This window comes from Arachis ipaensis, chromosome B3 (genome assembly GCF_059453495.1).
Source record: "Arachis ipaensis isolate K30076 ecotype BB chromosome B3, ASM5945349v1, whole genome shotgun sequence".
NCBI lineage: Eukaryota > Viridiplantae > Streptophyta > Magnoliopsida > Fabales > Fabaceae > Arachis > Arachis ipaensis.
Genome location: NC_142438.1, coordinates 8,704,180 through 8,774,086, shown reverse-complemented (window position 1 = coordinate 8,774,086; position 69,907 = coordinate 8,704,180). Strand labels below are relative to the sequence as shown.

Below are 69,907 nucleotides of genomic sequence, written 5' to 3'. Positions count from 1 at the left end.
CATTATTATGTTTTGTAACAACCAAAAAAGATGTTTCACATTCTAATTTGCTCAATCAATGGCACGCAGGGGAAAATAACATATTAAAGCAACCTTTTTTATCCCAGACTCAACTTTAGGCCATCCAAGTTTGATATAACATAACAAAAATAACATATAAATAAATAATAATATTACATCATCAACAAATATTTTTATTTTTGGTTAGTATTTAACCAGTAATAATTTATACTCATATTTATAGAAATTTTACACACAAGAAACATATAATTTAGTTTATACATATATTTGTACTCAGTAACTTGATCGGTTCGACCACTAATTCGGTTCTGACAACTATGATTGGATCGACACTTGTCCGACATCTATGAGGTCGTACACGACGCTATTATACAAGTCCTTTGAATCAGTAGCTAATTTCTGCAATCTCTCCAACTCATCTAAAAATGAGATCTCAATAATTTTCCTACAAAAAAAGAACGGATATCCACCATTAAAGGTGGAACTACTCTATCGACTTTACATTTATTACTATAAATACGTTGATACCTTCAGATATACTTCGAACCCAATCTACTAAAAATCTGCCTAAAACCTATATATGTTAACTTAAGTATCAAAACAAAGATACCATCTATCTCTACCTTCTCGCGAGAAACTCGAACAACAATACCTTGATACTAATAGACAACTCGGACAGTAGTACCTTAATACTAACAAATGTCGAACGCCGTCCCTCGAAACAGGTCTCACATCATAATTTTATTTATTATATTTATTTATTTTTATATCTCTTATATAATTAGAGTAGAATCTTGTATAAATCTTTTTAACTATTTAGTTATAATTTTTTTTATGTATTATATAAAAAATAGTTAATAAAGATGTGATTTAATAGGCACAGAATACTTGGTCATACAAAACACTAATATTAATAATAAATATATATTGTAATATTGTCAAAACACTAAAAAAAAACAAAATTAGATTAATATATTTTTTTATATATTAAAATTATAATTTTAAAAACTTGATTAATATACCTAAGTTGGATATTTAAATATATGCACACTAATTTTTTTATAATATTACTTTTATCTCACTACTAGAAACTAGTTATTACAGACGGATATTTTTGACGGATTTTATCCCACGGAAATACAGACGGAATTTCAGAGAAATTTTTTGTCGGAAAACAAAAAAATGAATTAGCATAAATTACAGACGGAAAAGAGAATCCGTCGATAATTCTGTCGGAAAAATTAATTTTTTTTGTGGAAAATGGTTACTAGACGGAAAATCCGTCTGTAATTAAATGAATAAAAACGCTGCGTTTTATTCAATTATTACAGACGGAAAATCCGTCTGTACTTTAAAATTTTCCGTCGATAATTTTTAGTTAAACCTAGCATTTGCCCGAACTCCATTCACAACACACAAATCAAAGAAACCTAGCTAAACCTAGCGGTTTAACTTCAAATCGAAGAACTCCCTTAGCTAAACCTAGCATTCCCCTCTCCATCAACGGGCTCCTTCTTCTCTCCGTCGCACGAGCTCTTTCTTCTCCATTCCTCACCTACAGCTCCACTGCCGGCCACCCTAACTGGCGGAGCTACCTTCTCCTTCTTCTCCTCTTTTTTAAACAAAGCAAGCTCCGTGTTTTTTTCGTTCGCAGAACAAAGCAAGCTCAAGCTCCACCACCGCTATGCCTCTCTCTCTACTTTTATCCCCCTCAGTTCTGGCTCGCATACCTTCGCGCAAGCCCTAGCTTCGTGGTGACCAAAATCGGTTCCACCGTCAGTCGCGGTTCCACCTCTCTCTTTCCCCCTGTTCGAACCGATAAGGTGCGTGAACTAGGGTTTTGGTTTTGTGGCAGTGGTTGTTCATCTGAGAGCCACTGGTGATGCTCCTATTCTCAAGCAATCTAAATTCAAGGTGATCTTCGTAATGGCAGCATTATATTTTTCCCAGACTTCAACTCAAAATTCATATGATTTTGTTTGTTTATCGTAATCGATGTGCTTTCTCATTGCTTATTGTGATCTATGTGCTTTTTCAGTTTCTTTTTTAGTTTCTAATTCAAACTTTTGAATGAGGACTATGATTTGTTTGAATCTGAATTATAATTGTTTACAATATTTTGTCAGTATTAGTTTGGGTTAGCCACTTAACTCATCTTAATCATTACACTGTAATTTGATGATCGGCCTTCTATTAGTTTGGGTTAGTCACATACTGAGTTCCTTCTTTACTGTGGTACTTTCTAATTTTTGTTTTTTATTTCATTCAAAGTAGTAAATCCATGATTCACAAAGGACAATACAAAATGCATGGCAATATATGTTAAAACACTATTTGACTCAAATTCTTTTCTTGCAGTTCCTGGAGCCCCTTGAACTCTGCTATAGATCACTCTGCGCATGTGGTGACCAACCAATAGTAGATGGTAGCCTTCTTGATTTCTTGCAGCAAGTTTCCACATTTGGACTCTCAATGGTAAGACTCGACATTCGTCAAGAGTCAGACCGGCACACTGATGTCATGGATGCCATTACCAAACACTTGGAGATTGGATCATACCAAGAGTGGTCTGAGGAACGCAGGCAGGAATGGCCCCTGTCAGAGCTCAGTGGAAAGCGCCATCTGTTTGGCCCTGATCTTCCCAAAATAGAAGAGATCGCCGATGTTCTGGAAACCTTCCATGTCATTACAGAACTTCCCTTAGACAACTTTGGTGCCTACATAATCTCAATGGCAACAGCACCGTCTGATATGCTTGCTGTTGAGCTCTTACAATGGGAATGCCACGTGAAGCAACCGCTAAGGGCCGTGCCATTGTTTGAAAAGCTTGATGATCTTGAGTCTGCTCCTACTGCAGTGGCGCGGCTTTTCTCTATTGATTGGTACAGAAACCGAATCAATGGGAAGCAAGAAGTTATGATAGGATACTCAGACTCAGGAAAAGATGCCGGTCGTCTTTCTGCGACTTGGGCGCTGTACAAGGCTCAAGAGGAGCTCATAAAGGTTGCGAAGGATGTTAGTTGATATGTAAACATTGTATATATAACCTATTCTATGATGTCTGCTGGATATTTAGATCAGCATCATATGATTGTGTCTCTAATACTATTGTTATTTATATAATAAGACTTCGATCCCTTATGATGGCATATTTGGTTATATAAAAAATGTTTCATATTTTTATTTTATTTTATTTTATTTTATTTAATGTTTTTAATACTGAAAAACAAGTTTATTTTGCAATGAAAAATTAAAAAAAAAAATCTATTTTATTTTATTGACGGATTTACAGACAAATTTTCTGTCTATATTCAGAGTTTGGGATGGTTTTCTAAGATTCTAATTACAGACAGAAAATATGTCGGAAATCTGTCGCCAATTACCGACGGAAAATTTGTCTCTAATTACCGAAGGAAAATCTGTCTCTAATTACCGACGGAAAATCCATCTGTAATTATCGACGGAAAATCTGTCGAAAAATCCGCATGTAATTACCGACGAAAAATCCGTCGGAAAGTTCGACGTTCCAAGGAAATGGAGGGGAGAATTTATAGAGGAAAAATCCGTCGATAACTGGTAAAAATCCGTCGATAGTTTTTCAACGAAAAAAAATCTGTCAGTAAATAATTTCCGACGAAGTTTTTACAGAAGAACAAAATCTGTTGGTAACCAAAAATTCGTCTGTAATAAAGACTAAATCTATCTATAAATCTATCTGTATTAAACAATTTTCTAATTGTGTCTTTATTACTAAAATTTTTTGGCTCGATCACTTTAGAAAATTGTGGTAAACCTTATATAGGCTACTTCCTATTGTTATTAAAAGTTCATGGTCAACGTGGGACTTTGCAAAGTTCGAACACTTTTTAAGCAACGTTCTATGCACTACTTTAATTTCAAATGTTTATTCACTAGATTATATCTAGGATAAAACACTTATACAAACAAAAAATAATCTAATATTATTTGAATCATCTAAAATAAAAAAATATTATTTAAATATCTTTATGTATATATTTATATTAATCGAATTTATTGAATTCGATTTACACATTTTAATAGTAAATCGAATTAATATGTATTAAATTATATAGAACATTATATTTAAACATAAATCGAATTCATATATTAGGTGATTCAGATAATATTGAGTTATTTTTTATTTATATAAATATTTTATCCTTATATTTATACACCGGACAAGAATATATTAAAGAAGACTATTATATTATCAATACCAATTTGAATTCTTAATATCAAGTATATACAATTTTTTTATGCACTCGAAAATTACATTGTATATATTCTAAACTTTTTTTGGTCGGATATTCTAAAAAGAAGAAAAACTAGTTAGCCAACACAATCTAAATAGACTTACTATGTTGATTATAATTTTAAGTGTTTAGTTTGTACACTGTTAAGTATTAGTTGAAAATACATAATAAATTAAACTATTTCATATCAGTTCTCTACAACTAGGTTATATTGGTTCTTGTGATTCTTATATTTTATAACTTATTCAATTAAATTCTTCATATTTTTAATTTAATTTTAATTTTAGTTTTGTATTCATTCTTTTTCAATTAACCATTTTTCTTAATCATACACAATTTTTAAAATAAATATTAAATTTTATTACATATTTGCAAATTAAAAGAGAAGACAAAAATATTCTTTATTAGTTACAATATACTTTTTATTTCATATAATTATATGATATTTTGAAGTATAAACTAATTAATAAATTATTAAATTTTAAAAATAATAGTTAATTTAATATAAAATTAAAATTAAAAACATATTTTAAAAAATGAAATAAAATTTTATATAATTATTTAATTATAATTGAATTAATTGGTTCAACTAGTAACTTAATGGTTTAACTCATGATTCAGTAACTAAATATTTTTAACCAGTTTCATTATGATAACTATGGTTTATAGACTAGAGTGTTCCTTTTTTTTTTCTTTTGGGTCATTACTATGGCTTATAGACTAGAGTGTTCCTTTTTTTTTCTTTTGGGTCATTACTAAAGAGTATTCCTTAAGATGGATTCTTATGGGCGGAAACGGAGGATTTATTTGGATGTACATCCAAAATGGACCATTACCTTTCAAATTTTAACTGGACCAACATATCGCCTATCTTCTTCAAATTTGGGCCAATTTATCAACTCCAACAGGGACCACTAGGCCCACTGGTCGCGGACCTGCAATTAAACTTTGGCCCAAACGAAGGACCCATAATTGACAAGGGTTGGGTCCTTGCGGACAAAAGGTACAAATAACAACATGATGATAGTTATGATAGTATGATACTCTCTTCTTTACCAAAAAGCATTTATTATAGTACACCAAAAAAAAAAGCATTTATTATAGAGAGTATATCATCATATCTTGGGCGCTTAGCCCCCTTTTAATCAGAAAAAAAAAATTATGTAAAGAACTGTCTATGAAAGTTTATGTTGAAAATGATCATTAGGTAAGTTCTCTTTAAAATAAAAGAGAATGTGTAAATTCATAATCTTGTATGTAAAATCTATTCAGGGAGACAGTTCACTTGTACCAACCAATTTTAAAAATGATAGTAGACAATACTATTGTGTAGTATAATCTAGTCAACAAGTAATAAAGCCACATGAATTGATTTCTAGTTAAGGAACTTTAAAAAGAGGTAGGTTATAAATAACAAGATCTGTTTGAAAAATATGGGTCAAAAGAAGAATCTAAACACCCCTTTCTTGAAGATCATCCACAACCTAGTTCAAGATAGTAATCAACACATTTTTATGTTATTTTTTTCAGTACAAAAAAAATTATTGACACTAGAACAGTTTATTTATGTGTATAAAATATAAATATTTGATAATAAAGTGGTATGATTATTGTGTTGGAGGCTTCCATTTATCTCTGCTATGATTGCGCACATGAATGGCTTGAAATAATGTCTCGTTTGTCAATTGTCAATCACATTAATGCTTCAGAATTCAGAATTTTTTCAGATATTTCTCTTCTCTTTTAATATAGTTCTATTCCTAGTTGACTCGGCATCTTTGCACCAACCTCTGACAATATTTACTTTCCAGCTAACAGAAAAAGGGAGATGCTGAATTACTGATCATATTTTAGAAATAATGAGTTTTTTAATAAATAAATAAATTAAATATTTTATTTATCGACATACGTATTTTAGACAATATTTCATCTATAGTATAAAAAAAGATAAATATAAACATATTTTATTTACAAACTAAATAAAATTTTAATTAATAAAAAAAAAGAAACATGTTAATTTAAGTAGATCCGTACAACATAGAAGAGAAGCATGAATAGTCTACTTTAAAAACTGTAAATGACTGAAATCATTACATGTAGGCTTTGTTTGGATGTAAAAAAGAAAATAAGAGGAAAGAAAATAAGAGGAAAAAAATAGAAAGAAAAATAGAGTGATTTGTATGGTGTTTGGATGAAGAGAAAATAGATGGAAAAAAAATGAAAATAAATTTTTTTTTTGTTTGGATGAAAAGAAAAGTAAAAAGAAAAAAATCATAATAGTATAAAATTACATTAATACCCTTATCTATATTATATATAAGTTATAATTTATTAATAATAAAGGATAAATATGTAATTTTATTTATGTTTGTAACATTTCTCCTCATTTTCATCTCATCCTTGAGATGAAAATATTTTAGTGGGTCTCACATAAATTTTTTTCTTTCCATTCTATTTTCTCCTCTCATCCAAACAACAAAAAACCTACTTTTTCATCCATTTTCTCTCCTTTCATTTTCTTTCCCTCTAAATTCTCTTGATCCAAACAATGTGGTAGTATGCATCTCACAATTTTTTTGGCACAAATATCAGCTATCATTAATTTTCAATGATAATAATTCACTCACTTGTATTAATTGTCAGATAGAATAACGGATAATATTAATCTATTTTTATTTTTTACTTGATATCTCTTTTTTTTTGTGTTATTAATTAAGTAGAGACAAATATATAGTAGAATATCACAAAATTTCTTCTAATTATTTCTATGCACTCTTTCAATCACGCACTTTTAATTTTTATTTTTTTTTATTTTATCCCTTTATTACTTAGCTATATAAATCTAAAGAATTTTTTTAAAAATTTGTTCGTTAAGAATAAATCACCAAAATAAATATATTTTTATTTTTTATCTTTAATACACGCCCCACAAATTTTTTTATAAAGCAATCAGTCACCGTTGATCTTCGATGATAATGGTCCACTCACTCGTATCAACTGTCAAATATAGGTTAATGGACAACACTAGTCTATCTCTGTTTTTTTCTGGCTGCTAGTTAAGTAGGGACAAATGCATAGTCAAATATTACAAACCCTCTTCTAAGTATTTTTACGCGTCCTTTCAACCACGCGCTTCTAACTTTCGCATTTTCTATTTTACCCCTTCATCAACCAATCATGCAAATCTGAAGAATATTTTCAAAAATATTTTTCTTCAATAATTTTTTTCTTTTAGAATAAATCACTAGAAGGGGCAGCACTAGCCTACCTCTGCTTTCTCTTAATACATATGTGTTTTCTCTGCTAGTCAAGAAGGGGCAAATGCATAGTCGAATATCACAAAACTTCTTCCAATTGTTTCTATGCACCCTTTCAATCACATGCTTTTAACTTTCACTTTTTTCTGTTTTTACCCTCTCATAAACCAGTTATGCAAATTTAAAGATTTTTCTCAAGAATTTTTTTCTTTTAGAATAAATCACCAAAATTAAAATATTTTTATTTTTTATCTTTACTGCACGCTCCACAAATTTTTCTGTAAAGCAATCAGCCACCGTTGATCTCCAATGATAATGGCTCACTCACTCGTATCAATCGTCAGATGTAAGTTAGTGAGCAACATTGGCCAACCTCTTTTTTTTTTCCTGCTGCTAGTCAAGTAGGGAAAAATACATAATCGAATATCACGAAGCCTCTTTCAGTTGTTTCTACGCGCCCTTTCAACCATGTGCTTCTAATTTTCACATTTTTTATTTTTACCCCCTCATCAACGAGCTATGCAAATCTAAAGAATTTTTTCAAGAATTTTTTTTAAGAATAAATTGCCAAAATTAAAATATTTTTATTTTTTATCTTTAGTGCAAACTCCACAAGTTTCTATGCAAAATAATCAGCCACCATTGATCTCCAATTATGATGGCCCACTCACTCGTATCAACCGTCAGATATAGGATAATCGGCAACACTAGTCTACCTTTACATTTCTCCTGATACCTCTGCTTTTTTTTCTTTTTTCTGTTGCAAGTCAAGTAAGGACAAAAGCATTGTCGAATATCACAAAGCCTCTGCCACTTGTTTCTACACGTCCTTTCAACCAATCGCTTCTAACTTTCACATTTTCTATTTTTATCCCTCATCATCCAACTATACAAATCTAAAAAATTTAAAAAAGAAAAATAAATTACCAGAATTAAAATATTTTTATTTTTTATCTTTAGTGCACCTCTACAAGTTTCTTTACAAAGCAATCAGCCATCGTTAATCTCCAATGATAATGACCTACTCACTTGTATCAACCGTCAAATACAGTATAATGGAAATACTAGCCTACCTCTACTTTTTTTTTTCTTATACCTACACTTTTTTTCTGCTGCTAGACAAGTAGGGACAAATGCATAGTCGAATAACACAAAACCTCTTCCAATTATTTCTACGCTTCCTTTAAACCACATGCTTCTAACTTTCACATTTTCTGTTTTTACCCCGTCATCAACCAGCTATGCAAATCTAAAGAATTTTTTTTCTTAAGAATAGATCACCAAAATTAAAATATTTTTTATCTTTAGCGCAAGCCCCACAAATTTTTCTGCAAAGCAATCGTATCAACCGTCAGATACAAGATAATCGGCAGCACTAGCCTACCTTTGTCTTTTCCTGATACCTCGGTGTTTTTCTTCTTACTAGTTAAGTAAGAAAAATGCGTAGTCGAATATCACAAAACTTCTTCCAATTTTTTCTACGCGCCCTTTCAACCACGCGCTTCTAACTTTCACATTTTCGATTTTTACCCCCCAATCAACTAACTATGCAAATTTAAAAAAAATTTTCAAGAATTTTTTTCTTTAAGAATAAATCACCAAAATTAAAATATTTTATTTTTTTATCTTTAGTGTGCGCCCCACAAATTTCTCTAGAAAGTAATCAGCCACCGTTGATTTCCAATGATGATAGCCCACTCACTCGTATCAACCGTCAGATGTAGGTTAATGAGCAACATTAGCCTACCTCTACTTTTTTCCTGCTACAAGTCAAGTAGGGACAAACACATAGTCGAATATCATAAAACCACTTCCAATTGTTTCTACGCACCCTTTCAACCACGGTTCTAACTTTCACATTTTCTATTTTTACCCCTTCATCAACCAGCTCTACAAATCTAAAGAATTTTTTTCTTTTAGAATAAATCACTAAAATTAAAATATTTTTATTTTTTATTTTTTATTTTTAGTGCACGTTCCACAAGTTTCTTTGCGAAATCATCAGCCACCACCGTTGATCTCCAATGATGATGGTCCACTCACTCGTATCAACCATCAGATATAGGTTGGGCAACGCTAGTCTTTTGCTTTTTTGTTTTCTGGCTGCTAGTCAAGTAAGGACAAATGCAGAGTCAAATATAACAAATCCTCTTCCAATTATTTTTACGCGCCCTTCCAACCACCCACTTCTAATTTTCACATTTTCTGTTTTTATCCACTCATCAACTAGTAACTGAAACCTAAAGAATTTTTTCAAGAATTCTTTTTTTTTTTAAGAATAAATCACCGAATTATTATTATTTTTTTTTTAGTTCAAGCTCCACAAGTTTTTCTGCAAAGCAATTAGTCACTGTTGATCTTCGACGATGATGGCCCACTCACTCGTATCAACCATCAAATATAGGTTAGCGGGCAACACTAGCATACCTCTGCTTTTTTTTTTTTCTGCTGCTAGTAATGTAGGGGCAAATGCATAGTCGAATATCACAAAACTTCTTCCAATTGTTTCTACGCACCCTTTCAATCGTGCGCTTCTAACTTTCACATTTTCTATTTTTACTTCCTCATCAACCAGCTATGCAAATCTAAAGAATTTTTTCAAGAATCTTTTTCTTTAAGAATAAATCACCAAAATTAATATATATATTTTTTTATCTTTAGTGCAAACCCTACAAGTTTCTCTCAAAGCAATCAGCCACCATTGATCTCCAATGATAATGGTCCACTCACTCGTATTAACCGTCAGATACAGAATAATCGGCAGCACTAGCTTACCTCTGCTTTCTCCTGATACCTCTGCGTTTTCTCTGTTGCTAGTCAAGAAGGGGCAAATGCATAGTCGAATATCACAAAACCTCTTTCAATTGTTTCTATGCACCCTTTCAACCACATGCTTCTAACTTTCACATTTTCTGTTTTTACTCTCTCATCAACAAGTTATGCAAATTTAAACAATTTTTTCAAGAATTTTTTCTTTTAGAATAAATCACCAAAATTAAAATATTTTTATTTTTTATCTTTAATGCACGCCCCACAAGTTTCTCTGCAAAGTAATCTGCGTTTCAACCGTCAGATACAGTATAATGGACAACAATAGCCTACCTCTACTTTTTTTTCTAATATCTCTGCTTTTTTTCTGCTGCTAGTCAAGCATTGACAAATGTATAGTCGAATATCACAAAATTTCTTCCAATTATTTCTACACACCCTTTCAACCACATGCTTCTAACTTTCACATTTTATGTTTTTACCTTCTCATCAACCAGTTATGCAAATTTAAATAATTTTCTTAATTTTTTTTAAGAATAAATCACCAAAATTAAATTCTTTTTTTTCTTTAGTGCATGCCTCACAAATTTTGTTGCGAAGCAATTAGTTACCACCGTTGATCTTCAATGGTGAGGGCCTACTCACTCGTATCAACTGTCAAATATAGGATAATGGGCAAGACTAGCCTATCTCTTTACTTTATCCTGCTACTAGTCAAATAGGGACAAATGCATAGTCGAAGTCTCGAAGATCATAAAGCGTCTTTTAATTATTTCTATGTGCCCTTTTAACCACGTACTTTTATATTTTTTATTTTTACTCCCTTATCAACTAGTTATACAAGTTCAAAGAATTTTTTTAAGAATTTCTTCTTTAAAAATAAATTACCAAAACTAAAATATTTTTATTTTTTATCTTTAATTTTTAATTGCAGACAAGCAAATGATACTCGGAACATTCTTCGTGTGTTTGTTCCACAACTTGACCGCAAGAGAGTAAATTTTTCACATTTTTATATAATTGATGTGTTCAATTATTAGTTCGGAAAAAATGGGCTTAAGTCTGTGATGATGATAGAAGTACTGCAATTTAACTTTGCTTAGTTTGGTACCAGTATTTACTGTTATCTTTTATTAAATCTTTCTTTTTCACTTGCTTTTCATTCTAATTGGATTTCTTTATCAGGCTGTTTCTTTATTTTTCTTTATAAATGCTAAAAAAAAATCATGTGGCCAACATTTGGAAAAGAAGATCAAATTAAGTGACCGAATATTCAGCTTTCATAATGTGTCTGTCGGTTGACACAAAAAAGAACAGAGAGAATGATACATCTGTCGGTTGTGTTAATTACCATAGACTTTGCCAATTTATTATATGATAAAAATGGGACAAAATTAAATCTATTTAAAAATAAAAAGGGTCAGATTTTTGTTTTGAAATTTTAATTCTTTTGGCTTTGTTGCGTGCAGAAGTTCCAACCTTTCTGATCCTCTGTTTTCACCCCCACATTGCATGTGGTATCGGAAAGAGGAAACTGTCTTCGTTCGTATTAATCTCTTCCCAAGTTTTTGGTTAAAATTAAAAATCCTGCACACTCGTACTTGATTTGTTGGTATTTAATAAAATGATAGATTCAATTTTGTGAAATAGAATTTAATAATCATAATAATTATAAGATTTCACTAATGACTGGATGAAACAAATTAAATTTCGAAGTGGATAATGTATGAAGAGTAATTCGCTACTCATTGGATTAGAGAATTTAAAATTGATGACGAACCTTATTCTCATATGAATGGGTAAAATGTTATCGTAGTTAAGGCTCCAAATTGGCATGCATGTGGAGAAAAGTGCATGAACTATCTTCAATGGGCAGAAGATAACTCATGCCGCATCCATGATGACACGTATAATCTCCTTGCATGTAGAATGGAACTCTACGTACATAGCCACCTGAGCCTGAATGAAAAAGAAATTGTTAAAATCTTAGAGCAACTCATTAATCTTGTTGATGAGATCTAAGTAAGTGGTTTAGAAGCAATATTAATCTTCTTGTCATTAATTATTCATTATCCTAAAGAATTGAAAGATGGATAAAGTATGACAATATTGGGATAGAATAGGATGTATGTGATGGGCCAGAGTTATTGGTTGTATTTGGCTCCCACACGGTTCATTATGTTCCACATAATTTTCTGACATGATTTTGGGTTTTTTTTCCTAGCCATAATAAACATCATTATTAAATGTGGGTAAACATCATTCTGTTGTTAATGTGTTTCTTTTTCCACAGAAGAAAAAGTAAATAAAGACTAAAGAGAGGAACATGCAACATCATCTTGATGCTATGCGATCTAATAAAGCATGGAATTGATCTAATAGCTAGTATAGTATAATTAGCACAAATCTTGAGATCTTAAGGACCAATACATGGCATTAATTTCCATCCAAATTCTGGCCCATATAACTGTACACAATATCGTTGTCTTAGTTTTTCTTTTTGTTATCACGACGATCTTATCTAGATATGGAAGAATTACAGTGCTGACATTTAAAGGGCCGGGGTTGATCCAAACCTAATGAGAATGGGATTGTGGACACTGGTAAGCCTCAGCCAACGTCGTATTCATGCCGGCATTCGAAGTGTTAAGTCTTGTTTTGTATTGCAGCATCACTGTACTTATACTGATATTTTTCATTCATTTTTTATTTTATTAATAATATTTGATAGACAATAAAATATTTGTTTAAATTTATCTTATTTAATATTTATTGATTATTTTTAAAATAATTATATAATTTTAAAGGCAAATCACTTAAACAAATTAATTGGTGAATAAAATTACATGAATTTCTTAAAGTGAAAAATGTTATGGGCATATTCTGATACACACTTTTATTTAAATTAAATTTATTAAAATTGATTTAGAGATTGTAATGGTAAATCGAATTAATCAAATTCGAACTAATAGAAATTTCTATAAATTGAATAAATATGATTCGATTTACTACCATTTAAAACTCCATCCATTGTAAATCGAAATCATTAGCTTCGAATTATAATTATGGTTTTCTGCCCTAATAATTCGAATTCATCGCTAGTAAATCGAATGGAGTTAGTTTGATTTACCTTGAATGAAAGCTAGTGGTAAATCGAATCCACTAACATCGATTTAATGCTTCTATGCCATTATAAGGAATTTGAATCCAGTTGTTTCGACTTACATTCCAACCACCAAAAAATCAGATCCAGAGAACATTTGTGCAAAAAAAAAAAAAAAAACTAGGATTGAAACTGTGAAAATGGAAGACGATTCCAATCGTATCTATCGGTTAGACGGCGTCACCCACATTGCTGGTTTGATTGACGAAGAGGTTAGTTTTCGAAATTGAATATCAATAATAGTTTGTGATGTTAAGTGGCTTAGAATTTTGTTATATGCGCTTTTGTGATTAAACTACAAATGGTAATTAGATTAATTGTTTACTGGTTAACAATGCTTAGTTAGAGTGTGATTAACTAGATTAGTAATTTTTCAAAAGTATAGGTAGGTTTCTAATGTTAGGTTAAATAGGCAGTAGAAATAAGGAAATGATGTAAATTAGTTTAATTTTTTAGATTTAATATAATTCCTATGCTTTAGGTTAAAGACCTTTTACTTAGCCAACCACACCCTCTTATATATAGGTCTGAACCCAAAATGTGCCTCCGTCGCAATCTGGAGAATCTTGATTGACACGGACGCATCAACTCTGATCATAGGAAGGATATAAGCAGATATCACATGATAGTCAAGTTTCTTGTGATCACTAGAGATCGAGGTGGCCAAACATGTATGAGGTCCGTTATACCGTCTGACCTCTCATATGCCCTTCCGCCACCGTAGCGTAATCCGAATCAACCATCTGCAACTATTTTCGAACTCCTTGCACTTGCCGTACTACTTATCATGGTCCGATTCCATCACTTTATACTCAACTCTACGACAGATGCTATAAGTCTTCACACATAGGACGATTTTCTCTTTATTATGGAATTGTTGATCGACTTGGAACTCAGCTAGACCTGCGGTATCCTGTAAATCTCTCGCGTCAAAACTATACTGTACATCTGGTAACCTCTCTGGTCTCATCGCATCCAAGTCTAGAGACGAAAATTACAGCGGGTACTGCTGAGTTTCCGAGCTCGATGCTCAACCAGGCCCGACAGGAATACTCCTCTCTATATCATCATCGCTATCATCAGCAATCGTGGTAGGCTCTACATCATCGTCATCCCTTAGGACATCTTCCATCGCATCCGATTCTCCAACCGCCCAAAAAATCGGAATCATAACAGGGGTATTCATGTTAGCACCTTATTTTGCAATCTCGTCGCGGTGTAGATCAGCTGCAAAAGATGGAGATGCCACCATATCTCTCATAGATGCAATTATAGGTACAGATAAAGATGCAACAACAGGGGTTGAACTGGAGGCTGCTGCCAAAGGTACTGATTGATGATTCCGGTTCGATCCTCCTGAACTAGAGACCACATCCACAAGCTTTGCCAATAGTTCAGGGATTCTCACCTCCGAAAACTGGCGATGACAGTAAAATAAAACTTGCACATTCTCATCACTACCTATCACAAACGAGTCGTACTTCACCCCATCCCGAACAACAGAAATCGGAATTCGATAATATAACTTGTCGATTCGTTTTATTCCATGCAGACCCAATTTTTGTAGTATGGTATTATGAAAATCAACCAGGCTCATAGAATGTCTGAGAAAGACACTCAACGAATTTTTATCAGCATACTTAATTCTCGATTGTGTTTTAATCTTAATCGTGCCTTTGTAGTGCACAAGAACTAGAAAGCTATCTTCCGTAACTATGTTGAGTGTCACTCTAATGAGGATTCAACATGTTGTTGGTATTTATATAGGTTGGACGATAGTCTAAATCTAATTAATTCGATTTAATATTGATACGTGCTTCAAATGTTCGTAATATAAAGAGTTCAAGTGTTATTTAGAAGATATTAATTTACATTTTTAGAACGTTTTAATTTAATTTGATATATTTTGATTTTGTTTATTTAATTGCTAGATTGAGCCATATGTTTATGGGCTTTAGGGTTTTCTTTGTTTTAACCTAATAAGAGGTTATAAATACCTCAGCTATTGTAGTCGTAGTAAAGAATGATTTAGAGGTTTGAAAACCCTTTTTTTTGTTTCGTGATGAAACCATGGCGTGGACAATTGAGGTTGAGGAGTCCATCTCTTGTTGCATCGGAGAATTTGGTAGAAGGTTGAGTAGTCCCTTCGATTCAATTTTCAAATTATGGCATTGACAAGTTAGGTTGAAGAGTCCCTTTCTTGTTGCGTCAAGAAATTGGGTAGAAAGTAGACTGATTCTCTTTGTACTCAATTTCAATCTATCATTTTTGTTTCTATTTTAATTTTAATGCATCTTTTTTTATTCCGTTTGAATCCTTATTGTCTTATTTATCCATTTATTCCTTTACCATTTGGTAAGCTCAAGTATTAGATTAATTCTTATTAATCTATATTTGTTCTTCTTTTATCATAAAAAAAGAATCTAATGTCTGTCGCGTCTTTCTTTAAGTTTTTGTATTCTTGTTTCTGCTTGCGTTTCATTATTGTTGATTTTATTGTTTAAAAAATAAAATAAAAACGAGAAAAAAAAAAGAAATGATCTTCATTGTAATTATTGTTCTTTTCATATACTATTTTTTCACCTACAAGATTCGAGGGCGAATCTTTTTTGAAAAGAAGTAGAATGATACGTGCTTCAAATGTTTGTGATATGAAGAGTTCAAGTGTTATATAGAAGATATTAGTTTACATTTTTAGAATGTCTTAATTCGATGCATTTTGATTTTATTTATTTAATTACTAGATTGGGCCTTATGTTTGTGGGCTCAGGATTTTCTATATTTTAACCTAATAAGAGGTTTTAAATACCTCATAATCTAGGGTAGTCGAAGTCACAAAAAAAAATTAGGATAGTCGAAACACAAAATGTGTTAGAGGTTTAAAAACTCCTTTTTTGGTTTCGTGGTGAAACCATGGTATGGACAATTGAGGTTGAGGAGTCCCTCTCTTATTGCATCAAGGAATTGGGTAGAAAGTTGAGAAATCCCTTCGATTCAATTCTTAAAGGAAAAGATAGATAACCAACAAGTTTTTTGAACAATGTGTAAACAATATGAATTAATAGAGTTAAAAGAATAAATGTAATTAGTAGCATTAAATTAGGGTGTAGTGTATTTTTATTTGATTGGTGGTTGTTCATGTTGTTCAAAATTTTCATTGTTCCCCTAGCACTCCCCATTCTTAAATTATGGCGTTGACAAATTGGGTTGAGGAGTCCCTTTCTTGTTGCGTCAAGAAATTGGGTAGAAAATAAAGTGATTTTCTTTGTACTCAATTTCATCCTATCCTTTTTATTTCTATTTCAATTTTAATGTATTTTTTTTTATTCAGTTTGAAATTTTTGTTTATATTTTATTTCTTTATCAAATATGGTTGTTTGTAAATGGTAATTTGAATTTTTTAGGGTCGATTTTTTCTATAATCTTTTCTTGCATAAATCAAACCCACTTTATTCGATTTATTTTAGTGATTTAGACTTTTAGTACACTCATCATACTAGATAAATCGAATCTAATAAGATCGATTTACTACCATCAATCCTAAATTGAATTTATTATGCATGCTTACATCGATATAAATGAATTCAATTTACATTAAAATAAACTACTAACGTAATACTTTTTAATTGGTGTTTGCTACGGTACGATGATAAATTAATACGTACCGATACGTTTAAAATGTGGACAAATAACAATTAAACAAGTGGAATTTATTTTCCACGCAGCATTTAATTTTTTCTTTTTTAAATATATAATATATCACCACTTTTACTAAAACACCCTTTTAATTAAATAAAAATAAAAAATAAATTTTATTTAATTTTAATTAAAAGACTTAAACATCTTTCTTTTATTTGATTAGACAAAAATACCCTTTGAATACCCCTATCTTAACAGCTTCTCCCCTAAACCCTAGCTTCTCCACCACCGCCCCAAGGACTGCCGCCGTCCATCGCTCTCAGGCACTACCATCGTCGTCTGATCGTCCGTGTTTCTTCCTCCTTCAAGAATCGCAGCTTCTTCTTCCTCGACCTCGGCGCGTCAGTTCCTGGTATTCATCTGCTCCATCGCGCTCTTGCCGCCGTCCGTCGGGCGCTCAGTCACCATCGTCTTTGTCTGGTCGTCGCAGATTCTTCCAACCCACCACCGTCTTCTGAGTTGTGTTCGTCGCCTGGCCTCTGTCTCCGTCACGATTCTGCCCCCCTCTTCTCAGACTGCTCAGTAGAAAAATCCATCTCCATTCCAGTTTCCTTCCTTCGAGTTCAGAGAGCAGAAGCTCAACCAAGAAAGAAACCTTAGACTTCGACGGTCAGTATGTACCCGAAGCCATGCATCATATCCCTCCAACTCCTTCCATGGCTGTTGCAAGAGAAGAAGCTGAGAATGTTATGTTTGGTGCTTTGGATAATCTCTCTGCTAATACAAAGATTAAGCCTAAGGATATTGGTGTTCTTGTTGTGAATTGCAGTTTGTTTAACCCAACTCCTTCACTTTCTGCAATGATTGTGAACAAGTACAAGCGTAGGGGTAACATTAGAAGCTTCAATTTGGGTGGTATGGGTTGTAGTGCAGGAGTTATAGCCATTGATCTTGCTAAGGACATGCTTCAAGTTCATAGGAACACTTATGCTGTTGTTGTTAGCACTGAGAACATTACTCAGAATTGGTACTTTGGGAACAAGAAATCTATGCTGATCCCAAATTGTTTGTTCCGTGTTGGTGGTTCTGCTGTTTTGTTGTCCAACAAAGGCTCTGTTAAGAGAAGAGCAAAGTACAAGCTTGTTCATGTTGTGAGGACTCATAAGGGTGCTGATGATAAAGCTTTCAGGTGTGTGTATCAAGAACAAGATGATGATGGCAAAACTGGTGTTTCTCTCTCAAAGGATCTTATGGCTATTGCTGGTGGGGCTTTGAAGACTAACATCACAACTTTGGGGCCTCTTGTTCTTCCAATAATTGAACAGCTTCTGTTCTTTGCTACTTTGGTTGTTAAGAAGCTTCTGAATGCAAAAGTGAAGCCTTATATACCTGATTTCAAGCTTGCATTTGATCATTTCTGCATTCATGCTGGTGGGAGAGCTGTGATTGATGAGCTTGAGAAGAATCTTCAGCTTCTGCCTATGCATGTTGAGGCTTCTAGAATGACACTTCACAGATTTGGGAACACTTCTTCAAGCTCTATTTGGTATGAGCTGGCATACACTGAAGCCAAGGGAAGAATGAGGAAGGGGAATAGGGTGTGGCAGATTGCATTTGGAAGTGGATTTAAGTGTAACAGGGCAGTGTGGCAGGCACTTAGGCATGTCAAGGCTTCACACAAGTCTCCTTGGGAAGATTGCATTCATAGGTATCCAGTGCAGGTTGTTACATAGCTTTAATTTCTGCTACTCTCTCTGGTACACATAGCATAAGCCAATAATCAATCCTATTCAAGGAGATAATAGATAATGTCTCAGCTGTTCAATCATCACTTTAGAAGCCTATTTTTGTTGTTATTTTTAATTATTCTAATGCTTCTGTTTTAGTTACTTAATCCTTAAATTAATATTTATGGTTCTCATGTTAAAGAGTAGTGTTTTATTTTTACATGTTGGTTACAACTTTTGTGGGACTTGGTTTCTAAAAAGGGATACTTTTAGTACTTAAAAGCTGTACATTTTGCAAATAACAAGGAAAAAGATTTTCCACATGAACAGTATTGGAAATAAAACTTATACTTGAAGCGTTGTTCAAAGATTCCTGTAGCAAACACCATAATTTTAATATGTGACAAATAACAAACACCATAATTGTTATTTGAATTTTTTGAATTTTGAAAATTTTTTTTATTAAATGGTTCAGCTGTTTCATGGATCGCCAAGTGGTTGCGGAATTCATTCGTATGCTTGATATCAGTGAAAATTCAAGAATTGAGGCACCGTTACTTCAGTATCTCAGCATAATGATTCAAAACATGGATAATGAACATGCAATTTGTAAGACTGTTAGTATTTCTTGATGTTTCAGGCTAAGGTCATTAGACTTTAGAGTTTTACCTATTGTTCATACATTGTTAGGCATGAAATAGTTATTTGAGTTGAAAACTTTAATTTTTTTAATTGAAGATCTTTAGACCCATCAATAGTGTGATGCACGAGATCTTATGCTATGCGGAAATGTTGTCAAATATGGCACACAGAATCCAGATGGTCTGTTGGTACTTTTATATTATCTACTGGTATGTCTTAGGCTTCATACTGGTACTTAATCCAATATGCTGTGCTGACTTTGCATCTTGCAGACTATTGTTTCAGCAATGGTTATATTAATAGCATCATTTTGCATCCGTATGAACTTGATGGGGGAGACTTGGCTCCATACTATATGTCTTTTCTAAGGTTGTGTTGCAAGTTTTTCTGTTCTAAATTTTCTCTCCTCTTTCTTTTATTAGTGAATCACACAATGTGTATTCCCTTAGATGCTTTTCTCCATGAAAAAGGGTATAATCATTTGTTAGATATTTTTCATTAATTTATATATGCTTGATTGATTCTGATTTCTAATGATACAGCCCTTTATTCAAACAGGGATATGGACACTCAAAAAAGAAGAAATGGATTGATTCTTGAATCTGATAAAATTGTTGATGAACTATACTACTTGAAAGACATTCTTAGTGTTGATGAGCCTTGATTGAATCAATTGGTTACTGAGAATCTCCTGAATGGGCTTGTGTTTCCTGTACTATTCTCATTACCAGCTTCAATGAATAATAATGTGAGATCTGAGAATTTCCTGTTAATTAGTTTACTCTAATTACTGTTTCCCTCTGTTGTGGTATATCATTGCTATATCAACTCTAGTGTTAAAGTCTGTTGATACTTGATATGAATTGACGATAATTGATAAAACAAATCTCTAACTTGTGAATGTTTGAATATATATCATAATTTCCCACTTGGTAATTGCCTGCTTCAGCTGATCTTGCTAGTTGCTATACTTGAATTTATATCCATGATTTATTTCCACATGATGCGCTGATTCAAACAATATGTTCTTTTACCCAGGGCTCAGATTTATCTGCTATCACTTCACTATATATCTTATCGCGTCTTCTTCAAGTCGTTGGGGGAAGAAGCATGATTAACAACGTGGCTGGTGTTATCCTGTATCATTTTTTAAACTTAAATGCGAGAACTCTGACCGAAGGGAATGCTTCTGATATGTCTAATGAAGTTAAACCATTTTCTAAGTGCCTGAATGAAGTGGAAAAGATTATTTCTTATGCTCCTGAGTCAAAAGGAGATGGAAACATCAATGGGAACTATCCGGATTCTCTTTTGGAAGATTTCAGGACCAGAGTCAATATTAGTTGCTCGAATGGTGATATATGTCCCAAAACGGCAATGTTTTCTTTGTTATGCCTTGTCTCAGATTGTTCAATGTTTTCTTTGTTCCTAACAGATATGCGGCCGAGGGAGATCCGGCTGGTCATGAGTGGGTACCTGCCCTCTGTGATGTCTCAATCAGACTTGGTTGGTTTTGGCATCTTTCAGAACTTCCAAAGTCTGCAATCAATCTGCTTGAAATATACTATAAGTCGGTTGGTCGAAATTGTCACTTGTTACTCAATGTGCCTCCAAACTCGTCGCGTCTCATACTTGGGGATCTACATGGATCCAGTTACCATTTGGAGCAGCATATATGATGATACAGTATTAACAAGCCATTTCAATGCCACTCAAGTTATTCATATTATCACACAAGACAACTCTCATACTGCTACTTCAACACAGCTACAATGTAAACTTGCTCAGTTATTTTTCTTGTAGTTGTATGTTACACGGAAATAGAAGAAAATTTTTTGCTCATTTATGTATGTGTGAATGGGTATCTGTTTTTCTCCCCCATGTATTTTGTAGAATCTTGTAGAGGGCTCGTCTCTCAATAAATAGAGCAGTAATATGTGCAAATTGCTGTGTAATTTACTTTCATAGTATCAGGAACAAATCTTCCAAGTTCCAATAGTCATTAACTTGCACGCATTGGCCTTCAAAATTCCTAAGATATTTTTTTTTGTTGACATGTTTATTAATAAATCAAAGAAATTAATAAGTTCACTAATATGTATAAACTAAAACTTCAGTAAATTAAAAAATGAACCAAGTGCAAAGCTCATTCTTTCACTTGTTCTATTTTAATTTGCTCATATCATAATATCCTTTTTAATTGGATTTTATTTATTTATTCATTATTTTCTTAGTATATTGGAACTTTAAAAGGGTTGATAGAGATATTCATAGTAATTGAGGATGGAAGCAGCAGCAGAGCAAGGAGAGAGAGGAAGCAGAACACAGATGCTAACAGGTTTTAAGAGAGGATTCATCTAAGGCTTGCATCGGCTGTTCCTTTGAAAGAAAAAAAAATATATTTTTAAAGGAGAAATTGGTCCAGAGATTGAGTTGTTGGCTATATTCAGCACTTCAACATTTGCAGACACACTTGGCAATAGACCCTTGAATAGATTAGAACTCAAATTTATAATGCTGGAATTTAAGAAGACATTAGATAGATCTCCACTTATCTCATTGTTAGAGAGATCCAGGAATTCGAGCTGCAAAGTCCAATTCCAAAACCAAATTGGAGCCTTGTCTGAGATACCTAATTTGGACATTGTCAAGACTAGGGGTGTTCGCGGTGCGGTTTGGTTCGGTTTTTGAGAGAAAAGCCATCCGATCCAATCGTTTTATCAAACTGCGGTTCGGTTTGGTTCGGTTTTTTTATCGAAACCATCCGAACCAAACCAAACCAATTAAAATCGGTTTGATTTGGTTCGGTTTGTTCGGTTTTTTCAGTCAATTCAAAAAAAAAACTACCATACTATTTCATAAAGTCATAACATTGAAATCAACAAACACAAATACACAATTGCTAACAAAGTCTTGATCTATTGAAATTTATCGACAAAAGAAATTCAAATACAACAATCAAAAAAAATGGGAGACAAATTGTAGAGACCTTGCTAAATTCTATGGTGACTTGGGAAAAGATGATGCAATAGACCTACTTCTTGCAATTGAAAAAAAGGGAAGATTTTGCTAAACACTGCTTCTCGGCGGAGGTGGTTGGGCTGTTGTCCATCTGAAAGAATGAAGTCCATTAGATATAAAAAAATCGCAAGAAAATCTCATACATGGCAAGGTACCAACTGCAAGCTACTAAAGCTATAAAGGAACAATAAAATGCATTTTTTACCCCATAACTCTGATTTGATGAGCCACGACAACTATCTTCCAAACAAAGAAATAAGATAGGAAATGAAAGGAATAAGAATTTAATTAGAATAGAAAGAAGGCACTCACCATGAATGAAAGAAGCCCTGTGAGTATACTGCATTCGTAAATTAAAAAGTTCAGTATAGACCATTAGAAAGCTGTATAGAAAACTAACCAACATCTACAACTACTCTCAGATACAGGTTACTTGTATAAAAGCATATAACCACAATCCAAAAGTTAAATGAATAGATTAAAAAACAAATCACATAATGAAACATCATAACTAAAATCAATCTGACCTTGAAACAGACCACATAGGATTCCAACTTTCAAGATGAACTGCAGGAGCAGGAGCAGCAAAACACAGAAATATTAAATAAAAATCAGTATCCCATAATATTAACTGACTTACAATCACTGAACCAGCAATAAAACAACAACTAGCAACAATGAAATCAATGATCAGTGACAAGTAAAACAATAAAACAAATAAAACAAAAAATTTCCCTAAACAATAAAAAACAAATAAAACAATAACAAGTTAACAACAACCAGCAACAATGAATTCAATGATTATTGAACAGTAATCAGTCAAATTACTTAATTACAATGAATCAATGATCAGTGAACCAGCAATAAAAAAATTTTCCCTAAACTGAACAATAAACTGGAAAGGTTCGGCAAAAACTGAACAATAAATCAATAATAGCAATACCAAATTACCAACAATAAAATGAACAATAAACAGCAACCAGAATTCCAGCAACAATACCAACAATAAAATAATTCATCAAGTTATAAACTATAAGGAATTAAACAGCAATAAATAGCAACCATAAACAGCAATAAACACTAAACAGCAACCACCAGTAAACAGCAAATGGTTCATATTGACTCGGGCTCCATATTGACAGTAAACAACCACCAATAAACAACCAGTAAACAGCAATAAACAGCAAATTACCTGAATCGGTGGCTCGGGCTCCATGTTGACTTGGGAGGAAGGCTGACTGGGAGACTCGGAGGTGCTGCCGTGCTGGGAGTGGGTTGAACTGATGATAGTGGCGCTGAGTGGGAGAACCCAGAAACACTGCTGGCGCTGGGTGGTGGCGTCTCAATGGCGACGGCGTGGTGCTGTGCGTGGGCGACGGCGTCGTGCTGTGGGTGGCGTCTCCGCGAAGAGGAAGGCTTCGGCGTCGTGCTGTGGGTGGCGACGGCGTCGTGCTTTGGCGATTTGGAGAAGAGAGAGCGAGAGCGGCTGGGATTTGGAGAAGAGAGAGCGAGAGCGACTGGGATTGGCGAGAGCGAGAGCGACTGATGATAGAGACTAGAGAGTAGAGAGCGCAGCCGCAGGTTAGGGATTGGGGATTTGGGGGGTTAGGGTCAGGGACGGCTGGGGGAGGGGGGCGCTCTCACACTCGCGCAGCAACCTTTGTTCATTTGGGGGGTGGGGGTCTTGTTGGGGGGGAGGGGTTAGGCATTTTTAGGGTTTTTTTCGAACCGGTTCGGTTAGGGTTTTGAGAGTAAAAAAAACCGAACCGAACCGCACAAAAAACAGCAAAATGAGTTTTTTTGGTTTTCAATTTTTTGGTTTTTTCAGTTCGGTTTGGCGGTTTAGTTCGGTTCAGATCGGTTTTGAACACCTCTAGTCAAGACCCTGAGAGAACTTTGCCTCCTAAGCCATGTTGGAAACTTAGGACCTACTCCACAGAATAAAAGGCATTTCACAAGTTGAATTACATCAGTAGAATTTAAACCAGAATAACTTCATCAAACTCTTATAAACTGATAAACAAAACTAGTCATTTACCATCCAAAGGAAATGCTCAAGCAGGGTTAATATGTATTGATTCTGAATCTATCTAATTATGATCAAATCAATCATAATGTCAAAATGGCATAATAATAAGCACCACTAGTGGAAAAATCATAAAACATAGAAGTAATAATGATGGTCAAGAAAATCCACCCTTAAAAATAATAATACTTATATCTCTAGTCAAATGGATACATTAAATAATTCGGCAAACAAATACCAACACAAACGTAAACAAAATATAATGTCGTATGTCACTAGACGGCTCATATGCCCACAAGAAAATAATAAAAACAAAAATAATAATAAATATCCTATGTTGTAAATCTAATCATCACGATGGTGATTATCATACAGCTTATTAAGATTTTCAATGGCATTTTCTTTGACCCTATCTCTGATCACATTATAATTCTTTAACACGAGTGAGACTGCAATCTTCATGCGAACCCCATCATCCACCTAATAAAATTTGAATAATTACACATTAGGCTTAACTACCTAAATATAAAAGAAAGAACGAAGGAAAAGATTAGTGCATAACATTACCTTTATGTTAAAATGATCATCTTCAAAACAAGCTATCATCCAACTTGCAACCCACACACCCGCATCACTCCTACATATCGAGGAAGCTATATTAGAGTATTATATAATTGCATAAATTTCATATCAATAACTACTAATTATACGATCTTACGATCCAGCTTCGAGGGTCGGAAGGCCTTCTGGCTCTTCAAATTCAAATTGTGAAGAAATCAGAGTTGGAGTGGTCTCAAAGTCATAGAATGAACGATCTTCCAATACCTCGTCCAAATAAATGGCCTGTTTATGTCTATGTTAGAGTTTGCTTTTTTAGTCATATATGTAGATAATTAACAAAAAAAAGGAAAATATAGTTACCAATTTCAAGGATGTCCTCTTTCGCTTGAACTGTTTCTCAGTGGGTAATGGGTCTAGCAAAATTATTTGTCTTTTAACACGATCAATCACTACGAGGTACCAGTGTTCATGGCCTTCGTCAGTAATTTCAGATATAGGGATAAAGACCTAATCAAGAGAAAGTCATTTTAGGTATTAAAATTATTTTATGCCAATATTTGCTAATATGAATTTAAAATGATTGGGAGCTTACTCTTTTTAAGCAGTCAACTTTGTCCAAATAAACATATGTGATACAAAAAATCGGTTCGGACCGGCCGGTTGAACCATGAACCGCTACAAAAAACAACTCGGACAAATGTATAGGTTTCTGATCGACAACTCATATTAGATCCAGTTCTGTTTTATTGGAATTGTTAGAATAAATAAACCAAACCCAAGTAAATTAATTTGATTTGATTCTTCTTTGTTTCCGAAGTAACTCTCATCAACTAGCACTATTATGGTGTAAACCTTTAGGACTTATATTTAGTTATACTTATATACTAATATATACTTATATTATATATTATATAGTTTCTCGACCTACTCTTTCGTATAACGAATGAAATAACATAAATCCCATAACTTAACTGGTACCTATTCCGACTTGTTAGGATTATCTTCCAAATCGTCCACACTAACAATCCATCCCTCTCCTCCAAAAACCCCCAATTTCAAAAACCACAATTGAACCGTTGAACCGGCCAAGAACTGGTCGGTCAAACCGAACCGTCACCTGGCCGAATTTTTGGAATAAGGGAAAAACGCAAAGTTCTGAAAACGGTTCGAATTGACTGGTCAAACCGGTCTATTCGTGAATCGAGGGGAAAAGCGGTTCGGACCAAGATTTTGAAAACCTGTTCGAACTGGTCGGTCGAACCGTGAACCGGTACAAAAACGAGTCGGTCATATATCAAAACCGAAAGATTCAGAAACCGTTGTTGGACTGTCGAACCGGTCGAGAATCAGTCGGTCGAACCGAACCGAGACCCGACCGGTTTTCTAAAATTTGCTCAAAACGGTGCCGTTGGTTAGAGGAACCCTAACCAGTAGTAGTGTTCAAAACCGACTCGGACCAAACTAAATCGATCAACTGAACCGAAAAAACCGAAAATTAAAAACCGATTCTGATAATGAAAACCCCAACCGAACCGAACCGAACCGGTCAGGTAGAAAACCAAAAAAAAAAACCAAACCCCCCCTCCCCCAAAATGAACGAAACCTAAACCTAACCCAGTAACCCCCATTCGGCCATTCCCCGAAGCCCCACTCCCAAACGAACCCTAGCCCCTCTCTCCCTACTCCCTAGGTCTCACAGCCTCGCTCTCTGCAACTCCCATCGCCGGTGAGAGACCTCCTCCCACCACCTCGCAGCCACCGCCACCTTCCTCCCAGCGCAGCCCTTCCACTGCTCCCACCCAGGACCTCCTCGCGGACAGAGCAGCCCAGCACTGCAGCACACAGCCAGCGCCCAGCGCCCAGCAGGTCGGCACCACGCTTGCAAGTCGCACCCACCACCACTCTCAGTCCCTCGCAACTCGCAAATCGCACCCAGCAGGCCAGGACCACCCACTCACCCAGGACCGCTCGATAGCCTATTGCAAGTAAAGAACACGATTTGCTATTATATATAAAGTTCTTATATTCTTTCTTATTAGCATGTTTTCCAATGCCATCTACTTTGGTTCTAACTTGGCATAATGTGATAATTGAAATGTTAGACCAACGTAGTTCTGATTATTGCTTTTCTGTTCTCTCGCGAACATAAGGGAACTATATGCTTTTCTGATTATTGCTTTTTCTGTTCTCTGAACGAACACACTGAAGAACGCAGAGATGACAGAACAGAACTCGAACGCAGCTTGGAGGAAGCACCGAAGCAGCCATCTCTCGTCGCCGTTCCTCAACGTCCAGCCACCGTCGCCGGCCTCGCCTTCTGCCTCCGTCGCGCAGCCACTGTCTCGACGGTGCCAGTTCTGTTCCATCGCGTCAGCCCTTCCGTCGTGCCCTGTTCCTTTCTTGCTACTGATCTGCTCTGCTCTGTTCTGGCATTTAGTTCTAGGTATTAATTTTTTTAAACTATAATTGTTGAATAATTCTTGTTACTTGTTAGTTAATCTGTGAACCTTGCTGTTGTTACTGGTTGAATAATTGCTGAATAATTGTTGTTAGTTAATCTGTGGACTTGTTACTGAATTGAATAATTGTTGAATAATTTTGACTGTTGGAGACTTGAGATCACTGGGTTGGAGTGAGTTGCTGTGGTTTACTGTGATTTTGTAATTGGATTGTATTGTGATATTGTTGTGATATTGCTGTGGTTTATTATTATTTTTGTTTTTATTATTTTCTTGGTCTTGTGGGCATATGAGCCGTCTAGTGACATACGAGTATACGACATTATATTTTGTTTACGTTTGTGTTAGTATTTGTTTGCCGGATTATTTAATGTCTCCATTTGACTATGTATGAATTTATACTCTTTTGGAGATTGAAATTTAGTTCTTTTATACTCTTTTGGCCTTAGTGTGTTGCATGTCAGTGGTTTTTCTTCAATTGTAGCAATTGGAATGCAACAGAAACGTTAATCTAGAACCAGGGGGCTTCACTCTTTTTTATTTTGTTTTAGAGCCATAAGTAAATGCAAACTCTTAAGTAAATAAATTCAGGTCCACTTTGATATGATGCACAAAATCTGTATGGCTTTTTTTCTTTCCTGGTAATATTTTGATCTATTGACTCTAGAAAAGAGGGGAGAAGTTTAATATGCACAAGTACTCTCAAACATGTTACATACTAAGGATTGGCACTGACTCAAAAAGAGGAACCCAATATTCCGCTTTGTTCTGTAATTTTTTCTTTCTTTGTTATTTTCCTGTTGTGCCCTATAGTTTAAACAATTTGATGCTTAATAGGATCAAGATTGTTATGAGCTTTCAGCTGAGTATGAAAGGAAGCATAAGACTGAGAAGTTGGAGGAACTTGGGAATATGCTAACTGGTCTTGATGCTGGGGATTCTATTGTCATTGCCAAATCATTTTCCCACATGCTTAATTTGGCTAACTTGGCAGAAGAAGTTCAAATTGCCTACCGAAGAAGGATTAAGCTATTAAAGAAGGGCGATTTTGCTGATGAGAACTCTGCCATCACTGAACCTGACATTGAAGAAACCTTCAAGAGGCTTGTGACTGAACTGAAAAAGTCCCCACAGGAAGTGTTTGATGCTTTGAAGAAGCAAACTGTAGATTTGGTCATAACTGCTCATCCCACTCAGTCCGTTCGTCGATCTCTGCTGCAAAAGCATGGAAGGTTTGTCACTGGACTCAGGAATAATTATAGTCCATTAACTACGAATTTATTGTTCCATTTGCTTTTACTAGATCTCAATTACCATCTCCTTTGCAATTATATATAAACAGATCTCATAGAGTAATAGATCCAGGAAGCCTGCTTATTTTTTGTTTGCTTGAACAGGGCTGGAAGGATACCATAGTCAAGCAAGATCAGTCTCATGAGAACCAATCAGATATGAGAACCAATAAGATCAGTCTTATTTTTTGTTTGCTTGAACAGGGCTGGAAGGATACCATTGCTATTTTTTAAGGCCTTTAGGCATATCTATCTAGAGTGGAAGCATGTTATGACATTTCCTTTTTTTTTCTATCTTTTAGGTGATTATTCTTTACGTGAGAACTAGTTCAGGAACACAATTATCTAATATATTATTCTTTATTATTAAAGTTTAAGGGGCAGAACATCTTTTAGTTAATAATATCTGTTACATAGTGCTAAAACTATGTGGTTCAATGATTGTGAACTAGTAGCATATATGTGTTTTAAATTGGGAGGAATCCAATGATTGTATTTATTTCTTCATTTTACTACCTAGTCAGTCCCTTTTTTTTAATAGTATGTTGTGGCTGTTCTTGGATTGATCATGTCAATGAACGGTGGGTGATCATTATTCAATGAGATGTATGGAGAGCCATTAGAAACCCCTTTTAAAGTTGTAACGGTGGGTGATCATTCTTGGAAGGTGCATATTGTATATTTCTAATGTCAAAGTTGCATTCATATCCCTTGAACTTTGTCACTGTTCAAAGGGGATTGGGTTGTTTTTCATTTTCAGTGGTTATCAGAGTAATTTGGTAGACAGATAGAGAGATATGGAGAGCCAAAAGGAGGATGAATGCCATGGTAGATAATGCATATTTTTTGTTGCTTGTTTTGGATAGAAACAAGCCACCATTTTTCCCCTCCCACTTGTAATTGATTTTTGATTTGTTTAACCCATTGTCTCTGTTCCTATCTTAGAATATAAATTCATTTGTTATCCAACACTAGAGTTAATGTTAGGGAGTCAACGGTTGATATGCTAACAAAATTGATGACTATATGGAAAGCAAAATGGTGTCATTGTTGTGAGTCAGATTAATATAGTAATTTCACTTGCAAGTAATTGCAATAAGATCATAATTTTTCTGTTCAACGGTTGATATGCTAACAAAATGAAACCTGTAATCTATCATTCACTGTCTTACTTGTATATATAAAGAATTAAACTCAACACTGCTTCCAGGTACATGCTCTTGATATACTTTGAAATGTGCATGTTGCACCACTCAATTGTTGTTTTCTTTCTTCTTTCATGTATATACTTTGTTCATTTTCAGAGGATGCAATCATGATTACAACTTAACAATTGCTTGTAACATTCCTTGATTTGATTCCTTGTACATTAATATCCACAATGAAATTTATAAATTGCATAAGTGAAGTCTATGTAACCTTTATCAATGAGTAGAAACGTTGTAACAAGGCCATTGATGCTAAATATTCAGTGTTTTATATGAAAATAATAGTAACAAAACATAGCTGAAGAATAAAAAAATGCTAATGCCATAACTTTCCAACACCAGAATTCTTCGTAAGAGATCTAACTATTCTTACAGTTAATATTTGACCACAAAACTTCTTTCACTTTCTTTCAACAAATGACAAGAAATTCAATGGAAAAATGAATTGTTCTAGAACAAAATCAGAGAGTTACATTTATTACATAAATAAAAAACCAGGATTAAAAGGGATTAGGAATAGACTGTAATAAAATGCGAGTCAATCAGAAAATGGTTTGGACAAACTTTGCAGATTGAGCTCTTGCTTTCAGAGTATCCTCCTTTGATCTCGCCTCCTGTATCTTACTCTCCAAAAGCTACAGGCAATTAACAAAGCAAAAATGGGATAAACTTACATCACTAGTTATAACAAAAAATTCCTGCACTATAATTAAAATAGTCCAACCATTTTCAACAGCTTATAGGATTCTGGGAAGATGCAATTTCTTACAAAAACAAAGTTACTGGCACACTATAAATTTTGGTTTCCAAGCATACCAAAAACAAAGCTGCTGCTCTTTTTCTTTAAAAAAAAAAAAACACAAACAAAACATAAAAAAACTGGAAGGGCAGAACAAAGTTTGTTTCTAAGCATAAGCATAGTCCAGAAGGAAACAAGAATTAATTTTAGCACAAGAAGATATCCCAGAACTTGTTACCTCAGGAACAGAGACAGGTTTTCTTCCAGTTGGCACAACACAAAAAATTACCAGAAGGGAAAACGATGCCTAACTTAGCAAAATGTTTGATGACTACAGTGATTAACCAAACTTAGTAGCATCTCATACATGATAGCAAGGCAAAGCAAAAGTCATTATATTGCTGATATAAATCTAGCGTTAGTCTTTATGCAACCAAGTGAAATAAAGGATTCAGTGACAAATACATAAATATTAATTTAAGGATTAAGTAACTAAAACAGAAGCATTAGAATAATTAAAAATAACAACAAAAATAGGCTTCTAAAGTGATGATTGAACAGCTGAGACATTATCTATTATCTCCTTGAATAGGATTGATTATTGGCTTATGCTATGTGTACCAGAGAGAGTAGCAGAAATTAAAGCTATGTAACAACCTGCACTGGATACCTATGAATGCAATCTTCCCAAGGAGACTTGGGTGAAGCCTTGACATGCCTAAGTGCCTGCCACACTGCCCTGTTACACTTAAATCCACTTCCAAATGCAATCTGCCACACCCTATTCCCCTTCCTCATTCTTCCTCAACATGCATAGGCAGAAGCTGAAGATTCTTCTCAAGCTCATTAATCACAGCTCTCCCATCAGCATGAATGCATAAATGATCAAATGCAAGCTTGAAATCAGGTATATAAGGCTTCACTTTTGCATTCAGAAGCTTCAACCAAAGTAGCAAAGAACAGAAGCTGTTCACTTATTGGAAGAACAAGAGACCCCAAAGTTGTGATGTTAGTCTTCAAAGCCCCACCAGCAATAGCCATAAGATCCTTTGAGAGAGAAACACCAGTTTTGCCATCATCATCTTGTTCTTGATACACACACCTGAAAGCTTTATCATCAGCACCCTTATGAGTCCTCACAACATGAACAAGCTTGTACTTTGCTCTTCTCTTAACAGAGCCTTTGTTGGACAACAAAACAGCAGAACCACCAACACGGAAAAAACAATTTGGGATCAGCATAGATTTCTTGTTCCCAAAGTACCAATTCTGAGTAATGTTCTCAGTGTTAACAACAACAGCATAAGTGTTCCTATGAACTTGAAGCATGTCCTTGGCAAGATCAATGGCTATAACTCCTGCACTACAACCCATACCACCCAAATTGAAGCTTCTAATGTTACCCCTAAGCTTGTACTTGTTCACAATCATTGCAGAAAGTGAAGGAGTTGGGTTAAACAAACTGCAATTCACAACAAGAACACCAATATCCTTAGGCTTAATCTTTGTATTAGCAAAGAGATTATCCAAAGCACCAAACATAACATTCTCAGATTCTTCTCTTGCAGCAGCCATGGAAGGAGTTGGAGGGATATGATGCATGGCTTCGAGTACATACTGACCGTCGAAGTCTAAGGTTTTGTTCTTGGTTGAGCTTCTGCTCTCTGAACTCGAAGGAAGAAAACTGGAATGGAGATGGGTTTTTCTACTGAGCAGTCTGAGCAGTCTGAGAAGAGGGGGGCAGAATTGTGATGGAGACAGAGGCCAGGCAACGAACACAACTCTGAAGACGGTGGTGGGTTGGAAGAATCTGCGACGACCAGACGAAGACGATGGTGACTGAGCGCCCGACGGACGGCGGCAGGATCGCGATGGAGCAGATGAATACCAGGAACTGACGCGCCGAGGTCGAGGAAGAAGAAGCTGCGATTCTTGAAGGAGGAAGAAGCACGGACGACCAGACGACGATGGTAGTGCCTGAGAGCGACGGACGGCGGCAGTCCTTGCGGCGGTGGTGGAGAAGCTAGGGTTTAGGGGAGAAGCTGTTATAGGGGTATTCAAAGGGTATTTTTGTCTAATTAAATAAATGAAGGATATTTAAGTCTTTTCATTAAAATTAAATAAAATTTATTTTTTATTTTTATTTAATTAAAAGAGTGTTTTAGTAAAAGTGGTGATATATTATATATTTAAAAAAGAAAAAATTAAATGCTGACGTGGAAAATAAATTCCACTTGTGTTATTGTTATTTGTCCACATTTTAAACATATCGGTACCTATGAATTTATCATCGTACCGTAGCAATCACCTTTTTAATTTAGGGGATTCATATAATTTTGTCCACTAATTAATTTATTTAAGTGATTTGTCTTAATTTTAAATATAATAAATATATAATTATAAAAATTATATATAAAAAATTATAAATATTATATTATATAAAATAACTTTAAATATTATGTTTCTATCATTACCATTACTTAGAGAATTTAATTGCACATAGCCTTATTAAAAGTTCTTAATCATATCAATAAGGTAATAACTATGAAATCTAAACGAAATTTATAAAGGTAGTACGAATACGGTAAGAGTAAGTTTTGTACTATTACGTTGCCCAATTTATTTCCTTTTTTCGTCAGAAAACAATGTTCAACGGATAATTTAGCTGACTCATTAGACTTGAGTGACGACAAATGAAGCTCCTATGCAGAGGATCCAATATCCACAGAGATACACGATTGACACGTAGCCACATTAATTAATTAATCAAGTTAATAGAAACAAGCAGCAATTATTATTTCACTTAGTACTTTTTAGTGAATTTAAAAAATAAAAAAAAGAAAAGAAAAGAAAGGGGTGTCCCACTCTGAGTGGACATTATAACACAGCCTTCTTCTCAGTCCACACTCGCTCTCACTTCCCCCACTGCTTCTCTGTACTTACTGAAACAATGGCAAAACTTGTGTGGAAATCCACACCACCACCACTTCTTTTCACCGTAATTCTTGCAATTTTACTCTCACAAACCCTTTTTGCTTACGCTTCAGATCAACCTTCCAAGAAGACCTTCATCTTCCGTGTTGATTCTCAATCCAAGCCCTCCATTTTCCCTACACACTATCACTGGTACACTTCAGAGTTCACCGACCAACACCGCATCCTCCATGTATACGACACCGTTTTCCATGGCTTCTCTGCGGTCCTCACGGACGACCAGGTTGCATCCATAAGCCAACACCCCTCGGTTCTCGCTGTTTTCGAGGACCGCCGCCGCCAACTCCACACCACTCGCTCCCCGCAGTTCCTTGGCCTCCGCAACCAGCGTGGCCTCTGGTCGGAGTCCGATTATGGCTCCGACGTCATCATCGGAGTATTTGATACCGGTGTATGGCCGGAGCGACGGAGCTTCTCCGACTTGAACCTTGGTCCCATCCCTAGCCGATGGAAAGGTGTCTGTGAAAGGGGAGCGAGATTCTCGCCCAGAAGCTGCAACAAGAAGCTCATCGGAGCAAGGTACTTCTCCAAAGGACACGAAGCTGGTGCTAGTTCTGGTCCGTTGAATCCAATCAACGAAACAATCGAATTCCGTTCACCTCGCGACGCTGATGGCCACGGAACTCACACAGCTTCCACCGCCGCTGGTAGATACGCTTTCCAGGCTAACATGTCCGGTTACGCTTCAGGAATTGCGAAAGGCGTGGCTCCGAAAGCGCGATTGGCGGTTTACAAGGTTTGCTGGAAAAATGCTGGTTGCTTTGATTCTGATATCCTTGCCGCCTTCGATGCCGCCGTCAACGATGGCGTTGATGTGATTTCTATTTCCATCGGCGGCGGTGACGGTATTGCCTCCCCTTACTACCTTGATCCAATTGCAATTGGTTCATACGGCGCCGTTTCCAGGGGAGTTTTTGTGTCCTCATCCGCCGGTAACGACGGACCTAGTGGAATGTCAGTGACGAACCTTGCTCCGTGGCTGACGACGGTGGGAGCTGGCACAATCGATCGCGATTTCCCCTCCGAGGTGATTCTCGGAAACGGAAAGACACTGTCCGGAGTATCGCTATATGCCGGAGCTCCATTGAGGGGGAAAATGTACCAATTAGTGTACCCTGGGAAATCTGGTGTTCTATCTGATTCACTCTGCATGGAGAATTCACTGGATCCGAGACTAGTGAGAGGCAAAATCGTGGTTTGCGATCGGGGAAGTAGCCCTAGGGTTGCCAAGGGTTTGGTGGTGAAGAAAGCCGGTGGAGTTGGAATGATCCTGGCAAACGGAATCTCCAACGGTGAGGGCCTCGTCGGCGACGCTCACCTAATTCCGACGTGCGCCGTGGGCGCAGATGAAGGCGACATGATCAAATCCTACATCTCATCTACCGCAAATCCTACTGCAACTCTCGAATTCAAAGGAACGATCCTCGGAATCAAACCGGCACCGGTTCTGGCATCGTTCTCTGCAAGAGGACCTAACGGCTTGAACCCTGAGATTCTCAAACCAGATTTGATTGCTCCTGGTGTCAACATCCTCGCAGCTTGGACCGATGCTGTTGGACCTACAGGTCTCGATTCAGATTCGAGGAGAACGGAATTCAACATCCTTTCTGGAACTTCAATGGCTGCTCCTCACGTGAGTGGCGCCGCCGCGTTGCTGAAATCGGCGCATCCTGATTGGAGTCCCGCCGCTATAAGATCCGCCATGATGACCACCGCCACCATACTTGACAACAGAAACCAGCCTATGATCGATGAAGCCACCGGAAACGCTTCCACGCCCTACGATTTCGGTGCTGGACATTTGAATTTAGGTCTTGCAATGGATCCTGGTTTGGTTTACGATATCACCAACAATGATTATGTTGATTTCCTATGTGCGATTGGTTATGGTCCAAAGGTGATTCAAGTGATTACTCGATCACCGGCGAATTGCCCGGCGAGGAAGCCATTACCGGAAAATCTAAACTATCCTTCGCTCGTGGCAATGTTCCCGGCGTCTTCGAGGGGATCGTCGACGAAGATGTTTATTAGGACTGTGACGAACGTTGGACCTGCTAACTCGGTTTACACAGTAAGGGTGCAGGCGCCGGCGACGGGTGTGACGGTGTCGGTGAGGCCATCGCGGTTGGTGTTCACTGAATCAGTGAAGAAGCGGAGCTATGTGGTGACGGTGACGGGGGATACTCGAAATCTGAAAATGGGTCCTTCCGGGGCGTTATTCGGGTCGCTTTCGTGGACGGATGGAAAGCACGTGGTTCGGAGCCCCATCGTCCTTACTCAAATAGAACCGTTATAAAGCGCTTTCGGTCATTGTCGCTTTGATCGATGCTCACTCGGGAGTGTCACTTCCGTAACTTGTTCTTGTTCCTGTTCCCACCAATAGACACAATAGAGATTCCTCTTATTTCTTAAGCTTTTTTTCTTTTTTATTATTATTTTAATTAGGGATGTGTGTAACCCCTTTGTTAAAACGATTACGACTAAGGAGGAGGTGTAGTTCTGTTGTTTCACTCCTTTTTTATTTTTATTTTTATTTTTTTGATAAGATAATGTTTTGGGTTTGCTATAGCTCTATAATGTATTTGTAGGCATTTAGATGTCTATTTATACAAAAAAAAGAAAATTGTGGCATGAATTTTAACTGTGTCTCAATAGAGCACGAGTCATCTTGGTTCTGCTGTTATTTTAGTTTTAATTAATCTCAGTGTGTAGTTTCTAATTCTTGCTAAATTATCTAGAAATATTATGATCTAAAATAGACTTTAACATCAAAGGATGTCCCCCAAACCCTGTAGACCTAACTGACTTCAAGTTTGAACGGGGAACAATACAAGACTCGACTCGATAGGGATTAACAAGCTGGCTAGTGTTAATTGGTTGTTTAAACTTTATTAAAGTTCTCATCTACAGTGCATTTTTTTTTCCAAATATGCAATTTTAGTTATTTATTTATTTACTGAATTTTGGACATAAGATGTCATACGTACGCAGTAGAAGTTGAAAGCTGTTTTGACTTGTGAGTTAGGAAAGAGTGAAAGAACGATAATTCCTTTATACAGAGAGTAATACGCGAACACCTTCAAGACTTCAATATCATATTTAATTAGTAATTACCATATTTTCAAGCTTGTTAAGTTTGATGGCCCCATTCAGTCGTTTCCTTTTCTTCAATTCTATTAGTAGATGATGATAGCTGAGGGAAACACGAGTGCATAACTGCATAAGCACTAGTGGTTTAAATGTCAAATTTAAGTTGTTCTAAATAATATCGTGAAGGAATCATTGATTTATTCATACTCTAGGAATATAAAACATTAGTCATCGCTACGAATTTATCAATGTTTTATTTATACTCTAGGAATATAAGAACAACAAACCTAGATTACGATGCCATTTGGGATTTGCTAGCTTCCCCTCAATTACCAATATATTCCTAATTTTATCACAATAAATAATTCCATATTGAAGTAACCAGGGTTGTTTAGAATCTTCATCTTATCTTGTCCTATTGTTGTTTCTGTTCTCTCTGTCTTTTTACCGGTTCACATGGTATCTCAACTCTTATCCTAATTGTTAAATAAATATTCTTGTTTGTCAATGGTAAAAGTTTTTGGATTTGTGCATTGAGCAGCACAAGTACGCGATTACAATAAGTCATCAGGGATCATTATATAAATGAAGTTACCGTTAACTCTGAATTATTTATTCCACTTTCTTTTGGGGCACCCACACTGTTAACGGAAATGAGGTTGAAGTAGTTGGGAAAAACAACCTTTATTCATTCATTTTTCTTACTAGATATAGTTTTTTAACGAATTACAATAACTACCCTAATTTCTTAATCCATTATTGTTGGTTCATACATGGCAGACGTTGGGTCCATAACATAAATCTTATTAGCTACTAAAAGCAAAGGAAATCTGATACTTGGCGTCATGGGAGATTCATTATATCATACATATTAATTAATTGTACTAGAAGTAGTAGTAGTAGTAGTAGTATTTTTCATTTCTTGTTATGTTCATCATGATTCACGACTATAATAATTTAGGGAGCATGTAGTGGAAAAACGTTATATAGATTGGTCCTTCCCTTTGATGCGATTGGTAGTTACAAGGCTTCCATTTTGCTCTTGGCATTTATTTACTCTGATTCTGTATTGCTCCAACGAATATAACAGGTCTTGTTTTGTAAGCTATAGAGAATCCGCATATGTTGACAACCATGTCCACTGATCGTCAGAGAAAACCACCACACATCTGATACGTTCTCCCCTTTTCTCAGCCTTTTTTTGTGGTCCCTCCCTCAATCCCTTGTTCAATTTTTTTTTGTCTTGAATTTGTTTTATCTATGAACAAAACTAGAAGTAACTTTACTACTTGGGGCCATTTTTTGTCAAAAGCCCAATATAAACAACTGTATGCCGTGTTGGGCCCATATTTGAAAGACGCGGGAATTCTTTTGTTTTTTTTCCATCTTTCTTTGTGGGTAAGTAACTGCCAATGTAACCGTCACACATGGCAGACATCTCCACCTCCACGGTTGTAACACGCCTGCTCCACCGCGCTCCTTGCCACGTGTCCCTTTACAACATGTCGGTTTATCCATCAATGCTACGCTATATAAGAACGCTCTCTTAACTTACCGTCTTCATCATCGCATTGATTATACTCCAATCACAACCATGTCGTCGTCACAGCAACCATTCGAGCATGTTTTTGTTACAGTTCCCGGCGTCTTCCTCCACCTCATAGAGAATGACTCCAGCGTCGAACTCGCTTCCGGAGACCTTACCATAACCACCATAAACGAAGGTGAAAACGTCGTTGCCGTTATCGCTGGCATCGGCGACCAAGTCCGGTGGCCGTTGACCAAAGATGTTTCCGCTGTGAAACTCGACGAGTCCCACTACTTCTTCACGCTTCGCGTTCCCAATAATACTCAGAAAGAAGGAGAGGGAGATTACGATGTGTTGAGCTATGGTTTGACCGTGGCTTCAAAGGGTCAAGAGGGTGTGCTGAAGGAACTCGATGAGGTTCTGGAAAGGTATAGTATTCTTTCAGTGGAGAAGGTAGAGAGCGTGCAAGGATGGGAGGTGGTGGTTCCGAGGGAGACCTCGCCGGAGGACATGAAGGTTTCCGGCGAGAAGAAGGAGTTAGTGGAGGAGAGCTCTGCAGCTTACTGGACCACGGTGGCACCCAACGTGGAAGACTACAGTAGCCGGTTCGCTCGGTGGATAGCCGCTGGTTCAGGGCAGGTTGTGAGGGGGATTCTTTGGTGTGGGGATGTTACTGTTGAGAGGTTGAAGTCCGGCAATGACTTCTTCAAGAGGAGGATGCAACCTGCTTCTTCCCAATCTCAGATTAGTCCTCGAGCAATGGAGAGCCTGAAAAGGTTTCTCTTCCTTCCAAGAAATTAAACTATTCTATTATATTCTATTAAATTCTTTTCAGTTTTATGAATATTTATTTGCATATGGACAGGGTTAAAAGGTTGACAAAGATGTCAGAGAAGGTGGCCACCGGTATCCTTTCTGGGGTGGTGAAGGTGTCTGGGTTCTTCACAAGTTCTGTAGTGAATTCTAAAGCAGGGAAAAAATTCTTTAGCTTTCTGCCAGGGGAAATTGTTCTTGCTACTATGGATGGATTCAGTGAGTTACTTGATGACTTTACACATCTTTGATTATCATTATATGAGTTAGGTTTTGAAATGTTGAGTTTGTGTGATTGCAGATAAGGTGTGCGATGCTGTAGAAGTAGCTGGAAGGAATGTAATGTCTACTTCATCTGTTGTCACCACAGAACTTGTTTCCCATAAGTAAGTTCCGTTCTCCAACCAAGTGTGTGTTAGTTAAATGTCCGATGATGTTGTAGTAATATTGACTTTGACTCTATCTTGTAGATATGGAGAGGAAGCAGGGAAGGTGACAAATGAAGGGCTTGGTGCAGCAGGGCATGCAATGGGGACAGCATGGACTGTATTCAAGATTAGGAAAGCACTCAATCCAAAGAGTGTCATGAAGCCTACTACGCTAGCCAAAGCTGCTGCCAAAGCAAATTCTGCTCAACTCAAAGCAAACCAGTAGTTAAATGCTGCAAAATTTTGATATCTAGCATAGTAAAGGGATACATAGTTGTTTTGCTATTCCAGTTTGTTTGTTTAATGCTCAATTCATCTCTCCAATATTTTTCAACGTGTCTAGGATTTTAGTATTGAATGATATAGATAGATGTTCTGTAAAATGAATTGTTTTCATTTCATTTATTGTGATCCATAATGTCTTGTAGGAGAAGTTAAAATCTAATAATGAAGGGGAAAAAGAAGGGTGGTAGATGAGATGAACAAAATGGCCAAAAAAGGTTACATTAACACATTTATACAAGATTATTCATGGTAACTTCAAAAATAAAAAGTGATAATAGCTAACATATAACATGAGATAATAACAATTTCTTGTTATATTTATAGTTTTCTTTATCATGATCATCACCTGCTGTTCTTTTGAGTACTAAGCAGGTTACAAGCACATGAATGAACATGATTAATAACTAGTTTTAAATGGCTTATATAGTCTCGAGATCCAAAACTACCCTATCCATTGAACCTACAGCAGCTACAACTGAAACAAGAACTCAAGTGAAACCGAGTAACTGAAGTCCAAGCCATCGATTACTCCATCTAAGAATCTTCCTCTTTTAAATGTACATGTCTATTGGGAAGTAAACCGTTAAGGGCCAGAAACCAAGTGCTCCAAGTACATCGTTGTAGAAAGACATGAGCATGGCTGTGATGGTTGTTGACAATACAAAAACAACTGTCCTCCATACTAACCGGAATAAGTTCAGTTGGTATACAAGGAAGAGCAATTTTATATTCTGTGGTCGCAAAACCATCCTTTGCCCATTTTCTTGCACACCATTAACGAAAGGATGGTTTAGAATAAATTTATCCATCTACTTTTATATATTAAGAATAGATAAATTTAATTATTTAGTAATTTTTTAATTTTTTTTATGAAAGTAGGGTTATATTATTATCAAAATTCAGGTAATTCATACAAATTAGTTGAGGATCAATATTATACCAATGTCATAAAGTGAATTAGCTTGCATGCAAGTTTTAAAATAAATCTATGCAAATCAAAACAATTAAACTCGATTTACACATTTTTAATATAAATCAAATCCATTACATTATAATGTACATGATAAATCGAATCAACTCTTTGATTAAATATTTCTGCAGCATATATATGTAAATCAAATCTAGTTGATTCGATTTATTACTTGTATAGATTATTGACATTTTTTTAATTTAAAACATAAATATCAATAAAAAAATACACTTATTTATATTTAAATAAAATATAAAAAAATTAAAACAAATAAAAATAAATATACAATTTTTGTATTTTAGTTAAAATTTTAGAAAATTTATATTTTTATAAATGTATGAATTTAAAATGAAATGATAAACAATTTCTAAAATTTATTAAAAATCATCCTTTATTAGAATAATATAAAAAAATTAATATAAAGTAGAATCCCTCCAAAATGACATAAAAATAAAAAAAAATACTATATCAATTAATTATTAGTTACTTTGTAAAATTAAGTATAAAATTTATTATTTTAACGACGTTAATGTAATATTATTCTCTATTTAATTTGTTTATGTAAATTATCCAATTATTAATATCAATAGCTACCACCATCAACATGGCCATTTTCAACAATAATCCTTGTGTACTTGACTATTATAAATAAAAGCATCATTAAAATTAATTTTTATTCTTATTTAATAGATTTAAAAAAAAATAGATTTTCTTAAAATAATAATGTTTGGAGTCGAAATATATATTTTATTGTCTTAAGTGAAAATGGAGAAGGAGCTGGTTTGTCGTTTGTGTCTTTACTCATTCCCATTCCTCTCTTTCACATTCATTAATGTCATCGTCACAGAAACCATTCGACCATGTTCTTGTTACAATTCCCGGCGTCTTCCTCCACCTCATACAGAATGACTCTAGCCTCCAACTTGCTTCCGGCGATCTCACCATAACCACCATAAACGAAGCTGAAAGCGTTGTCGCCGTCATCGCTCGCGTCGGCGACCAAGTTCAGTGGCCGTTGACGAAGGATGTTTCCGCTGTAAAACTCGACGAGTCCCACTACTTCTTCACGCTTCGCGTTCCCAATAATAATCAGAAACAAGGAGAGGAAGATTACGATGTGTTGAGCTATGGTTTGACCGTGGCTTCAAAAGGTCAAGAGGGTGTCCTGAAGGAACTCGATGAGGCTCTGGAAAGGTATAGTATTCTTTCAGTGGAGAAGTTGGAGAATGTGCTAGGATGGGAGGTGGTGGCGCCGAGGGAGACCTCGCCGGAGGAGATGAAGATTTCCGGCGAGAAGAGGGAGTTGGTGGAGGAGAGCTCTGCAGCTTACTGGACCACGGTGGCACCCAACGTGGAGGACTACAGTAGCCGTTTCGCTCGGTGGATAGCCACTGGTTCGGGGCAGGTTGTGAGGGGGATTCTTTGGTGTGGGGATGTTACTGTTGAGAGGTTGAAGTCCGGCAATGACTTCTTCAAGAGGAGGATGCAACCTGCTTCTTCTCAATCTCAGATTAGTCCTCGAGCAATGGAGAGCGTGAAAAAGTTTCTCTTCCTTCCAAGAAATTAACCAATTCTATTATATTCATTTCTGTTATGTTTTCAGTTTTATAAGGTAGTGTAATATTTAATTGGATTTGGACAGGGTTAAGAGGTTGACGGAGATGTCAAAGAAAGTGGCCACAGGGTCCTATCTGGAGTGGTGAAGGTGCCTGGGTTCTTCACAAGTTCTGCAGTGAGTTCTAAAGCAGGGAAAAAATTCTTCAGCTTTCTTCCGGGGGAAGTTGTTTTTGCTTCCATGGATGGTTTCAGTGAGTTACTTGATTACTTTACATATCTGCATGCACAATGCATAGAAGCAAAGGAATTGGATTTTGGATATTGTGTGTTTGTGTGATTGCAGATAAGGTGTGTGATGCTGTGGAAGTAGCTGGAAGGAATGTAATGTCTACTTCATCTGTTGTCACCACAGAACTTGTTTCCCATAAGTTCCGTTCTCCAACCAAGTGTTTGTTAATTGTCAATTATATGTCCTATGATGTAGTAGTACTATTGACTTTGACTCTATTTTGTAGATATGGAGAGGAAGCAGGTAAGGTGATAAATGAAGGGCTTGATGCAGCTGGGCATGCAATGGGGACAGCATGGACTGTATTCAAGATTTGGAAAGAACTCAGATCAAAGATATAGTATTGAATGATAGGACTGTATTCAAGTTCAGGTAATGCTCAACGCGTCTAGAATTTTAGTGTTGAATGATATAAATAGATGTTCTGGAAAATGAATTGTGATTCGTTTAATTGTTGCAATGACATTATTTGATCCATAATGTCTTATAGCAGAAGTTAAAATCTAATAATGAAGAAAAAGGTAGTAGGTAAGTAGCAACCTTGAGGAGATGAAAAAAATGGCCAAAAAAGGTTACCCTTGTATACAACATTATTCATGGTAACTTCAAAAAAGTGATAATAACTCACATACAACTTGAGATAATAACAATTACTTGGTATGTGTAGTTTTCTTTATCATCATCATCATCACCTGCTGTTCTTAACTTTTGAGTACTAAGCAGGTTATAAGCACAAGATTTAACAAGCTTAATAACTAGTTTTAAATGGCTTATAAGTCTTGAGATCCAACACTACCCCAGCCATTGAACCTACAGCAGCTACAACTGAAACAATAAGGCAAGTGAAACTGAGTAACTGAAGTCCAAGCCATCGATTACTCCATCTAGGAATCTTCCTCTGTGAAATGTACATGTCTATTGGGAAGTAAACCGTTAAGGGCCAGAAACCAAATGCTCCAAGTATTCCAACTACATCGTTGAAGAAAGGCACGAGCATGGCTATGATGGTTGTTGACAACACAAAACCGGTCCTCCATACTAACCGGAACAAGTTCAGTTGGTATACTCCAAGAAAGGGAACAACAATTTTATATTCTGAGGTCACAAAACCATTCTTTGCCCATTTTCTTGCACACCATTTCTCAACAAATGCAAATAAAGGCTGGCAAAATACCTGCATATTCTTCAAGTTTATTGAAAGAACAAACAAAAATGGATCAAAATTGATATAATATATGATAAGAGTAATCAGTAATACCTGATATGCACCAACAAGATGCACAACAATTGCAAAGTTGGCAATGTCAAGAAGCCAGTAAGGATTATAGAATCCAAAACCAGTTAAGAGGTTTCCAGGTGCATTGTCTCCAAAGGCTGCATATCCCATGCATCCACAGAGCAGATAGAAAACGGTGGTGACTGCCACGCTGAGCACAGTGGCCTTCCTCATGGTCTTGTACTCTGCAGGGGGAGATTTTATGGTGTCCTGAATTTCAATGAGGATAATGGAGAAGGAGTATGCAAAGGCCATTGCTCCCAGAGCTTGCATACTTCTCCATATCTTCTGTGTCTCTGACTGTTCCAGCTTGTGTCACTGTTCCAATGCTTATTCCTGTTAGGCTTCCTTTGAAGCTTCTGTTTTCTGCTACTTTTCCAATGCCAAGGCTCAATCCAACTGATGAATATGTAAAGGACATGATTGCTGCAACTATGGACAGCCACCATACTTGATCAAAGTCAGGTATTTGAGAGAATATCACCTCTGCTGTACCAAATGTTATCATGTACCCATTGCTTGACATGTGGCATGGATCTTCTCCATGGCTCTTATGATAGCAGTTTGACCTTTTTATTGCCCTATATATATATAAGAACAAAATTCATTCACATTAATGAGTAAAACATATAGAATTAAGGAAAGTTTTCAATTGTAACAGATATTTTGGTAATTTTAGTCATTAGTCCCGAATACTGATATTTTTAGTATACTTGAATCATTTAACATGCTATTATTACTCACATCATACTGACAGAGGCAGCAATAGTATACCCAATTGCAATTCCAAAGAGATTGAAATATTGGATTAGGCCACATATCTTGACCTTTCTACCCCCCAAGATGTTCTTGACTGCTTCCATGTAGGTGTAATTTCTGTGTCCAGTGACAAAATCAGTGGTTATGTAACAAAGTGTAAGTAGGTTGGAAGTATAGAGGTTGACCAATGCAAAGAGAAGCATGACAAGTGGTCCTGCAATCCAACCAAGTTGAGCCACTGACCATGCTAGTGAGAGCACTCCTGACCCTATCACTGCAGTTATGATATGAGCACTTGCTGTCCAAAATGTCCCTACAATAATAAAGTAAAATAAATGTCATCAGCTTTGAATGTTGCAGGTCATATGCAAGTATGTTATAAAACATTCTAAAGTGTTAAAATAACCTGTTCTTTTGGAGCGACCATCATCATCGAAGCACTTAGAATAATTGGAGAGAATGTTAATTGGTTTTTCAGCTTCCGTTGGCTTTTTTGGGTGCACTTCTACTTGTAAGTAATGCTTCACATCATGCCTCTCTTCTATCTGTTATATACAAACAAGTAACAAACATTAGTATAACCCAACGTCATGATTAAACTAAGGACAATGATAGAGTGAATATTTGTTAACTTGGTCTTACAATTCCTTGGTGAATTCTGCTAGGAAGTGTTCTACTTCTTGACAACATGGTTAATTATTGATTAGAAGAAAGTGGATAAAATGTGAGGGATACTTTTATAAAGAAAATAGATGGGGTTTTATAGGCAAATGCGTTGAAACTGTATTACTGTATAGTAAGGTGTGATGTGAAACACTTTACATTATGTGCAATTGTGCACTTTCCTTCTATGTAACACGTTTCATTGTTAGGTAGAACATTATAATCATTCCAAAATATGAATTATTACTCCCTTATGGGAAAGATTAGCTTTTACTTTTTAGCTTCCAATCAATGCCAATTTGGACCATGTTTCATTTGAGGATTACAAGCTGCCAAGGATTGCATCTGTGCATGGGTCCATGAAAAATGCCACCTACATGAACAATTACTTTATTAATATCTACAGACATATTAGGATATTTTATTTTCTTTATCTATTTTCTGAGATATATTTATAGATTTAAATAAGTATAACTATTGTACATACCCGGCCCAACACTAAGGCTCAGGTCCAAATAAGATAAAAAGGCCCAATTCAAAGATTGGTCTTCGCTACTCACTGACCTCCTCAGAAGAGGTCGGATACGACACAGACTCCACCCCAAAGAAGTCGGGATAGCAGATTAGCTGACAGATAACACTTATTCAAATAAGTAACTGCCCCTAAAATCTCTCAACACACTTCCAGGAGGCATATCTCAAATTCCCTAAGATAAAGGGATGGTTATCCACCTCAAAAGGTGGCACTACTCCAACGGTGGTTATTGGTTCACCGCTATAAATATCCTGACACCCCTCAGGTATCTCTAAGTTCCAATATCTCTAAACCTGCTTAACCACATGCTAACTTAGGCATCAGAGTGTCTTTGCAGGTACCACCCCCATTCTTTCACCTACACAACTCGGACGGCGGCTCCCAGACGCATAGCAAGTCGGAGACCACCCTCCTCTAGCGCTTGGGCCTCACAAACAAGCCCAACCACCATCCGGTTCTAGGTAAGCCCCGAAACATTGGCGCCGTTGTCGGGGACTTGGAGCTCAACCCTTGATAATGGCGGATGATCAACAAGATGGTCAGACAAACACTCGACGTGAATAAGATGCAAGCATGTTAAGAATAAACTGTAATAAGTATCTATGGATACCAGAAATCCCGTAAAAACTTCTCCCAATGGACAGAGGATATCAAATAGGGATGATGATTCTACTTCTACAGGATGGACAACGACATTTGTGCTGAATTACAATCTCAGAAAAAATCATGATACCCACTCATGGTAATGGAGCAGTTGCATCTTCCAAATACACAGGTTTTTAAATAAATAAAATGTCTCATATTGGTCAGTAATGGAAGAAAGAATGGAAAACATTGTTGATAAAAACAATGAAACATTTCTTTTCAACTTATGTCAAAAAATGCAGCATCAGCCAATTTGAATGCAACCCAATCCGACAATAGATTGATGAATCCTGTTTTTTATTCATTAGATTCACAATTTCACATATCAATTACAACAGAGCAGTGAATAATACGAAAAATTCACATGGCACATCTTTTGTTGGTTGCTCACAAATTACATCACTGCCAATGAATATGGAAAGAAATAATCCTGTGGTAGAATTTGATGTTGTTTACACACCAATAAAGATGGACGTGGAAGAAAATGCCACAAACAAAAGAGAAGAAAGCACCGTCCCAAGGCCATTGTAGAAAGCAAACCAAGACGAACTCGAAAGCCAATTGAATAAAAGAATTTTCAATTTAGAAAATTCAATTGGCAAAAGAAGTTACGTGAAAAAAAAAAAGAGAATAAACAAAAGTCCTACTACTCCAGTAGAAGAAGTAATTAGTCTGATTAAAGACTTAATAGCAGAATCTATAAAAAAAATGGAAGACTTAGTCTTCATTGGAGGGGACAATCCTTTCTCTAAAGAGGTCATGCGTGCAAAAGTTTCAAGAAATTTTCAACGTAGATTCCTATGATGGACCTACTGATCCATATAGCCATCTCAACAATTTCAAAAGAAGTCTCCTGATCGAAAAATACAGTACAAATTCTGACCTCTTTTAGAGCTCACAGAGAAAAATTCGACTTCCTTTAGAGTTCACAGAGAGAAAAATTCGACTTCTTTTAGAGCTCACAGAGAAGTCTGACCTCTTTTAAGGTTAGACTCTACAATGAGGTCTAAAACCTCATTGCTCACAAAGAAGAATCCGACCTCTTTAGAGCCGACAAGGGAAAAATCCGACCTCTTTCATGATCAACTCTACAATGAGGTTGAAAACCTCAAAGATTATCAAAAAGAAATTTCGACTTCTTTTAAAGATCAGAGTCTCCAATGAGGTCGAAAACCTCTAAACTTAGAAAGAAAACCAGACCTCTTTCCAAGCTTAAAAAGAAAAATCCGACCTCTTCTAAGGATCCAAGCTTATGAAGATAATTTGACCTCTTCTAAGGATTCAAGTCTACAAATGAAAATCCGACTTCTTTTAGAGCTTACGAAGAAAATCCGACCTCTTTTAAAGGTCAGACTACAATGAGGTTTAAAATCTCTGAACTTGTAAAGAAAAATCTGATCTCTTTAAGAGCTCACAAAGAAAAATTCAACCTCTTTTAAAGGTCAAACTTTACAACAAGGTTGGATAAGCTTAGAACTTACAAAGAAAAGTCCGACCTCTTTCTCGAGGTATGACTTCAAGAGCCAGATCCCAAGCATAAATGGCCATAAAGAAGTCATACGAAGAAATTTCTCAACTGGCAACCTTGTCTTGATCCAAAATGACATCAGGCTAAAGTCGGACGAAGAAAAGCCAACATAAAAATGAAAAGATCCCAACAAAGTCACTTAAGACTTGGAAAAGAACTACTACAACATACTCGACTTATTCGAAAATAATCTGCTTAGATTGTGCCATGTCTACAACAAAAAGGATACTACAACCAGAAAGCACACCTTACTTCCTAATGCACGCTTTTTCTTACTTAGAAGTAACAAGATTTCAAGTGGTGTAAGAAGTTATAAATACAAATCGTGGTCTGACCTCATTAAGCCACTTGTACTAAAACAAGCTGGCAAGGGGCAAACCTAAAATGAATCGCAAAAATAACTTGAGGACAGCGTGATGATAATCAAACATCAACACGAAGAGAATGCAAACCCGACCTCACAACAATTTGTTTAAAACAAGTTGAAAAAGGATGGTGGTTTGTAAGAAGGCCTCTTAAAGCCAAGAGATAAGTATTCGACCTTACTAGGTTGACACAACAAGTATAAAACAAGTTATCCGACCTCCCAGAAAGAGAGTCCAAAATAACTTGTAAAAATCACATAGCAACAAATAGTAAGATTCAAGAATGGCATGACTGAATGCTCGAGTCCAAATTTTATGAAGCTCGATCTCGAGTAGGGGCACTGGCTTATTATGAAAGCTAAGTCCAAAATTATTAAAAACCAAAGACAACATTCTACAGTGATATCAGAGCACAAAAAAAGAACTCGACCTCCTTCCAGAAATCTGAGAACAAACTCAGATAAGAAAAGAGGCTTTGAGAAATTCTATAATGAAGTTGATAACATTCAAGCTCAAAAAGAAAAGCCTGACTTCCTTCTAGAAATTTGATAGCAAACTCGGATGAGAGAAGAGATTTTGAGACAAAGGATGGCTACGAGATTCACCGCAAAAGACCTCATCTTGATAAGAAATAATGGCGGGATACTGAGGTCGGGTGAAGGAAAGCTGAGAGGACCTACAATATTATTGAAGTCTTAGAAAAGAAATACTACAAAGTGTCTGACCTCAAGGGTGAAGAACTGCCAAGGTCGCGACACACCTCCAATATAAGGAGATACTACAATTTCTTATGGAAATTGATTTTCTACAATTAACACACACCAATTGAAGCTCGATAAACCGCGAAAATCACGGGCCGATCCTATAGAAATCACCCGGATGAAGCGACGAGGAACCAATTGGTGGAAAGAAGCTACATACGCGAATTGAAAAGAAAACACCTCGAAACAGTTCGGGCCAAACGGGTTGAAAAAGTTGTGTTTAGAATAAATCGCAAAAGTAACTTAACTAAATATGCCCCTTGAGGCATAAATACGATTTAACAACTCGACCCACACAGGTAACAAATGAATCGTACAAAATCTCAAGCCCACGATCTCATCTCTACAAGTTCTAAAAATAAACGACCTAGTCGTATAAAATGGAACAATCTCACAAAAACAAGTTGTTTAAAGAAAACTTGTTCTAGCATTCATAACAACATAAGGACAACTCGGATTAAACGAGTTGTGCCAGCCAACCATATTTTCAACGAAATTGTGTCAAGTACAAGTTGTGTCTATCTAAAAGCAAAGCTTGAAATAAACGATTTATATCAAAATAAGTCGTAAAAAATCAGAATAAGTTTCAGAAAGGTGATTTGTATTAAAACAAGTCATGTATCCTCAAAACAACTCGAATTGAACGAGTTGTACAAAACTAGGACAAGAAATATTCTTTGGTTAAGTAAGATGTGCTAAAACCAATCATACAGAGCCTACAAGCCCGAGTTCAAATACTCAAATCCAACTCTTAAGAAAAAGAGATTGAACTCGAGTAGGGGCACTGTTCATACCCTGACCCAACACTAAGACCCAGGTCCAAATAAGATAAAAAGGCCCAATCTAAAGATTGGCTTTCACTACTCACCGACCTCCTCAGAAGAGGTCGGATACGACACAGACTCCACCCCAAGGAAGTCGGGATAGCAGATTAGCTGGCAGATAACACTTATTCAAATAAGTAACTGCCCCTAAAATCTCTCAACCCACTTCCAGGAGGCATATCTCAACTTCCCTAAGATAAAGGGACGGTTATCCACCTCAAAAGGTGGCACTACTCCAACGGTGGTTATTGGTTCACCGCTATAAATATCCTGACACCCCTCAGGTATCTCTAAGTTCCAATACTCTCTAAACCTGCTTAACCCCATGCTAACTTAGGCATCAGAGTGTCTTTGCAGGTACCACCCCCCATTCTTTCACCTACACAACTCGGACGGCGGCTCCCAGACGCATAGCAAGTCGGAGACCACCCTCCTCTAGCGCTTGGGCCTCACAAACAAGCCCAACCACCATCCGATTCTAGGTAAGCCCGGAACAACTATATTAATTATTTTATTTAGATTTTCAGAATTTAATTAAAAATAATAGTCAAGTATAAATAACGTCTTGAAATTTTGGTCTCTAATATACCGAATTCACTTTACAACCCTTATTCATCAGAAAATAATTATTCTATTAGGAATTAGACATGAAGGGAAGAATTGAATAAAAACAAAAAATGTAGACTTGATTTTGCAGAATTGGAAGAAGATAGTAATCCTTGGATATTATTATTCTCAACAAAACATTGACCCCTCGAGTGTTCCATTCATAAATTACAATGTCAGGCTTAAGATTACTATTCTGTGTAGCAATATTGGGGATAATCTTGCTCTGACCTCCCTAATCCACTTAGGTTAGTAATAATTAGTCCACTAGTTGTGTAACATTACTTTTGAACTTTTTGATGACGCATCTTATTCATGCAAATAATCATTTCTACCCAAGTTTTCTCAAGAAATTAAACTAATACAGCTTCTATATAAAGAACTACTATTTTTATTATAGAAATTTAAAAGCATGCTAATAAATTAATAATAACTTTTCTTTTAGTAAGTTGCTTCTACAAATTAAACAGTCAACAACATATGAATCCAACACTTGCATATTATGGTGACTAGTTCCCTCCACCATACTTCTTGTAACCTAGGATAATAATGATGAGTATTCGGTGAAAAACAAAACTATTAAAAGAAAAGACATGCCCTTTGACTATTCTTCAGGAGGAAAATGCAGAGTGTTACTTTTTTTTCTCCTGTGCCGATGACAAAACACCACTTAAAAAAGTTTTAAAAAATTGATTTTTAATTTCTCATGCATGTGCCAATAACACAACACCACTTGCAAAAAAAACAACAATAACAACAACAATAAACAAAGCCTTTCATAAAATATCGTGTCACTAGCAAATTAACAGATCCAAAAATTAAAACATTACACATTCAAAATTTAGAAGTTATTAGCTGCTTTTAATTAATTTGTCATATTTATCCATATCGGATATCTAATCCAAGATATTCCATGTCGTGTAAGTGTGCTTAAACATGTTCGAAAGGTGTTTAACCTACCTTAGTTTGATCAGTAAAAGAAAAGGTAACAGTAATATAAGTGGTGATTATTGTACCAAAAACCAATGCTGCTTGATGTTGGTGGAGTAGGGGAATTATTATTATATTCTATATGATAAACACGGATGCACAGTTGACAATAATTGTAAGAGATTATTGGAGATTATGAAGAAAAAAAAAAGATAATCGGTTCAATCAAGAAAATAAGCTTATGAATTATGATCAACAATGTACTAATTATTAGGTATGGTTCTGAATAAATCCAAAAACTAATTTCCACGTGTATCAAAGCCTTATTCTTAGGTTATATTCGTGTGCCTCCCACTTAGTCACTCCATTGAAGAATGTAGATGGATTATAAGTTTTTTGCGTGCCTATTCTCATAAAAATATTTTTATGTGAAGATAATAATTAAAATATTAATACATATTATATTAATTATTAAATAATTTAATCAAATATATTAAATTATTTAATAATTTTTAATTATCTTTACATTAAGATATGTTTACACGAGTTTTTACCTATAAGTTTTATATAACTATGCAAACGAACGAAGTGGGGCGTACTGTCAAAAATGGATGGAAACCAAACCATTTTATCGCACAAAATGAAGCAAATTTTTAAAATACTTGTCTCTGTTAATATATAAAACAGAAAAATCTTATTCTATAGTTGCTTAACAAAGTCTTTTAGCTTGGATCAAATGAGAAATTGTGGTTCTAAACTTCTAATTGCTGGTTTTATTAATTCTCTCACTTGAATACTTTTTTTTGTCTTCTGGATTTTATGTGTTATGCTACAAAGTACAAACCATGCTCACACAACAATAAAGAGTTGGGTTTCGAAATAACGTGACTAATCTTGTAAATAAATTAGAGGCTAAATTTTGCTTTGAAGCTGCAAAATTTTGATATTACCACTTTATCGCATCGTTGCCCTCATATGTCACTGCTCACTTCATCGATAAATAATATTGAAAATTAAACCAAGTGAATTGCTATGAGAAAAGTACAATGAATATACCCACCAAAAACAAAACGGAAAAACTTATATTGGAAAATGATATATAGTTAGATTTTTGAACAATACAAAGGAGGTCCTAATTTCAAACTCTACTTTCATGAACTCAACATGTGATAATCAATGTTAGTCAGGGGAATCAATATGATGAATTCAGAAACCGATACCGAGATTGCATACCATAAAAACTTGGCAAAATAACTTACATTACTATTTCCCCCCGATTAAGCTCTTTAACAATGTAGGTAGGAACATAATATCATCCACTAATGAATAAAAGATCTGTCACCCGACGTTGGACAAAGCCTAGAAAGGGAAAAGAAAAAATCAGAGCTCCTTATCCTTATCTTTTGCTTTCTTACGGGCCAAAAACCGTTCTTTTGCTGCGGTCACAGCATCTTGACTTCTTTTGTGATGATCAGGCTTTGGCTGGCAAGTTGATGACTGTTCAACTGAATCCTTTCCTTCCACAGACCCCTCAGAATTTGGCTTCATATCTGAGTGATCAACAGTTCTGTTGGAAGGATTAGAAGTTTCACCCTGATCCACATCGTTTTCCATGGAAGACTTCACAGGTGAATTCTGCAATTCATCTGGCACATCATTATGCTGGTGTTGATCAGGTGCATCATGCTTTGTGTCTTCGCGTGTCTCTGCAGTTCTTTGCTCAGCTCGATTCTCATGTTTCCTCCCCCGAGGATCTTGTGCACCATATGCAACATTTTTATCAAGGTTTGTATAAAAATCAAGCAAAAAGTCCTTCTTCTTTGTAACCTATATACAAATATGAAAATTGTATGTCAGCAGTATGCAAGAAACAGAGAATTGGAAATATAGGAATTGAACCATAAAGAAGTACATCAATTCAATTAGGAGATATGGAAGAAAACGAAAAGCAAGACTGTTCTTCCATTACCAATCAAGCTGGCAACCAAGACATGATAATTAATATGGGAAATTTTTAAAATGCTAGAACCTACATCATCTCTCTCCTCTTGAAGTTCACGCAGTCGTTCTAGCTCCATCTGTCTCTCACGTTCAGCAAGCTTCTTTCTGTAAGCTTCAGTAATAAATTTGTCTTTGTCAGCATAGAGGTGGTCATCTTTGCTTCTCTCTTTGGCAATCTTTTTCTCATAAACAATATCGCGATACTGTTCTCGCTCTTTTGCCTTTTTAATCAGATTTTGGATATACCTTGGCTGCATCACAAAATTTGCAGGATGATGACTGATGAGTGGCAATGTCAATTGGCATGAAACTGAAATTTTTTTTTTGGAATAATAATAATAATAATAATAACAATAATAACTCACTCACAAAATTATAACACAAAAAAATAATTTTTAACCATAAAACAAGAAGCATATAGACCAGAGACTTTATGTATTAAAACAAAGTGTTGATTACAAATCAACCCTGCTTCAAGAAGGGCTGCATGCCATTGTGACAATCACACTACCACTACCATACTATATTTATTAATCGTAGATATAGAGCTTCATATGCTACTTGCATACTTGATATATATATATATTTGGTTATGTTGTTATATCTTTATAAATTGGACTTTTGCTATGCAAATGTGTCCATCTTCAATGTTCTGTATCATAATTCAAGCCCCGAAACAAAAGGGATTTGAGAAGAAAATTTGGCAAAAGATTATGTTGCATAAAGTATTGAAATTCTACATGCTGAAAATTAGTCCACAAAAATGATTTAATAGAACAAAGATCACGTCATTCTGAAAATAATTACCATACTTTTCTCTCTTCACGATCTTGTATCAATGGGCGGGCAACTTTCTCTTTCATTTTGTCATAGACTCCATCATAATCAAATACAGTTGGATCTTCTTCTAAGGCTTTCTTTTGCTGCTCTTCAACCTTCAAGTTTAACAAACAACACCCACACACACAAGGATGTGAGATTATATTTACTTAAGCAACAAACAACAACAACAAAGCCTTGTCCCACTAGGTGGGATCGGCATTATATTTACTTAAGCAAATAAACTAAAAAATATAATAACCATGTAATTCACAAGTTCTATTATACTAGAGAAGCATCAACTTACGTCCTTAAGAGTCTTTTTCTTATTAGCTTGGAGAGCGATTTCTCTCTCAACATCATTCTCTTCATCATCATTGAATCCAAATGGTGCTGCAAGGGGAGGCCTTTTTGGCTGTTGCTTCTGTTTTGCAGGCCTAAGGTTTAAGCCGTACTTGCTCATTTCACCAACCTTCTTTGCCTCTGTTTGAACACAAAGCAAAGAAAACACTCTTTTTATGATCCAAATTAATTTGTATCAATCCATAAGGCTTTAATCACCAGAATTTACATGAAACAATGTTTTTAAAAAGAAATGCAGCTGATATTACTCGAAGAACAAATAAAGACGAGTTCCTGTAGATGGAAAATGAAGAAGAGAATTTTGGGAATAGGGTTCAAAACAAAGCAGAGAAAGATGAAGTAGCTCAGGATTGGGTATTTATAGGTTTTGGATTGGCAATAAGATTTACATTGCAAATACAAAATACACCTACACAAATACGTATGTCATATGAAAAATCATATAAGAAATTATCATACTTACTTTCGAAAAGCTTTGATAATCATGTTATAATTTATTTTTTGAAGATAATAAATCTAGAAAATCCTGCACAATTAACTAATAGTCAATTCATAAAAACCTTAAATAATATTATATCCTTGTAAATAATTTTATATCAATGAGACATTCAAGTTAAATTCCACTTTTATCCATCCAAGTTTATAGTGATGTTTCAATAAAATCAACTAGAGAAACAAAGACTGTCTCTAACATATATTGATATATATAAACCAAATAGTTAACAAGTAGCTGAATTGTCATCTCCCCTAGCATATCTTGTGTAATTCTGTTGCGTATTCAATTCTTATTACCACTCCCAAACCCAAAAACTTCAAGATAAAAATATGCGTGATAACGATAAATTCAAATTCAACAATGGCACAAGTTAGTTGTTTGCACAGCAGCTGACTAATTTTGTAATTCAATAATGTGTACACTGAACCATTTTGTTTAATCATCCTTAACTCTGTTTGAAAAAAACAACAAACACAAGTAATAGTGCTTCTTCAGCAACAACACCCACAATCATCTCATCATCATCATCATCAATCACTAAAACTAATCAGCACCCTCAACAACATTCTTGCTATAATAATGGTTCCAATCTTCTTCATCAGCATTCCTTTGTCTTCAATATTACTGACATATATCTTACCATGTTTAGTTTGTTATTACCATGTTGGTTCTTGTGAGTTGCTGCAATGACATTATATATAGATTTGGTTTTGTGCTGTCTTCAATACTTTAGTGAATGGACTTGGAAATTTTGTTGGGTGCATTTTATGTTATCTATATTCTATCTATAATGCTACTAATTTAAGTTCTCTGATTTGAAAGATTTTGGAGTCTAGTTTTATTGACCTGTATAAAAGTTCTCTCTTAATGATAAACTACAAATAACCTTTCTACTTTTCTCAAGATTATTGATTATACAGGGGTCAAGCATCTTTTCTACCAATCATTTTGATTTTATTAGAAAAATATCAATTGCTGTGAATGCTGATCATTTTGTGGCTGTTCCATCTAAATTCAAAATGACAGCAATCCAAAATCCAGATGAATATATCAATTCATACGACAATCAACATCATTAAATTCAGCAATTCATCTGGTTAATTCACCAAAACTCAATATAGCCGAATTCAACAGAGCAGAATTAAATTTATTCAGCAAAATTCAAATAAAAATTCAACAGAGCAGAATTTTAATTTATATAGCAAAATTCTAAAACTGAACTTAGAAGAACTCAACAGAACAAGAACTCAGAAGAACTCTGCATCTGAATTTGTGAACTCCAATCTGCCCTATATTCTTCACTGAATAAAAATTTAATTGAAAAAACCAAAAGCCCATGAACTCAAATCTTCCCAATTCATACAGTTTTGTCACCAACACCAAATACACAAAATTAATTGAAAAACAAAAACAGTGAAGCACTCACCGCGGGAGAGGCGGAGAACACAGAAGGTCAGAGCCAGATGACGACCAACGCTTCGGTGACGACGACAAGCAGACGACAACCACGATGATGCTAAGCCGAGGACCAGACGACGCCAATGCTTCGGTGATGGTGACGCTTCGATCCGCGACGGTGACGCTTCGACACGCGACGGTGACGCTTCGACACGCGACGGTGAGCTTCGCTCTGGCCTTTGGTGGAGGTGACGGTGGCGTTTGTGAAGGAAGAAGGTTTGAGGAGAAATTTAGGGTTGGGGGTGACTACTCTTCGAAGAGGAAAGTGGCTCCAGCAACGTTATTTTTACCTCAGCCCCTTTTTTCACTTTTTTTAACCCAGCGCAAAAACGACGCCGTTTCGTGGCTTGGGGAAAACCGGAACTTACTGAAACCCGGGCGGTTCGACCAGTTCGCCAGTTAACCGCGGATTTGATCGGTTTTTCATCGGTTTTTTACAGGATGGTTTTATAAGTGAATAGGACCGGCTATTTGGCCGATTTTTTGTTAATCCGATTGAACCGGCCGATCCGATCCGATTTTTAGAACCTTGGTTTTGTCTCTTATATTTTTTTTGGTAAAAAATCACACTTTATCGGGTCACAAAAAAAATCATACTTTATCCTCTAAGATAAAATTCAAAATTTAGATAATCTAAATCCATATAAAATAGGAATATTTTAGTGATTTTCTATATGAATATAGGCTTTACAACTAATCAAAATACTTAATTAAGTCCAATCAAGTGTTTCAAATTCACGCGCCCACGCTTCACCCATGTCGCTGTTCTTCTTCACCCCTGTCACGCACGTTCTCCTCCTCCTCCTCTTACTCTTTTTTTCTTCTCATTTGAATTTTTTTTCTTCCTTTTCCTCCTTCTCCTTTTATTCCCTTTTTTCTCACTTGAATTTCTTCTTTTCCTTCCTTTTTCTCCTCCTCCATTATCATTATCGCATGTTTTCTTCTCATCTTCGTTCTTTGTTGCATTTTTCTTCTTTTTCTAATCTTCTTCCTAATAATTTTGCAGTATTATATATTTTTTCTTCTTTATTTGATTTTTTTCTTGTTTTTATTTTTGTTAATAGAATAAAATAAAAAGAATCGTGGGAAGGTAAGACAAGAAGGAGAAGATGAACAAAAAAAAAAGAAGAATATGATAATGACGAAGAAGGAGGAGATGAGGAATTTGCTTCTACACTGTCATTATTAAGTAAGTTGGGTGTATTCAAGATTTTAATAAAGCGCATTTTGAGTTTAATTTCGGTGCATTCTGGTTTGAGTTTGTTTTAAACTGAGTTTGTTTGTGTGTCGTTATCATTAAAGAATTTCGCTGCATTCTGAATTTAAATAAGACAGAACAAAACTCTTCTTCCTCCTTTTTATCTTCTACTTCGTGTTCTTCTTTTTCATTTTTTTCTTTATCTTCTCCTTCTTATTTTATTTTCTCATAATTATTGTTATTTTACTTTCTTGAGAAGAATAAAACCAAGAAAAAGAAAAGGAAAGAAAGAAGAATAAATTTTGGTTCATTTCTACTAAGAATTCAATTTAATAAGTGTGAATATGCATTCATTCAACTAAATAAGATTGCAATACAGTAGTACAAACATGTTCATTTAAGTTTAATACGAAAAGCAATGCTACTAAAAGAAAAAGTAAGAGTAATAGGAAAACGAAAAAACAGAAAGAAGAAATAATAAAAAGAAGAAAAAAATGAAGCATTAAAGAATATATTTTTGTGTTTTTGTAGCAAAATTTCGGTGTAAAAACTAAGACAATTATATGTTATTGTCAACAAATTTCAATGTTATTTTTCTGATAAATTATACACAATTCAAAATTCCTCCTCCTCCTTCTCTTCATCTTTTTCTCCGTTTTTTTTCTTCCTTTTCATTTTTTTTCTTCATCTTTTTCTTCTTATTTCAATTTCTCATAACCAAGAAAAAGAGAAGAAAAAAATCGAAAAGAAGGAATAAGAGACTGCAATAACATGAAAAAGAAGAGGAGGAGAAAAAAGAAAAACAAAACGCAGTAACGTTACAACAATACCAATAGAAGAAAGAGGAGGAGACACACGAAGATAGGAACCATTTTTCATATTCTTTGAGCGCGGCATGCAAAACATCAGTGAAGCGGGCGTTTCGTTTGTGTTAGTGAAGCGCGTGTGCGTGTACATGCTCCTATAATAAAAGTAGTTTTGTTGGCTTTGAGCCAATTTGATTGGACTTGGTTGCCAAAAAGACTTGGATGTGTAGCGGGACTATTTTTATATAAGAATATTATATGGGTACCTTACTTGGGAATGGATCCTCTCAATTTTTTTTCAGTTGAGAAAGTAAAATGTGTTCTCTCACTATTAATTTTATAAGTGGGATTAAAAAAAAACATGAAAGAGAAGTTTGAGATTACACTTTACTCCCTTAGTTTAAAAAAAAATTATGAGGATTCATTTGCCTTAACCTCTAGGGGTGTTCACGGATTGGGTTGATTCGAATTTAAAAAAAAAATGAGAATCGAACCGATTAAATTTTAATTGATTTAAGTTGGTTTAAATTTGTGATTTTTAGTGAATAGATCCAAACTAATCAGAACCGATTAAACTCGAATTAAATCGGTTTGAATAATTGGATACTCAATTGAAATGAAATTTTAAAAAAAAAATAAAATAAGCCATCTAAACACTATAAATATGTAATAATAATATTAAAAAAATTATACAATATGTGCACTAAAATCAGACACTAGTATAAAATATATACTAAAATACAAATACACATTAAAAATAAATTAAATCACACATATATTTATACACAAATATATTAATAATTGATTTTAGTAACTAATTTTAGTGTATAAATAATATTTTTTTTTGTAAAAAAATAATATACTATCGATTTAAATTTAAATAACTTATAATTTAAAAAAAAATAAAATTAAGAGATATTATATATATATATATATATATATATATATATATATATAATATTATTAGATTTTATTTATTTTTTAAGTAACATTAAATTAATTAATTGAATTGGTTCAGATTTTATCTTTTCATAATACATATCCAAATCTATTAAGGTCGGATTTGATTGAAGGTCAGACATAATTGTATCCAATTACACCATAAAAATTAAAACCAATATAATAAGATTTAATCGATTTTAGACAAATAATCAAATTACCTATACTCATGAACACTCTGACCAGCTCCAATCCCATTTATTTCGCGGTTCCCATTTCCATTTCTCAAAAAAATCCAAACTTGCAACGTGGAAGTTTAGCAAGCATAGCTTCACCACTACATCAACTTTGCCTTTGCTATTATACGCTAATTAGTAAAGTAAAAAATTCACATAAAATTATTTTTATATGGAATTAATAGTGATAATTTAGTTAAATTTATTAAATTATTTAATAATTTTTAAATATTAATTTTATATAAAAATAATTATATGTAAATTTTTACGTTTATTAGTATATATATTACGTAAAACTTAAAATTTTTTTCTTTATCAAATCAGATCCTAAAATCTATTACCTAAAATCTTAAATGGAATGTCATGTTTATTGTTTCGTATTTATTTAATTTTAGTTTTATTCTTATACTAATTTTTTTTAAATTAATTATATTTTTAATTATATATAATTATTAAATAATATTAAATGTTATTAAATATCTATAAATAAAAAATAAATATTTTATTAATAAATATTTGAAACATATAAAAAGTATAAATTAATTAATGTATAAATAAAATTTAAAAATATTTATTATAAAAGATAAAATATTTTATATAACTATTTAATTATAACTAAAATAATCAGTTTAACCAATAATTAGTTGAACTAATAATCTAATAACATACTTGTTCCGGGGGTTACCTGAAACCGGTAGGTTGGGCTGTAAGGGAAGGCCTAAGGTTAAATGAAAGGTGGTCTCCGACTTGTGTTACGTTCTGCGTGCCGTTGTCCGAGTTCTGTGTTCCAAGCAATGTTCTGAAAATCGAACCGGACTGATCGGTTCAACCGGGTTAACCAGAAATCGGTCACTTAGTCGGTTCGGTCCAACTGTAAAATCGTCCTGCAAAAAATCGGCCGAATCGGTGGTTAACCGGCGAACCGGACGAACTGGCCGGGTTTCTAGAGGCACTGGTTCTCCCCCCAGGTAACAAAATGGCGTCGTTTGGCGCTATAAAAAAAAAAAAGAAAAAGAAGGTTGTAGTGAAGTGAAGTCTGAATGCATTGCAACCCTAATCTCTTCAAAAAAAGACTCCTAGACCTGGTCACCTCCCACTCCCAACCCTAATCTCTTCGAGCTTCTGCCTACGAAGGACACCAGCAACCGTCAAACGAAACAGACGCCGGAGCCAAGCCTCACCGTCGCGGGTCGAAGCCTTACCGTCGCAGGTCGTCGACTTGTTGTCGTCACCGTCACCGAAGCGTCATCGTCTGGCTCTGGCCTTCTGTGCTCTTCTGCGGTTAGTTCTGGATCTTCTTCTGTTCTTCTGTTTTTCTTTTTTCAATCTTTTTGAGTTTTTTTTAGTACTGTGGTTTTGACTTTTTTTTAATTAAATTTTTATTTAGTGAAGAATTTAGGACAGATTTAAAGTAGGTTCATGTTCTTCAGATGCAGAGTTCTTCTGCTCTCTTGTTCTATTTTTTATTTTTTTTTTATTTTCTTTATTATATGATTAATCATTCCATCTTTTCCTTCTTTCAATTAATTTTGTTTATCCGGTGACAAAACTGTATGAATCATTGAATTGGACATATTTGAGTTCATGGTTCTTGTTCTGTTTTTTCAAATCTTTTCCTCCACCATCTTCCCCTCAATCCGCGACTTTCTCTCTCTCAGAGTCGAAGTTGAGCCTCTGTTCCATCCTCTTTTCGTAGATTTTTTTGGTGTGTGGCGACCTCTCATTGCCGTCTTTGGTCGTGGCAGAATCATAGTACGACAGCAACTCCTTCCTCCCTTCTTCATTTCCATCTTTGACTAGTACTTCAGGTTTTTGCTCTGTTTTCTCTTACTGTTTTGTTCTGTTTTAGCTTTAATTCTATAGTTTGTTCTACATTAGTTTAGTTGGATTTTTTATTTATGTTAGTGGATTCTAGGTTGTTGGAATAAGGTAGTTTAGTTTGTAGATTCTAGGTTTGTTGCAAGTTTTGGGCATTGGAAATTTCTTGGTTGGCTTATGCTTTGATTGCTGATATAAGCTTGGTTACTTCTATTTATTATTGTGTTTGGCTGTATTAAGTGTGGAAGTTGTTGAATGGGTAAGCATTGCAGCTGAAGTTTGTTTGTTTATGCTGAATTTATACATTGCGTGCTAGGAGTTCGATTAAATGCCTTTGTGATGCTTTGAGTTTGAATTATATGTTGTAGTTATCATATAGTTTGAACCACTCTTTGTTTAGGCAAATTGTTCAAGAATAATGCACTTTGGATTGTCTCTTGATGCTTGTTTAAGTTATGAAACTCATGTTTATCCATTGTTCATGGTAGCTCTTCATGCTTGTGCTTGATGTTATTTTTGTCATGAAAACACCTAAATGAGTGGAATGCTCAAACTTCTTGCAATTTAGGTGATTTCATAGACAGAATGCGTTAATTTTGTGAAGTGGTGGTGACTTTTAATGATAAATTATGGATAATGTATTTTGTGAAATTATTAAATTTTGAATTTCATTAGTTTAGAAATTATTGAATTTAAATTTTTAAAATTATGTATTGAATTTTTTATAATTTTACTCTATATTTAATTAAACCGATTCAACTCCGGCTGAACCATTGAACCGTTAAACCAGTCACTCGATCGGTTCAATAATCGGTCCGGTTCTTGCAACCTTGGTTCCAAGAGATGGGGGGTGGTACCTGTAAAGACACTCCAATGCCTAAGTCAACAAGGGGGTAAGTAGGTTTATAGTGTATTGGAACTTAAGTTTACCTAAGAATGTTAGTATATTTATAAGGAAGGAACTAATATCCACCGCTGAAATAGTTTCACTTTTGATGGTGGATAACTGTCTCTTTATCTTCATAGGGTTGTTGGGATCTCTCTTCTAGAAGTGGGTGAGAGATTTAAAGAGGCAATTATTCACTTGAATAAGTGCTGACTGCTTGCTGGTGTCGACTCCGACTTCTTAGTAGAGGTCGGATAGTTAGTGAAGGCCAACCTTTTGGATTGGGCTTCTTGACTTGATTGGGTCTGGCTTATGTTTTGGGCCAGGGTATGAACAGTGCCCCTACTTGAGTCCGATCTCTTGGTTATGATTTGGATTCGAGTATTAGTTGAACCCGGGGATGCTTAAGTCGGTATTTCTTTTTAAGTCAGAAAACCGACATGATTTTGAATTTTCAGTTCTCACATCTAATCAAACATCGTGTTCGTTTGGCTTTTGCATTTACACGTGGGGAGCAGTTACATTGGTAACGGCGTGTTGTTTTAATGACTGAACCGTTTTACAATTATGCCCCTGGTATCTTATAAATACTTTTCCCTCCTCCTTCTTTATTTTCTTTCGTTTTCGACGCTTTCTTTCTTCATTAAAAAAGAAACCCCTTTTGACTTCCATCGCTGATGCTTCATGACACCCATCCTGCCGTTCGTTGGGACTACTCTTTTTTTCAAAAAGGTTAGTTCTTACTGGTTCGCCTCCCTTCTTCGTTTTTCCAGTATTTGTTGTTTTAGACATACTGTATGCTTGAGAGGGAGGCTTTGGGTAGGTCTCGGGGGTATCTTCATTGTTTATAGTAGGAAACCTTAAGATTTTGTGTCTTTGTGAAAATCTTTCTGCGGTGACTGTTGACTGTTTTCTACTTTATTTGGGAAGGACTATTTTGTTTCAAACTAGTTTTGATGATTTTTCTTTTTCTTTATGTACTGTAGGTATATCTCCCTATATATTCTCCTTTCTGAAAAAATGTCTTCTCAAGTTTTTGAGGCCTTATTGAGATGGGTAGACTCCTCTATCCTTTCCGAGCATCCTGTAGTGGATGATGTCTTTTTAACCGAACTCAGAAAACACCATAGGGTTTGTAGTCTTGATGCCGACGAACCCAAATACAAATTAGTGGCCCTAGATCCTGAGGACTGGTTTACTGTGGGAGGCTGAATGACACTGACCCCCATTTTATTTTCATGTATGACTGTCTTTTTACCTGCCTAGGGGTTACCTTGCCTTTCTCCGACGTGGAAATTTGCATGCATCTGGCATGGTTGACACTTCTTTACGAAGTCGGTAGTGTCTTTTTGCAAGGTCGGCCAGAAGAATCCAACTCGAATAATCTTTCTGGCTAAAGATCTCGCTCCCAGATGGTTTCCACAAATGCCACCGTGTACTTCATCCAGGACTTCTTCCATATTTGAAGTCAGAACGCACTTCAACAATGGCATAGATATCCCTCTTCTGTAAAGGACATTTCTCACCAAGGTGTAGTTCTGTGCTTCCCTCTGGATCTTCTTGGCCTCTTTGTGTTCTTTCGGTAGGATGTCGAATTTTAAGTATTCGATCAGAGGAGTCATCCATCCGAGGTCTAATCCAAAAACTTCTAAGACGTCTAGCTTGGTTTCTGCCTTCGTGACTGAGGGTTCTTGGAGAGTTTCTTGAATCAGGCTCCTATTGTTTTTCCCTGGTTTGGTACTTGCTAACTTGGAGAGGGCGTCTGCTCTGCTGTTAAGTTCCTGAGTTATGTGTCTGACCTCGGTTTCAGGGAATCGCCCAAGATACTCCATAGTTATTTCTAAGTATCTTTTCATATTTAGGTCTTTGGCCTGATATTCTCCATTGATTTGGGAAGTCACCACTTCGGAGTCACTGAAGACTACCACTTTGGTTGCTCCGACTTCATTAGCTAGCTTTAGCCCGGCAATCAGGCTTCACATTCTGCCTGATTAATGGAGGCCGAGAATTCAAACTTCAAGGAGACTTCTATTTGAGTTCCATTCTCATGGACTAGTATTATGCCTGCACCGCTTCTGACTTTGTTGGAGGAGCCATCCACGTATAATTCCCAGGTTATGGGGGCCTCCTATTGATCTCCCGCATATTCGGCTACGAAGTTGGTAAGGCATTGGGCTTTTATTGCTGTCCGAGTTTCGTACTTCAAGTCGCACTCGGATAACTCTGTAGCCCATTGAACCATTATGCTCGTAATATCTATTTTCTGAAAGATTTGCTTTATGGGCTGGTTCGTCCGAATTCTTATGGTGTGAGATTGAAAATAAGGCCGAAGCCTTCTAGATGCTACTATCAATGCATATGCGAACTTTTCAAGTATTTTGATATTTTTGAACTCTTGGAATGCTTCTTTGCATTCAGGAGTCCATTTGAACTGATATCTTTTTCTTAGTATGAAAAAAGTGGTTGGGATCTTAATGCAGATCCTGCCAAGAATCTGGATAGAGCTGCAAGTCGGCCGTTCAGCTTCTGGACTTCCTTTAAGCGGTCGGGCTCTTCATTTCCAGGACCGATTTACACTTATTGGGGTTAGCTTCAATCCTCCTTTGTGTTAGCATGAATTTTAGAAATTTTCCAGCCTCTACTGCAAAGGTGCACTTATCGGGATTTAGTCTCATCCCGTGCAATCTTATGGTGTGGAAGATTGCGAGAGATCGTTCAGGAGGCTGGCATCATCCTTGGTTTTTACCAGCATGTCATCCACATATACCTCCATTAGTTCTCCCAAGTGAGGTGCAAACACCTTGTTCATCAGCCTTTGATATGTGTCCCCTGCATTTTTTAATCCAAATGACATGATCACGTAGCAATAGTTCGTTCTTGGTGTGATGAACGATGTCTTTTCTTGGTCTGGCTGGTACATCGGGATTTGATTATATCCCGAGTAGGCATCCATGAATGACAAATATTGATATCCCGAGCTGGCATCCACTAGGGTAACAATATTTGGTAGAGGATATGGATCTATAGGACATGCTTTGTTGAGGTCGGTGTAGTCGACGCACATCCTCCATTTACCATTCTGTTTTTTCACCAACACCGTGTTTGCTAGCCAGGTCGGATACTTGACTTCTCTAATAAAGCCTGCCTCTAGCAAGGCTTGCACTTGCTCTTCGACCACTTGAACCCGTTCAGGGCCTAGCTTCCTTCTTCTTTATTAGATAGGTCGGGACCCCGGATGAACAGCCAATCTGTGTGACATGAGTTCGGGGTCTATTCCAGGCATGTCAGAAGCTTTCCAGGCGAAGAGATCAGAATTCTCTTGTAGGAGCTGTACCAGTTTCTGCTTCAGATCTTTTGCTAAGTTGGCTCATATGTTGGTGTTCTTCCCAATCTCTTTCCCGATTTGTACCTCTTCTGCCTTTTCTCCAGGTTGTGATCGTAATTCTTCTTTTAACTCGGACTCTCCTGAGTTCAATGGTATTGACTTCTTTGCCTTTACCTCTCAGGTTCAGGCTTTCATTGTAGCAATTTCTTGCCAGCTTTTTGTCTCCCCTGATGGTAGCAATCCCTTCCGGTGTTGGAAACTTCATACAGAGGTGGGATGTAGAAACTACTACTCCAAGCCGATTTAGGGTTGTTCTGCCTATCAGGGCATTATAGGCAGAAGTTACATCGACGACAATAAAATCGATGCTTAAGGTCTTGGATTTTGTCCCCCTTTCAAAAGTTGTGTGTAGGGGAATTAAACCCAGTGGCTTAATAGGAGTGTCCCCTAATCCGAAGAGGGTGTTGGGGTAGGCCCTTAGCTCTTTCTCATCGAACCCCAATTTATCAAATGCTGGTTTAAACAAGAGGTCAGCTGAGCTCCCTTGATCCACCAGAGTTCTATATAGATGGGCGTTGGCGAGAATCATAGTGATTACTACCGGGTCGTTGTGTCCAGTCACAATGCATTGTCCATCCTCCTTGGTGAATGAGATAGTTGGGAGGTCGGCCCCTTCACTCCCAACCTGATAGACTTCCTTCAAATGCCTTTTTCGAGATGATTTGGTCAACCATTCTCCAGCAAATCCTCCTGATATTATATCAATGTGGCGCTCGGGGGTCTGTGGGGGCGGATTTCTTCGTCCGTGACCTTCATCGTCTCTTTTTTTTCCCCATGATTGTCCGACCTTTCCATGAGATATCTATCTAGCCGACCTTCCCTGGCCAGCTTTTCTATCACATTTTTTAGGTCGTAACAATCATTAGTAGAATGCCCGTATAACTTGTGATACTCATAGTATTCATTACGATTTTCCCCCTTTTTTGTTCTTGATGAGTCACGGGGGGGGGGAGGGGGAGAGTTTTTCGGTGTGGCAAATTTCTCTGTATACGTCGACTAGGAAAACTCGTAGAGGAGTATAAGAGTGATATCTTTTAGATCTTTCAGATCTGACTTCTTCCTTTTTCTTGGGCTCCTTCTCTTTTTCTTTTAATGGGTGGGGATGCCCTATCCGCTAACTCGGTTCTCATAACCTCGCATTTTTTTCCATATTGATGTACTTCTCAGCTCGTTCTTGTACATCACTTAAAGAAGTCGGGTGTCTCTTTGAGATGGAATGGGAGAAGGGTCTTTCTCGGAGTCCATTGACTAGGACCATTATCACTGCTTCAGTGGGTAAGTCCTGAATTTACAAGCACGCTTTGTTGAACCTTTCTATGTAGTCTCTCAGGGGTTCTCTGACCTCATGTTTTACTCCTAGTAGGCTATGTGCATGCTTAACTTTGTCCTTCTGGATTGAGAAGCGCGCGAGAAACTTGCGCGAGAGGTTGTCAAAGCTGGTAATCGACCTGGGGGAAGGCCATTGAACCACTTCATGGCCACCTTAGTCAAGGTCGTCGGAAAGGCCTTGCAGCGAATAGCGTCCGATGCGTCGGCTAAGTACATCCGACTATTAAAGTTACTGAGGTGATGCTTTGAGTCAGTCGTCCCGTCATACAGATCCATGTCGGGGCTTTTAAAGTTTCTAGAAACTTTAGCCCTCACGATATCCTCAATGAATGGGTATTCTTTTCCTAATGGGGTGTCTTCTCGATATTTGCGGGGATCCTTATTTCGGAGATTGGATTCCAGCCTTAAGAGCTTTCCTTCAAGCTCTCTTCGTCACTCGATCTCTCTCCTTAGTCTTCGTTCCGTTTCACGCTGTCGTTCCAACTCCTATTCTAGTTGCTCGAGTCAACCTTGGTGACCATGTAATAATCTTATTAGGTTAGCAGAGTGAAGTTGTCCATCTTTTTCGGGCTAATAAACTTCAAAGGAGATCCTTTTTTATCCCTAGGTGTTGGAGGGACCTTCGTCATGCTGTCCTTCCGTTCCTTGTAGGGATATTATTGCTCTGTCGTTGTTGATCGCGTCCTAGTGCTCTTGTTCAGACTCCAATGCAGTGTGTCCGTCTTCATGCTGGTCGTCTGCCATCATGCGTTGATCTTCCAGGTCCCCGGCAACGGCGCCAATGTTCCGGGGGTTACCTGAAACCGGTGGGTCGGGCTGTAAGGAAAAGCCCAAGGTTAAATGGAAGGTGGTCTCCGACTTGTATTACGTTCTGGGTGCCGCCGTTCGAGTTGTGTGTTTCAAGAGATGGGGGGTGGTACCTGCAAAGACACTCCGATGTCTAAGTCAGCAAGGGGGTAAGCAGGTTTATAGTGTATTGGAACTTAAGTTTACCTTAGAGTGTTAGTGTATTTATAGGGAAGGAACCAATATCCACCGCTGAATTAGTTCCACTTCTGATGGTGGATAACAGTCCCTTTATCTTAGAGTTGTTGGGATCTCTCTTCCAAAAGTGGGTAAGAGATTTAAGGAGGCAGTTATTCACTTTGATAAGTGCTGACTGCTTGCTGGTGTCGATCCCGACTTCTTAATAGAGGTCGAATAGTTAGTGAAGGCCAACCTTTTGGATTGGACTTCTTGACTTGATTGGGCCTGGCTTATATTTTTGGTCAGGGTATGAACAATACTATTCTAACTAATTACTGGTACACAACAATAGAGAGTTGGGTTTGGAAAGCTTGTAAATAAATTAGAGGTTGAATTAAAAATTAAATTAAAATATGGAGCTAGCTTTGGGCCCAAATTGGATCTAAATAAGGAATTAAGGATCCATTATAGCAAATTATTAAGATATGGATCGAATCCAGACCAAGCTTGTATTTTTTTTTTTGGTAAGTACCAGACCAAGCTTGTTGTCCCAGTCTTTATTTCTCAATATTCGGCCAAGCTTGTACCATGGCCTATTTTTAATTTTTAAAGCCCAAAACACTTTTTGAGCCCAAAATATTATAAATGGACCTTTCTTATTTTTACGAAATGTCCAGCTTCCCTTGTTTTTTTTTTAATGCTTCTACAAGCAATCTCTCTCTGTAGGCACATGTAGTTTTATTTTCTTCACATTCTCATTATAAAATTAATTATTTATTTGATTTGATTTTTCTATCCTGTGAATGATTTATTTATTTATTTTTAATTCTAGTAGTGTTTGAAACGCAAGAGATAACATGAAGCTAATCGTATATATTTTTGTGATCCTCAAGTTTGAATTGTTGACATGTAAACCTTTATTAGAAAATTATGTTCGTGTTCGGGGATACAATAAAAACCGTTATTGACTTATTGGTTATAATAGTTGTTGGGTTGGAAATTAATAATATGTTTTTATTTATTTGGTGAGGTGACGCAATAGGCCTCTATACAAATGATTTTTGCACTATGATCTCTAATTCGCTAATATATGCTGATGTTTGTATATGATCCATAGTAATAAGTTTGATGTCTCTTTGTTTGAAACTAAAGTTTCTTAAAATAATTTGTCAATCATGTTACTTAGCAGTTTAGTTAAAAGTGAGTTTAGAATCTAAATTAGAGCTCTAGCAAGGTCATGCTTATAAATTACAACATCCCATTTGACTTTTCTTTTTATTTCCCTTTTTATTTATTTATTTAGAGTAAAGTATATTTTTTGTTTTTAAGTATTATAATTTTTTTTAAAAATATTTCTAACATTTAATTTTATTCAATTTTGTTCCTAACGTTTTCAATTCATTCAATTTTGTTATTAATTTTCGATTTGTTTTAAAACTATCTCAACTTTGTCCTTAAAGTTAATATTCAGGAGTAATTTATTTTAATACGAATCGAAAATGTTATAAACAAAATTAAATACAATTAAACATTAGGAATATTTTTAAAGAAAAGTGACAAAAA

The 69,907-nt window shown here is 35.8% G+C and overlaps 8 protein-coding genes, 1 long non-coding RNA gene and 2 pseudogenes across 22 annotated transcripts; 6 read left to right on the top strand and 5 right to left on the bottom strand.

Moving 5' to 3' along the window:
- Positions 1-720: 720 nt before the first annotated feature.
- On the top strand, positions 721-3,045 carry LOC107632258 (phosphoenolpyruvate carboxylase, housekeeping isozyme-like). Its single transcript, XM_088506628.1, has 3 exons — positions 721-746; positions 1,676-1,844; positions 2,380-3,045. Exons 1-3 carry the CDS (start codon positions 721-723, stop codon positions 3,043-3,045), a joined length of 861 nt encoding a protein of 286 aa, XP_088362754.1.
- Positions 3,046-17,344: 14,299 nt separating this feature from the next.
- Positions 17,345-21,498, top strand: LOC148569775 (3-ketoacyl-CoA synthase 4-like). Of its 10 annotated transcripts, XR_015907359.1 has the most exons (6): positions 17,345-18,831; positions 19,326-19,459; positions 19,765-19,963; positions 20,051-20,240; positions 20,531-20,846; positions 20,928-21,498. XR_015907359.1 is itself a non-coding variant. In XM_088508830.1 (4 exons), the coding sequence occupies exons 1-4, from the start codon at positions 17,813-17,815 to the stop codon at positions 20,154-20,156; spliced, it is 1,458 nt and encodes a 485-aa protein (XP_088364956.1). In that variant the 5' UTR covers positions 17,345-17,812; the 3' UTR covers positions 20,157-21,498. The 10 variants fall into 10 exon arrangements, 3 of the variants coding, with proteins under 3 accessions (XP_088364956.1, XP_088364957.1, XP_088364958.1); XR_015907357.1 differs by having other exon boundaries at positions 20,531-21,498; XR_015907360.1 differs by having other exon boundaries at positions 17,346-18,831; positions 19,765-19,861; positions 20,531-21,498.
- Positions 21,499-22,346: 848 nt separating this feature from the next.
- On the bottom strand, positions 22,347-24,190 carry LOC107628604 (uncharacterized). Its single transcript, XR_015907486.1, has 4 exons — positions 23,706-24,190; positions 23,041-23,080; positions 22,826-22,853; positions 22,347-22,604 (listed from the first exon to the last, which is right to left on the bottom strand). It is a non-coding gene; the product is annotated as an uncharacterized LOC107628604 (long non-coding RNA).
- A 3,291-nt stretch (positions 24,191-27,481) lies between these two features.
- LOC148569774 (phosphoenolpyruvate carboxylase 2-like) lies at positions 27,482-29,518 on the top strand. 2 transcript variants are annotated; one of them, XM_088509644.1, is made up of 3 exons: positions 27,482-27,543; positions 28,397-28,791; positions 28,957-29,517. In XM_088509644.1, exons 2-3 carry the CDS (start codon positions 28,472-28,474, stop codon positions 28,973-28,975), a joined length of 339 nt encoding a protein of 112 aa, XP_088365770.1. In that variant the 5' UTR covers positions 27,482-27,543; positions 28,397-28,471; the 3' UTR covers positions 28,976-29,517. The 2 variants fall into 2 exon arrangements, with proteins under 2 accessions (XP_088365770.1, XP_088365771.1); XM_088509645.1 differs by lacking the exon at positions 27,482-27,543 and having other exon boundaries at positions 28,118-28,791; positions 28,957-29,518.
- Positions 29,519-31,240: 1,722 nt separating this feature from the next.
- Positions 31,241-32,514, bottom strand: LOC148569773 (3-ketoacyl-CoA synthase 4 pseudogene; annotated as a pseudogene).
- Positions 32,515-33,596: 1,082 nt separating this feature from the next.
- On the top strand, positions 33,597-36,427 carry LOC107628768 (subtilisin-like serine protease 2). Its single transcript, XM_016331367.3, has one exon. It carries the CDS (start codon positions 33,749-33,751, stop codon positions 36,086-36,088), a length of 2,340 nt encoding a protein of 779 aa, XP_016186853.2. The 5' UTR covers positions 33,597-33,748; the 3' UTR covers positions 36,089-36,427.
- Positions 36,428-38,317: 1,890 nt separating this feature from the next.
- Positions 38,318-40,139, top strand: LOC107628770 (protein EARLY-RESPONSIVE TO DEHYDRATION 7, chloroplastic). Its single transcript, XM_016331369.3, has 4 exons — positions 38,318-39,186; positions 39,276-39,442; positions 39,525-39,609; positions 39,694-40,139. Exons 1-4 carry the CDS (start codon positions 38,477-38,479, stop codon positions 39,875-39,877), a joined length of 1,146 nt encoding a protein of 381 aa, XP_016186855.1. The 5' UTR covers positions 38,318-38,476; the 3' UTR covers positions 39,878-40,139.
- Positions 40,140-41,678: 1,539 nt separating this feature from the next.
- LOC107628771 (protein EARLY-RESPONSIVE TO DEHYDRATION 7, chloroplastic-like) lies at positions 41,679-43,232 on the top strand (annotated as a pseudogene). The gene is made up of 4 exons (XR_015907114.1): positions 41,679-42,448; positions 42,549-42,714; positions 42,807-42,891; positions 42,979-43,232. The product of XR_015907114.1 is annotated as a protein EARLY-RESPONSIVE TO DEHYDRATION 7, chloroplastic-like (transcript).
- Positions 43,233-43,311: 79 nt separating this feature from the next.
- Positions 43,312-45,549, bottom strand: LOC107628769 (amino acid permease 3-like). Of its 3 annotated transcripts, none has more exons than XM_088507792.1 (6): positions 45,430-45,549; positions 45,194-45,332; positions 44,773-45,100; positions 44,011-44,609; positions 43,469-43,926; positions 43,312-43,405 (listed from the first exon to the last, which is right to left on the bottom strand). In XM_088507792.1, the coding sequence occupies exons 1-4, from the start codon at positions 45,475-45,477 to the stop codon at positions 44,246-44,248; spliced, it is 879 nt and encodes a 292-aa protein (XP_088363918.1). In that variant the 5' UTR covers positions 45,478-45,549; the 3' UTR covers positions 43,312-43,405; positions 43,469-43,926; positions 44,011-44,245. The 3 variants fall into 3 exon arrangements, with proteins under 3 accessions (XP_088363918.1, XP_088363919.1, XP_016186854.3); XM_088507793.1 differs by having other exon boundaries at positions 45,212-45,332; positions 45,430-45,520; XM_016331368.3 differs by having other exon boundaries at positions 43,312-43,926.
- A 7,148-nt stretch (positions 45,550-52,697) lies between these two features.
- Positions 52,698-57,063, bottom strand: LOC107628772 (uncharacterized). The gene is made up of 5 exons (XM_016331370.2): positions 56,750-57,063; positions 54,772-54,947; positions 54,458-54,580; positions 53,678-53,896; positions 52,698-53,471 (listed from the first exon to the last, which is right to left on the bottom strand). Exons 2-5 carry the CDS (start codon positions 54,925-54,927, stop codon positions 53,025-53,027), a joined length of 945 nt encoding a protein of 314 aa, XP_016186856.1. The 5' UTR covers positions 54,928-54,947; positions 56,750-57,063; the 3' UTR covers positions 52,698-53,024.
- A 6,863-nt stretch (positions 57,064-63,926) lies between these two features.
- LOC148569772 (uncharacterized) lies at positions 63,927-64,496 on the bottom strand. Its single transcript, XM_088506627.1, has one exon. The coding sequence runs from the start codon at positions 64,494-64,496 to the stop codon at positions 63,927-63,929; it is 570 nt and encodes a 189-aa protein (XP_088362753.1).
- Positions 64,497-69,907: the final 5,411 nt, after the last annotated feature.

Bases quoted from the DNA above. Each gene is read 5' to 3' on its own strand.
- LOC107632258 (XM_088506628.1), top strand. From the start codon at position 721: ATGTCGAACGCCGTCCCTCGAAACAG. The intron at 747-1,675 runs GTCTCACATCAT...TTTCGTTCGCAG, and splicing joins AACGCCGTCCCTCGAAACAG to AACAAAGCAAGCTCAAGCTC. The intron at 1,845-2,379 runs GTGCGTGAACTA...CTTTTCTTGCAG, and splicing joins CCCCTGTTCGAACCGATAAG to TTCCTGGAGCCCCTTGAACT.
- LOC148569775 (XM_088508830.1), top strand. From the start codon at position 17,813: ATGCATCATATCCCTCCAACTCCTTCCATGGCTGTTGCAAGAGAAGAA. The intron at 19,460-19,764 runs GTAAGACTGTTA...TGCATCTTGCAG, and splicing joins GGATAATGAACATGCAATTT to ACTATTGTTTCAGCAATGGT. The intron at 19,964-20,050 runs GTATAATCATTT...TTATTCAAACAG, and splicing joins GCTTTTCTCCATGAAAAAGG to GGATATGGACACTCAAAAAA.
- LOC148569774 (XM_088509645.1), top strand. From the start codon at position 28,472: ATGCTAACTGGTCTTGATGCTGGGGATTCTATTGTCATTGCCAAATCA.
- LOC107628768 (XM_016331367.3), top strand. From the start codon at position 33,749: ATGGCAAAACTTGTGTGGAAATCCACACCACCACCACTTCTTTTCACC.
- LOC107628770 (XM_016331369.3), top strand. From the start codon at position 38,477: ATGTCGTCGTCACAGCAACCATTCGAGCATGTTTTTGTTACAGTTCCC. The intron at 39,187-39,275 runs GTTTCTCTTCCT...GCATATGGACAG, and splicing joins GCAATGGAGAGCCTGAAAAG to GGTTAAAAGGTTGACAAAGA. The intron at 39,610-39,693 runs GTAAGTTCCGTT...TCTATCTTGTAG, and splicing joins ACAGAACTTGTTTCCCATAA to ATATGGAGAGGAAGCAGGGA.
- LOC107628769 (XM_088507792.1), bottom strand. From the start codon at position 45,477: ATGTTGTCAAGAAGTAGAACACTTCCTAGCAGAATTCACCAAGGAATT. The intron at 45,333-45,429 runs GTAAGACCAAGT...TGTATATAACAG, and splicing joins GCAGAATTCACCAAGGAATT to ATAGAAGAGAGGCATGATGT. The intron at 44,610-44,772 runs GTGAGTAATAAT...ATATATATATAG, and splicing joins GCTGCCTCTGTCAGTATGAT to GGCAATAAAAAGGTCAAACT.
- LOC107628772 (XM_016331370.2), bottom strand. From the start codon at position 54,927: ATGAGCAAGTACGGCTTAAACCTTAGGCCTGCAAAACAGAAGCAACAG. The intron at 54,581-54,771 runs GTAAGTTGATGC...TTAAACTTGAAG, and splicing joins AGAAAAAGACTCTTAAGGAC to GTTGAAGAGCAGCAAAAGAA. The intron at 53,897-54,457 runs GTATGGTAATTA...TTTGTGATGCAG, and splicing joins AAGATCGTGAAGAGAGAAAA to CCAAGGTATATCCAAAATCT.
- LOC148569772 (XM_088506627.1), bottom strand. From the start codon at position 64,496: ATGGAGTATCTTGGGCGATTCCCTGAAACCGAGGTCAGACACATAACT.